Source organism: Pongo pygmaeus, chromosome 9, assembly GCF_028885625.2.
Source record: "Pongo pygmaeus isolate AG05252 chromosome 9, NHGRI_mPonPyg2-v2.0_pri, whole genome shotgun sequence".
NCBI classification, from domain to species: domain Eukaryota; kingdom Metazoa; phylum Chordata; class Mammalia; order Primates; family Hominidae; genus Pongo; species Pongo pygmaeus.
In genome coordinates, this window is record NC_072382.2 from 12,303,081 (window position 1) to 12,373,700 (window position 70,620).

General features: G+C 49.4%; 1 protein-coding gene and 1 pseudogene across 1 annotated transcript; one reads left to right on the forward strand and one right to left on the reverse strand.

Annotated features, from left to right (window-relative positions):
• Window positions 1–24,020: 24,020 nt before the first annotated feature.
• On the forward strand, window positions 24,021–37,218 carry LOC129007283 (histone demethylase UTY-like; annotated as a pseudogene).
• A 10,230-nt stretch (window positions 37,219–47,448) lies between these two features.
• SCGB1A1 (secretoglobin family 1A member 1) lies at window positions 47,449–51,678 on the reverse strand. Its single transcript, XM_054438210.1, has 3 exons — window positions 51,561–51,678; window positions 48,230–48,417; window positions 47,449–47,585 (listed from the first exon to the last, which is right to left on the reverse strand). Exons 1-3 carry the CDS (start codon window positions 51,613–51,615, stop codon window positions 47,553–47,555), a joined length of 276 nt encoding a protein of 91 aa, XP_054294185.1. The 5' UTR covers window positions 51,616–51,678; the 3' UTR covers window positions 47,449–47,552.
• Between the last annotated feature and the right edge of the window lie 18,942 nt (window positions 51,679–70,620).

Consider the following 70,620-nt stretch of genomic DNA (forward strand, 5'->3'; position numbering starts at 1 on the left):
GCCTGTAATCCCAGCACTTTGGGAGGCTGAGGCCGGTGGATCGCTTGAGGACAAGAATTCAAGACCAGCCTGGCCAACATGGTGAAACATCCTGTCTACTAAAAATACAAAAATTAGCTGGATGTGGTGGCGTGCACCTGTAATCCTAGGTACTCTGGAGGCTGAGGCAGTAGGATCTCTTGAATCCAGGAGGCAGAGTTTGCAGTGATCCAAGATCACACCACTGCACTCCAGGCTGGGCAACAGAACAAGACTCCGACTCAAAAAAAAAAAAAAAAAAAGGAGATCAGGAGATCCCAATAATTGGGCCGGGCTAGGTGGCTCACACCAGGCTAGGAGGCAGAGGTGGGAGGATCGCTTGAGGCCTGCCTGGACAAAATAGGGAGATCTTGTTCTCCACATACACAAAAAAGAACAAACCAATTGGCTGTTATTTGCAGTTCTAGAATCATGCAATGCCTTATTCTACAAAATGAAATGAATGTTCCAAGAAACTGAGCAGAGGAGGTTAACTTTAAAGACAGAAAAGAGCTGAGGAAAGCAGAAACAGAGAACAAAAAGCAGATGGGTCGTCTCAGAGTTACTTTCCTTATAAAGGGTTTAATTTTTTTGTTTGTTTTAAACTAGAGATGGGGTCTCACTATGTTGCCCAGGCTGGTGTGTGGTGACTCTTCACAGGCACAGTCCCACTACTGATCAGCCGGGAAGTTTGACCTCCTTGTAAAGGCTAAAGCAGAGGACACTTCCTTATGATGCTGAAACTGGCCTTTTTGAGGATTCGGCTGTTATCGCTCTTTCTCCTGATTTCTCAGAAGGTCAGATGAACAGTTTTGACTTGGTGGTGTGGAACTTGAGCATGAATAATTCCATTTTGGTTTGGTCTGTTGGGCCTAGGGCAGGAGTTCAGTCCAAACCAATGGCCTCCTATAATTTTATTTAGCAACCTGCACACACATGTCCATACATTATGCACCCCAACCCTAGCTCTTACTGTAGTCTGTCTCTGTGAATAAAATCCCCATATATATATATATATATACATATATATATATATATATATATTTTTTTTTTTCTTTTTTTTGGGAGACAGAGTCTCGCTTTGTCACCCAGGCTGGAGTGCAATGGGGCCATCTCAGCTCACTGCAACCTCCACCTCCCAGGTTCAAGCGATTCTCCTGCCTCAGCCTCCCAAGTAGCTAGGACTACAGGCGCGTGCCACCACGCCCGGCTAAGTTTTTGTATTTTGGTAGAGAAGGAGTCTCACCATGTTGCCTAGGCAGTCTCAAACTCCTGACCTCAAGTGATAACGCCCACCTCGGCCTCCCAAAGTGCTAGGATTACAGGCATGAGCCACTGTGCCCAGCCAAATCACCATGTAGGTAATATAACTAATATCATCATCCCTCAATGGAAGAAGATTCTAGAGGACAGGGACCTTGTATTGTTTACTTATCTTTGAGCCCTTGACCCCGGCACTGTGTCTGACCTGAGATAAGGCTTCAGGAAGTACTTTGTGAGCTGAACCGAACTTCAAAGAAGCGAATGATATGCAGCCATTTGTCTGGGAAAATGACATTTTGGGCCACTGAATATATACTGAAGAGATGTGTTGCTGAAAGTTTTAGTAGGGTGTTGGGAATTGCCTCAGTGTCCCTCTCTTTTTTCCAAACCAATCACAGCTAAGATGATTTCCTCGGTGTCAAGAGCCTTGACTGTTTCAAGAGGCATTTTGTTGTTGTTTGAGACGGAGTCTCACTCTGTTGCCCAGGCTGGAGGGCAGTGGTGTGATCTTGGTTCACTGCAACCTCCGCCTCCCGGGTTCAAGAAATTCTCCTGCCTCAGTCTCCCGAGTAGCGGGGATTACAGGCACACGCCACCATGCCCGGCTAATGTTTGTATTTTCAATAGAGATGGGATTTCCCCATGTTGACCAGGCTGGTCTCAAACTCCTGACCTCAGGTGATCCGCCTGCCTCGGCCTCCCAAGGTGCTGGGATTACAGGCGTGAGCCACCGCGCCCGGCCTCAAGAGGGATTTTTGAAATGCTAGGCGAGGTAGAGACTACGGACACCAAGAATTTAAGGCATTTATAGGGTATACTTTCTAATGTGATCACTGCAAAAGTTTGAATTGTAGAATTTGTTTTCTTTTAAAGAAGTACAATTATATTACTTTCAAGGATATAGTTTTTTTTTTTTTTTTTTTTTTTTTGGACAGGATCTCACTTTGTCACCCACACTGGAGTGCAGTGTCATGAACATGGTTTACTACAGCCTCTGCCTCCTGGGCTCAAGTGATCCTCCCTCCTCAGCCCCCCAAGTAGCTGGGACTACAGGCATGCGCCTCCATGCCTAAGTTTTGGATATAATTTAAATGTATTGAAATAAGCTGCAAGGAATGATCTAGGCTTTGCATAACCAAGTAAATCAGGTCTTTTAAAAGAGATACTTAGGGATCATAATGAGTATACAAATAATTAACAGGTATGTTTTTTGTAAACAGTTTATTATTCTATATAGTTAAAATGCTTCCCTATTTTAGTTATGTTGTTAATTTGCATTGTAGCCTATGTTTAAATGATCACAAATTCTCTATCGGGGAATGTTTGCATTAATAAGGTTTTACTTCACTGATCTAACAAATATTTACTGGATATCTATCATATCCCAGGCCTGGGAGATAGCAGTGATTAAGTGACTAAGTTCTTGTCTTCCTGAAATAAACTAGTGAGGCAAGATGCGATGATGGCTGGCAGAAGAAGAAACAGCTTGAATGCACAGCTGATGGAAATTGCTGATAAATTAGATATGTAGGAGGCAGGGGTGAGAGACAAATCAAGGATGACTTCTAAGTTTTTGGACTTGACAGCTGGCTGAATGGCCTTGTCATTTACTGAGTTGGGAGAAATGAAAAGAGAGTCTGGTAAAAAAAAAAAAAAAAAAAAAAAAAAAATCAAAACTTTACTTTTGGATGCGTTAAGTTTGGGATTCTTAACAGACAGCCAAGAAGAGAGGCCAAGTGTGTAGCTGGCTATATACAACTCTGGTGTTCAGGGGAGCAGTACAGGCTAGAGATATAATTAAAAACAACAATTTTTTTTTTTGAGACAGAGTCTTGCTTTGTTGCCCAGGCTGGAGTGTGGTGGTGTGATCTCGGCTCACTGCAACCTCCACCTCCCGGGTTCAAGTGATTCTCCTGCCTCAGCCTCCCGACTAGCCGGGACTGCAGGTGTGTGCCACCATGCTCAGCTAATTTTTGTATTTTTAGTAGAAGACGGGGTTTCACCATGTTGGCCAGGCTGGTCTCGAACTCCTGGCCTTGAGTGATCTGCTCGCCTCGGCCTCCCAAAGTGCTGGGATTACAGGTGTGAGCCACCACACCTGGCCCAGGCTAGAGATATAAATTGGGCGTTGTATTAGTTTCTTTTGGTTGCTATAATTATCACAAACTGAGTGGCTTAAAACAACAGCCACTTATTGTTCTGGAGGCTATTGTCTTCCAGTTCTGGAGGATAGAAGCCCAAAATTACAGTGCTAGCAGGGTCATGTTCCCTCTGAAAGGTTCTAGGGAAGAATCCTCCTTTGCCTCTTTCCAGCTGCTGGTGCTCAGAATCCTTGGTATTTCTTGGCTTAGAGTAGCATAACTCTGATTTCTGCCCCCATCTCCTTGTGGCTGCCTTTGTCTGTGTCTCTGTGTTTCCTCTTATAAGGACACCAGTCATTAGATCAGGGCTGACTCTAATTCAATATGACCTCATGGTAAAATTTTTTTTTTTTTTTTTTTGAGACGGAGTCTCACTCTGTTACCCAGGCTGGAGTGCAATGGCACGATCTTGGCTCACGGCAACCTCCACCTCCTGGGTTCAAGTGATTCTCCTGCCTCAACCTCCTGAGTAGCTGGGATTATAGGCGCCTGCCACAATGCCCAGCTAATTTTTGTATTTTTAGTAGACACAGGGTTTCACCATGTTGGTCAGGCTGGTCTCAAACTCCTGACCTCGTGATCCGCCCGCCTCGGCCTCCCAAAGTGCTGGGATTACAGGCATGAGCCACCGCGCCCGGCGACCTCATGGTAAAATTTGATCACATCTGCAAAGACCCTGTTTCCAAATAAGATTCCATTCACAGGTACTGGGGGTTAGGAGTTGAACATATCTTTCGAGGGGGGACAGAACTCTATCCACCGCAAGGGCCATCAGTGTGTAGGTGATATTTACAGCCAAGAGACTGCCTGGCACCAACCGGGAGAGCATGGAGTAAGAACAGAGAGGACCAAGGGCTGAGCCTTGGGGCTCTCCAACATCTGGGATCTAGGAAAAGGAAAAGGAAGAGGATGCAGCAAAGGAAACGGGAGGAACGGCAAGTGTGAGAGGAGAAAGCCAGGAGGATGTGGATCTAGAGGAAAGCTCTTCAAAAGGGGTTCCCGACTGTGTCTGTCCAGGAGCTGTTTGTTACTGCTCCACAAGGAAGCACCTTATAGAAACTGAGACCAGGTGTTCCGCAAATTTTATAGCAACCTGACCCTGCCAGATCACCCAAGCGTGTACTTCTTTTTCTTTTTTTGAGTCAGGGTTTCCCTCTGTTGCCCAGGCTGGAGTGCAGTGGCACCATCACAGCTCACTGTAGCCTCGACGTCCTGGGCTCAAGCGATCCACCTACCTCAGCCTCTTAAATAGCTGGGACTACAGGTACATGCCACCATACTTGGCTGATTTTATTTTATTTTATTTTTTTGAGAGGAGTCTTGGTCTATTGCCCAGGCTGGAGTACAGTGGCACGATCTCAGCTCACTGCAACCTCCGCCTCCTGGGTTCAAGTGATTCTCCTGCCTCAGCCTCCTGAGTGGCTGGGACTACAGGCGCGTGGCACCAAGCCCGGCTAATTTTTGTATTTTTAGTAGAGATGGAGTTTCACCATGTTGGTCAGGCTGGTCTCGAACTCCCGACCTCAGGTGATCCACCCGTTTCAGCCTCCCAAAGTGCTGGGATTACAGGCGTGAGCCAGGCACCCAGCTGAGAATCCAATTTTAAAATAGCAAATTCAGGCTGGGTGCGGTGGCCCCTGCCTGTAACCCCAGCACTTTGGGAGGCTGAGGCAGGAGGCTCACTCTAGCCCAGGAGTTTGAGACCAGCCTGATCAACATAGTAAGAGTCTGTCTCTACCGCCACCCCACCCCCCCAAAAAAAGAAGAAGATTAGCAGATTAGCAGGGTGTGGTGGCCCGTTCCTGTGGTTTCTGCTACTTGGGAGGCTGAGGCGAGACGATCACTTGGGCCAGGGTGGTTGAGGCTGCAATGATGACACAGGAAGATCCTGTTAAAAAAAAACCCATCGGGCACGGTAGCTCAAGCCTGTAATCCCAGCACTTTGGGAGGCTGAGGCGGGCGGATCACGAGGTCAGGAGATTGACATCATCCAGGCCAACATGGTGAAGCCCCATCTCTACTAAAAATACAAAAAAAAAATTAGCCGGGTGTGGTGGTGGGCGCCTGTAATTCCAACTACTTGGGAGGCTGAGGCAGGAGAATTGACTGAACCTGGGAGGCGGAGGTTGCAGTGAGCCGAGATCGTACCATTGCACTCCAGCCTGGGGGATAGAGCAAGACTCTGTCTCCCAAAAAAACAAAAACAAAACCCAAAACCAACCAACCAACCAACCAAACAAACAAAAAAACAACCAAAACCAAAAACGCAGCAAGTTCCATACCCCAGGAACCCCCTCAGTTCCAGGCAAACCAGGACAGTTGGTCACCCTATCAGCAGAACAGGCCTGACAGCACGCACAGTGGGATGTAGGGAAATGGAAGTGTTGATGGAGGGAAGATGAGCTAGCTCTTGATCATGGCTTAATTTTTCTTGGTATACGAGGCAAAATCATGAACTGAAAGCAAGACGGGAGGGAGGCTGGAGGCTGGAGGACGGAGGAGAGGAGTGGAGTAGTCATCTTGGAAAAGGGACAGGCGAATTTGCTAAGAAATGCAGCAGCGTTTCCGGGCAGTGCTGGGTGGCAACTTGAGATCCATGGTCACAAATTTAAAGTGACGCCAGTTTGCGTGAGTGTGGGGTGTGTACTCTCTGCAAAGAGCCAAACTGCTAACATCCTGTTATAATCAACTTATTGGAACAGAAGACACTGCTTGTTGTCCTGGAATATGGTTAAAATGGATACGTTGTTAGAAACACATTCCTGGTCTGTAGGCCTGGGAGATGGAGATAGCAGAAGGCAACTCTTTTTTTTTTGAGACTGAGTCTGGCTCTGTCGCCCAGGCTGGAGTGCAGGGGCGTGATCTCGCCTCACTGCACTGCAACCTCTGCTTCCTGGGTTCAAGTGATTCTCCTGCCTCAGCCTCCCGAGTAGCTGGGATTACAGGCACCACGCCCGGCTAATTTTTGTATTTTTAGTAGAGACGGGGTTTCTCCATGTTGGCCAGGCTGGTCTCAAACTCCTGACCTCAGGTGACTGGCCTGCCTCAGCCTCCCAAAGTGCTGGGATCATAGGGGTGAGCCACCACACCCGGCCTGAAGCCAACTCTTCTGAAACTAAATTAACAAAGCTCCTCCATCCTCATCGATTTCTTCTACTAAGGGCTATTAACAATGACATCCAGACCAGTCACATTGTCTAAATCCTTTGTAACCAGATAATCAACTTTTACTCCTTCTGCCCATTTTCTGGGCGATTTTAGATAACTGATCCTTAAGATTAGCTGATTCAGGAAGTAGCAACGTGTGTGGATTTAGCGTTAGACGATCTGGATTAAGTTATCTATCTACCGTTTATCAACCAGGTGCCCTTACAAAGCTCATCTAACCTGTAAAACTTAGTTTCGTCATAAAAATGTGGCTAAAACCACCTGTGCTTGGCTGCTTTTGAGGGTGTAAGGACTTCATAAAATATGTAAATCAAGTGTCCTGTGGCAAAGGAACGTTGCCTGTTGCTGTAATTATCCACAGCCTAGTTCTGGGACTGTCTTCGGTAGTTTCCAGTTCTGTAGCTTTCACAAATAGAGACAGAAAACTGCTGATCCACTGGGTGTGGCCGCTGAGCTTTGAATAACTGTCGGTGCTAAAGAGGGCTGAGGCGGGACCAGAGAGTTGAAATGAGATGGGAGGGCGGAGGTTGGGTGGCGGAGGCCCAGCGGGTGGAGGGTGGGCGTTGGGGTGGGGGGACTGTGGTGAGAGAGGGAAAGTTGGGAAGGTAAGACGCTGACAAGAGGAGTTCCAGGTGCCAGCAGGCTCTAGGGTGCCACCTTAAAAATGAGATTGCTGAAATAATGTGCCTTGTGCTGTATTTTAAAATGCAGGGGCCAAGAGGCCATTTTAGAAGGACTTCTATTTAAAAGTTTAAATGCCCATCTCATAAAGGTTTCACCTTCAGCTATTCAGGAAATTCTTCCCTATAAAATGACTCATTTATTCCCCAAGGATTCCACATGGCCATGGTATTTTTTTCCTGGGCCAACCACAAAGACATCAGTTCCTGGAAGATTGTTCCCATTTTGCCGTGAACTATCCTGTGGAAGGTTTTTTTTTTTTTTGGAGATGTTGTTTCGCTCTGTTGCCCAGGCTGGAGGGCAATGGCGCCATCTCGGCTCACCGCAACCTCCGCCTCCCTGGTTCAAGTGATTCTCCTGCCTCAGCCTCCCGAGTAGCTAGGATTGCAGGCATACACCACCATACCCAGCTAATCTTTGTATTTTTAGTAGAGATGGGGTTTCAGTATGCTGGCCAGGCTGGTTATGGAGGTAATATTTTTGAATTCTCAATTATGGAGAATTTAAAATCCTTTTTAGGAATTAATTCTAAAATCCTTAGGCTTGGCCCTTCTCTAACTATTGACTCTGACAAATGGAAATGTTTTATGATCTCCAGATTGATTAAATTTAGATTTCTTCTTAATTTACTTAAAAAGGCAACTTGGGCTGGGTGCAGTGGCTCACGCCTGTAATCCCAGCACTTTGGGAGGACGAGGTGGGCCGATCACGAGGTCAAGAGATCGAGACCATCCTGGGCAACATGGTGAAACCCCATCTCTACTAAAAATACAAAAATTAGCTGGGTGTGGTGGCACATGCCTGTCATCCCAGCTACTTGGGAGGCTGAGGCAGGAGAATCGCTTGAACCTGGGAGGCGGAGATTGCAGTGAGCTGAGATGGTGCCATTGCATTCCAGCCTGGCGACAGGGTGAGACTCCGTCTCAAAAAAAAAAAAAAGGGAACTTGGTCGGGCGTGGTGGCCCACGCCTGTAATCCCAACACTTTGGGAGGCTGAGGTGGGCGGATCACGAGGTCAGAAGATCGAGACCATCCTGGCTAACACAGTGAAACCCTGTTTCTACTAAAATACAAAAAAAAAAAAAAAAAAAAATTAGCCGGGCGTGGTGGCGGGCGCCTGTAGTCGCAGCTACTCGGGAGGCTGAGGCAGGAGAATGGCGTGAACCCGGGAGGTGGAGCTTGCAGTGAGCCGAGATCGCGCCATTGCACTCCAGCCTGTGTGACGGAGCGAGACTCTGAGACTCCGTCTCAAAAAAAAAGGCTACTTGAAGTCCCACTCTACCACATGATAGCCACCTCGTCTCCAGGATACCTGAGACCACTTTATCTCTGGGTCCTAGGGGTCTTTTGTTCTTTTTCCTGAATCTCAGCAGTTGATTCCACCATCCTTATCTATCTGCTTTCCAAAACTCACGGCTTGCTCTCCTTCTCTTCTGTCACAATCCGCTCAAGAAAGGTATTTTTTCCCTCTTTAGTCATTTTTCTAAAGATATCACAAAATTAAAAATTTTAATCAATTACTTCATACAACTCAAAAGCTGTTTTAAAGTGAAAAGTGAAGGTCACCCTAGCTGCTCCCTGCTACTATCAAGTCACCCCGACTGGGCCTGGTGTCCACACTGCCTGTTGGGGAGCTCCCTCAGGCTGAAGGCTTCCAATTTTGTCTGTGGATCAGGGTCTCCAGTCCATCTCCTGGTGCTGTCACCCTCCCTTTCTGTGGACCTGGTCATGAAAGTCTCTCATTTCAGATGTAGCATGTCTCCGGATCTGGTTTTTGTTTGTTTGTTTATTTTTGAGACACGGTTTCACTCTGTCACCCAGGCTGGAGTGAAGTGGTATGATCTTGGCTCACTGCAACCTCCGCCTCCCCAGTTCAAGCGAGTCTCGTGCCTCAGCCTCCCGAGTAGCTGGGATTACAGGCGTGTGCCACCACGCCCAGCTCATTTTTTTTCTTTTTTGAGACGGAGTTTTGCTCTTGTTGCCCAGGCTGGAGTGCGATGGTGCGATCTCGGCTCACCACTACCTCCGCCTCCTGGGTTCAAGCGATTCTCCTGCCTCAGCCTCCCGAGTAGCTATGCCCAGCTAATTTTTGTATTATTAGTAGAGAAAAGGTTTCACCATGTAGACAAGGCTGGCCTTGAACTCCTGACCTCAGGTGATCCGGCCGCCTCAGCCTCCCAAAGTGCTGGGATTACAGGTGTGAGCCGCCATGTCTGGCCAAGAGTTGTTGGTGGTACATACGTCTAAAGCCACTGTGGACAGACCCTAAATGACCTGTACGAGGGGTTTCCTATATGTTGTCTTGGGAAAGATATTTGACCTCTGTGTGTCTCAGTTTCTTCATCTGTGACATGCAGGAGATTAGGGGACCATGATGCCTTAAGGCTCTTTTGTTTTGACTATTCTATGCATCTAGCCTTCTCAATGAATATTTCTGGGCTTTTTCCTGCTCCTGTCATTTTCTGCCCAGCAGAGGGGCTTGTGTGGAGATGTGGAGGTCAGGAGAGGGGCATTCATCTCTGGGCTGGCTGGCTGTGTGCCTCTCCATCACTGGGCCCTTCTGGACTTTAGTTTTCTCTTCTGAGAAATGAGGGGCCAGGGCTGTGTGAGCTCCAGGAGAGTGTCTGGTCCTGACATCCCATGATTTTCATGACTTCCTCCTCCCCAGGGATGCTGAAGGAACAGTCAGCTTAGGGTAAGTGATGGCTGCTTTCAGTGTAGACTGAAGGTTTTGGGCAGGGGACAGGCTGGAGAAGCAGGATCCATTTTCAGTGCCCTGAGTCACATGATTTTTTCATGTGAAGTGTTGTGAAATCTCAAAATATCACCCATGTCCACATTCAACTGTGAGTACATTTGAGGTGCATTCCACCACCAAGTATGAGTGCTTTGGGGACCCTCTTAACCTGTGAGCTTGGGAACCCCTGCCCCTTGCCCTTGTGTGGGGAGTTTGGAGAGGTGCTGGGGTGACCAGCCATCCCAGTTTGCCCTGTAAACTGTCCTGCTTTTAGCACCCCAAGAGGCTCATCCCAGGAAATACCTCAGTCCAAACCAAGACAGGTGGCAATCCTACCTAGTTCCACACCAGGGCCTGGCCAGCTTCCTTAGTGGGACAGGCCACAGTTAAACATAGAATCCAGCAGAGCAGTGGACTTTGAAACAGCTGGGTACTTGGGGCAAATTCCTAGGTCCCACCCTAGAGCATCTGATTCAGTAAATCTGGAGCAGGGACCAGGAATTCACATTTAATAAGCCCTCCAGGTGAGTCTGGTGCAGGTGGTTCAGGATCTACACCTTGAGGAAACAGAACCAGCGCCTGTCCTTGGGGCCATGGAGGAAACAGAGCTAGCTCCTGCCCTCAAGAGGTTTATAACACAGGCAGAAGAAGCCAGGTAGGGAACTAATGAACCCTGATACAGAGTGAAATGAGAGCTATAACGAGTACTGGCCAATTTTTCTGCCCTCCTCCCACCCTCCAAAGTAATTTAGTACTTACAAAGCTTGGCTTTGTTGATTATAAGGGGTGACTTGGCATTTTCCAGCAGAAGAGTTGTAGGGAGGGTGAGTTAGCTGCAGAAAGTGACTGTCCACTCCAGCTTACACCAGACTCTCCCGTCCCAGAACCATGGTGCACTCTGTACTGTGTCATGTGGCCCCTCTGGTGAGGGGATCAGGTGGGACCATCCCTAAGGCCCTCTGAAGCTCTGACCTTCTGACGTGGGTGTGAAGAAGTGGTCCTGTTCTTATTCTTGGTGGACAGCTGTCAGTTCTGTTGCATATGAACTAAGTATTTTCTTTCTTTCTTTTTTTAAAAATTTCAGCTTTTCGGGCCCAGCGCGGTGGCTCACGCCTATAATCCCAGCACTTTGGGAGGCCAAGGCGGGTGGATCATGAGGTCAGGAGTTTGAGACCAGCCTGGCCAACATGGTGAAACCCTGTCTCTACTAAAAATACAAAAAAAATTAGCCGGGCATGTTGGCGGGCACCTGTAATCCCAGCTACTCGGGGAGGCTGAGGCAGGAGAATCACTGGAAACCGGGAGGTGGAGGTTGCAGTGAGCTGAGATCGCGCCACTGCGCTCCAGCCTGTGCAACAAGAGTAAGACTCCATCTCAAAAAATAAAAATTTCAGCTTCTCTTTTAGATACGGGGTACATGTGTAGGATTGTCACATGGGTATATTGGACCCAGGTGGTGAGCCTAGTACCACCAGTAGGTAGTTTTCAGCCCATGTCCCCATTCCTCCCTCCTCTCTCTGGTGGTCACAGTATCTCTTGTTCCATGTTTATGTCTATGTGTGCTCAGCGTTTACCTCCCACTTATAAGTGAGAAATGCGATATTTGGCTTTCTGTTTTCATGTTAATTTGCTGAACTAAGCCTTTTCATTCCTTTTTTTTTGTTTTTGAGATGGAGTCTTGCTCTGTCACCCAGACTGGAGTGTGGTGGCTTGATCTTGCCTCACTGCAACCTCTGCCTTTGGGTTCAAGCTATTCCCCTGCCTCAGCCTCCTGAGTAGCTGGGATTACAGGCTTGTGGCACCATGCCCAGCTAATTTTTGTATTTTGTTTTGTCTTCTTTTTTTTTTTTTGAAAAGGAGTCTCCGTCTGTTACCCAGTCTGGAGTGCAGTGGCAACATCTTGACTCACTTCAACCTCTGGCTCCCGGGTTCAAGTGATTCTCCTGCCTCAGCCTTCCGAGTAGCTGGGACTACAGGTGCGTGCCACCACGCCTGGCTAATTTTTTTGTACTTTTAGTAGAGATGGGGTTTTACCGTGTTAGCCAGGATAGTCTTGATCTCCTGACCTCGTGATCCACCTGCCTCGGCCTCCCAAAGTGCTGGGATTACACCGTGCCCGGCATACTTTTTGTATTTTTAGTAGAGGGTTTTCTTTTGTATATTTAGTAGAAGGTTTCGCCATGTTGGCTAGGCTAGTCTTGAACTCCTGACTTCAGGTGATCCTCCCGCCTCAGCCTCCCAAAGTGCTGGGATTACAGGCGTGAGCCACGGTGCCCAGCCTGAACTAAGCCTTTTCTAAGGTGAATCAATGAGCTAGAGTCCTTAGGGCACTTCATTACTGGGATGATTTGAAGAGTTCCTGAGGTCAGGTGACTCCAGGTAGAGGGCTTGTTTGTTCCCTGGGCTCATTCCTGCTGACAAAGGACAAAGAGCTGGAGGCATCCCTAGGAGAGGAAAGGAAAGGAATGATGACTATCTGAACCACCTGCTCCAGACTCAGCCATAGGCGGTGGCAGGGGTGGGGCTTATAAGTGTGAAATCCTAGTCTCTGATCCAGATCTACTAAGTGATCTACAGGCCTTCAGAGGAGGCAGGGCTCTGCTGTGGGACATGAAGTTGATGGGCTCATGGGGTGACATGCCACCACCGAGATTCTGGGGAGACCAGCCTCGAATGGCAGCCTGGAACTATGGGGCCAAGCCTCACACCTGGCCAGGGAGTGTCCATCAGGGTCAAACTGGTCTGAGAGCCAACCCAGCCAACTGGGTTGAAATCTCAGTCATGTATCTGCTGGATGCTCTTGGGCAAGTTATTAACCTCTCTGAGTGTCAGTTTCCCCCTTTGTAAAATGGGGTAATAATGTTCCCTATGTTGTCAGTAGATTGAATGAAATAAGCATGCAAACTGCCTAAAGCATAAAGACCACCTAGCACAGTGCTTGACCTGTACTAAGGTTAACCTTTATTATCATTATCAGCCATAGAAAGTGGCAAAGGCCAATGATGAGGGCTGTATTTTTTGCTGAGGCTGCTGTAACATAAATAACACAGCCTGAGTGGCTTCAACAACATACATTTATTTTGTCACCATTCTGGAGGCTGGAAGTCCAAGATCAAGGTGTCTGCAGGGTTAGCTTCCCGAGAGGCCTCTCTCGGCTTGCAGATGCTGTCTTTTCCCTGCGTCTTCATGTGCTTTTGCCTCTGTGCTTGTGTACCCCTGAGTCTCTTTGTGTGTCTGACTTTCCTCTTTTGTTTTTTTTGGAGACAGAGTTTCGCTCTTGTTGCCCAGCCTGGAGTGCAGTGGCATGATCTTGGCTCACTGCAACTTCCACCTCCCAGGTTCAAGAGATTCTCCTGCCTCAGCCTCCCAAGTAGCTGGGATTACAGGAACCCACCACCACAGCTAGTTAATTTTGTATGTTTTCTTTTTTTCTTGAGATGGAGATTTGCTCTTGTTACCCAGGCTGGAGTGCAATGGTGTGATCTTGGCTCACTGCAACCTCCGCCTCCCAGGTTCAAGCGATTCTCCTGCCTCAGCCTCCCTAGTAGCTGGGATTACAAGTGCCCGCCACCATGCCCAGCTAATTTTTCTTTTGAGATAGAGTTTCGCTCTTGTTGCCCAGGTTGGAGTACAATGGCGCCATCTTGGCTCACCATAACCTCCACCTCCCAGGTTCAAGTGATTCTCCTGCCTCAGCCTCCTGAGTAGCTGGGATTATAGGCACGCACCACCACTCCTGGCTAATTTTGTATTTTTAGTAGAGACAGGGTTTCTCCATGTTGGTCAGGCTGGTCTCAAACTGTCGACCTCAGGAGATCTGCCCGCCTTGACCTCCCAATGTGCTGGGATTACAGGCGTGAGCCACCGCGCCTGGCCACAATTTCTTAAGGAATGTGGCTTGGGGGGAATAAAATGAAAGGCAAAATGGGGAGCCAGCACTGGGCCACCAGTCAGCCCAGCCTTCATGGGATCAAGAGACTCTCTTAAGGGGGCCAATTCCTTTAAGTGTCCTGAAGGCATTTCAGGCCTTCTAGCAGAGCTAGTTGGTGCATTTCCTTAAGAAATGTGGCCAGGCGCAGTGGCTCACGCCTGTAATCCCAGCACTTTGGGAGGCTGAGACAGGTGGATCACCTGAGGTCAGGAGTTGGACACCAGCCTGACCAATATGGCAAAACTCCGTCTCTACTAAAAATACAAAAATTAGTCGAGCATGGTGGCGTACGCCTGTAATCCCAACTACTGGGGAGGCTGAGGCAGGAGAATTGCTTGAACCCACGGGGTGGAGGTTGCAGTGAGTGAGCTGAGATTGTGCCACTTCACTCCAGCCTGGGCAAAAGAGCAAAACTCCGTCTCAAAAAAAAAAAAAAATTAAATAAATAAAAAGAAATGCAAATCTGAGCCTTCAGTGGAGATCACTTAAGGAGGGTGTGGGTTCTCAACTTCTTGGAGCCGTTTGAGGAGGGGCTGGAGCAGACATGGGGGCAGGCATTTCAGTTCCCTGCATATCCCATGACGAGTGTGGGGAGATCACTCATTAAAAGCCTCTCACTCCTTTCTCCCTCTTCTTCCTCTTCTCCTTCCCCTCCCACTCTTCTCCCCATCGCCCTGGCAGATCTATCCCTGTGAACCCTGACAGGCTGGGAGTTTCTGGGCTTGACCTCTCCTTACCCCATAATTTTGGCTAAAGGAGAGGGTCCCCAGGGTGGCATCCTGGGAAAATATTGCTGGAATGAGGGTCAGAAGTTCCAGCTCTCATCATGAAACATTTCAGTTCCTTCACTTTCTTATTCACATTTTGTGTTGTTATTTAGATTGGTTTTTCATAATTTCTTGAAGATGGGAGGGATTCTTATTTCTTTTCTTTTCTTTTCTTTTTTTTTTTTTTTTGAGATGGAGTCTCTCGCTCTGTTGCCCAGGCTGGAGTGCAGTGGCGCCATCTCGGCTCACTGCAAGCTCCACCTCCCGGGTTCACGCCATTCTCCTGCTTCAGCCTCCCGAGTAGCTGGGACTACAGGTGCCCACCACCATGCCCGGCTAATTTTTTGTATTTTTAGTAGAGACGGGGTTTCACCGTGTTAGCCAGGATGGTCTCGATCTCCTGACCTCATGATCCGCCCGCCTCAGCCTGCCAAAGTGCTGGGATTACAGGCGTGAGCCACCGTGCCCGGCCAATTTTCCTTTTTTTTTTTTTTGAGATAGAGATTCGCTCTGTTGCCCAGGCTGCAGTGCAGTGGCGCTATCTCGGCTCACTGCCACCTCCGCCTCCCGGGTTCAACAGATTTTCCTGCCTCAGCCTCCAGAGTAGCTGGGATTACAGGCGCCCACCACCACGCCTGGCTAATTTTTGTATTTTTAGTAGAGATGGGGTTTCACCATGTTGGTCAGGCTGGTCCTCGTGATCCACCTGCCTCGGCCTCCCAATGTGCTGGGATTACAGGCGTGAGCCACCGCGCCCGGCCAGATGGGAGGGATTCTTTTCAAATTCCAACAATTTCTTTTCAAATTCTTGGGCAGCTTTGGGAAGTAATTTAGAATTTCTGACTGTGCACATGGCAGCATGTGTTTAGACACAATCCTCTTGTTGAGATGTGTTCCTAGAACATAGCCCGCTAAATCCAGACCTAGAATTCAAACTCCACCTTTGACTTCCAGAGGCTCCTCAAGTCACCCACTCCTTTTGGTGGACTGAGACAGCCTTGAATGCTCTCGCAGCTCTTACAGACACCAGACTGGAGCCTTCTTGCAAGGCAGTGGTGCAGTGCCAAGTTCAGGTCCTGGGTTCGAATCCTGGTTCTGCTATTGACTAGCTGGGTCTCCTGGGGTGTTTCTAAGCCTCAGTTTCCTTATCTCTGAGTTGTCTAAGTACCCAATAAATTATAGCTAAATTATTATTCTTATTATTGTTACCACTCATTTGACTTCCACAATCCAAATGGGGCTGAATGTCATGGTTTCTCCTTGAATGAGGATGAGGTGGAAGAGTTTACCCTGGAGCTGAAATGGTTATCATGGAAGCTGATGACGAGTTGGGCAAGAGCAGTAATGATTAGTTTTAAGGCACTGATGATGAAAGATCAGTCTGCTTTGTGGAATAAAGCAGACACATTCCTTCCAATGTCTCACTGAGGTAATGGTGTCCATTCCTCTGGAAATGAAGTATATAGATGGCGGTGGGGCTTGGAGGTGGGATGCTCCTGGGACATATGACTTTGTTTTGGGCAGCAGATGGGTGTAGGGTGTTCATATTATTCTTGCAAAATTTGCTGAAACACCTTTCTTGTTGAAACAGAGTCTCACTCTGTTGCCCACTGGAGTGCAGTGGCTTGATCTTGGTTTACTGCAATCTCCACCTCCTGGGTTCAAGCGATTCTTGTGCCTCAGCTTCCTAAGTAGCTGGGACTACAGGTGCGTGTCACCACGACTGGCTAATTTTTTAATTTTTAGTAAAGAGAAGGTTTCACCACGTTGGCCAGGCTGGTCTCCAACTCCTGACCTCAAGTGATCTGCCCGCCTTGGCCTCCCAAAGTGTTGGGATTACAGGTGCGGTAAACCACTACGCCTGTCCTGAAACACCTTTTACCATCTCACCTGTCCCATTGTGTGAGCCCAGGAAGAGCTCAGACTCAGGGTGCAGAGGTTGCTGAAGATGTCTGCTGTCATCAGTCTGGGTCATACCTAAGCAAGAGAAGAATTAGATAAAGGCCAAGATAAAAATGTGGCATGAACATGAAGGCTTGAATGAGGCAGTCCCTGGGTGACTGTTCTGACAACTCCTTCCTATTCTGCCTCCAATCACCCATCCGCCCACACAACCAATAATAGCAGCTCATAAGAAACCACAGGAATCCAACAGACCTCTCAGCCCTTGACCTGTGGAATCACAGCATAGACCCTCTCTGCAGACAGTGCAATGGAATAGGCTGAGTAGCACGAGTTCCAGAGCGGGACGGCCTGCATCCACTTCTGGCTTTCTCACTGACTGGCTGCACTTCCTTAGCCTCAGTTTCCCTCTTGCTGCAAATGGAAATAATAAGCCATGTACTTCACAGTATTGCTATAAGGATAACATGAGGTTACATATGTAAACTGCCTGGCATAAAGGAAGTACTTAATAAATATATCTGTTATTGTCATTACTCTCTTTGGGGTGGGATTTGTGCCCTGCCAGGCAGGCTTCTTAAGATTAGTTTGCAGGCTGGGTGCGGTGGCTCACGCCTGTAATCCCAGCACTTTGGGAGGCCAAGGCAGGCGGATCACGAGGTCAGGAGATCGAGACCGTCCTGGCTAACACAGTGAAACCCCATCTCTACTAAAAAATAGAAAAAATTAGCCGGGCGTGGTGGCAGGCACTTGTAATCCCAGCTACTCGGGAGGCTGAGGCACGAGAATGGCATGAACCTCGGAGGCGGAGCTTGCCGTGAGCCGAGATCCTGCCACTGAACTCCAGCTTGGGTGACAGAGCAAGACTCCGTCCAAAAAAAAAAAAAAAAATTAGTTTGCTAGTTGTTACGAGCTCTGAAGTGCCATCTATCCTATGAGATTAATTTTTTTTTTTTTTTTTTTTGAGACGGAGTCTCGCTCTGTCACCCAGGCTGGAGTGCAATGGTGCGATCTGGGCTAAGTGCAACCTCCACCTTCCGGTTCAAGCAATTCTCCTGCCTCAGCCTCCTGAGTAGCTGCGATTACAGGCTTACGCCACTATGCCTGGATAATTTTTGTATTTCTAGTAGAGACGGGGTTTTACCATGTTGGCCAGGCTGGTCTTGAACTCCTGACCTCAAATTATCCGCCCGCCTCGGCCTCCCAAAATGCTGGGATTACAGACATGAGCCATCGCACCCAGCCAACTTTTTTTTTAGATGGAAGATTTTTGATCTTTGAGATAATCCTATTAAGCAACCATTTCAAGCAATTACTGGCAGCCATCCTGCCAGGCTGTCAGCTGGGAAGGGCCTAGAATGGACATAGGGCAAGTGTCTGAGAATGAGGAGGGTCCTGGATGGGAAGCAGGGCTGGAGGAGGGCCTTTCTCTGACCCGACATTTTGCTCTGGTCTTGGGTTCCTAAACACATTATGTTGTTGGTTTTCTTTAAACTGAAGTCTTGTTACAAGGATTGCTTTGAAGCCGGGAGGCGGAAGTTGCAGTGAGCCGAGATTGTACCACTGCACTCTAGCCTGAGTGACAGATTGAGACTCCGTATCAAAAAAAAAAAAAAAAGATTCCAGGAAGAACCAACATCTGAGCCTGCCCCCTGCCTAGCTTTGGGTCAGTGACATCATCTCCATGTACCAAAGACGGGTTTCCGTCTCATCTCTTCTCCTCCTGCCTTGGCCTCCCAAAGTGCTGCGATTACAGGTGTGAGCCACCGCGTCCAGCCTCTTCCTGGAATCTTGAACTGAGCTTGCCACCCACATTCTCTACTCGTTAAAAATGTAACAAGCTTTTAATATTTCTGCCATCAGCATCTATTGAGTGTCTGGTGCTGTGCTAGATGCCCAGAATGCAAAGGCGAGAGAGGTGTCCCAGTCTGAAAGTCCAATGGGCCTAGGGCTATTGGCTGTCGGACTGCTCTGCTGATGACTTCCTCTCTCCTCTCTGGTGGAGAAGGTCAAGGAGGGTATTGCAGGCAAGGGAGACGGTGGGAGCAAAGGCTTGGAGGTCTGAAGGTGCATGGCACTTGCAGGAAATGGTGAGGGACACGGCACAGCTGGAGCTGTGGTTTGCCTGGACTGGCTGATGGTGAGGTCTTATGTCTGGGGGCAGGGAGCTGCTGGAGATTTTTAAATTTTTTTTTTTTTTTTTTTTGAGACGGAGTCTTGCTCTGTCGCCCAGGCTAGAGTGCAGTGGCGCGATCTCGGCTCACTGCAAGCTCTGCCTCCCGGGTTCACGCCATTCTCCTGCCTCAGCCTCCCGAGTAGCTGGGACTACAGGCGCCTGCCACCGCGCCCGGCTAATTTTTTTTGTATTTTTAGTAGAGACGGGGTTTCACCGTGTTAGCCAGGATGGTCTCGATCTCCTGACCTCATGATGCTCCCGCCTCGGCCTCCCAAAGTGCTGGGATTACAGGCTTGAGCCACTGCGCCCGGCTGATTTTTAAATTTTAAATTCTTTTTTTTTTCTTTTTTTTTTTTTTGAGACAGAGTCTGGCTCTGTTGCCCAGGCTGGAGTGCAGTGGCGCAATCTCGGCTCACTGCGAGCTCTGCCTCCCAGGTTCACGACATTCTCCTGCCTCAGCCTCCCGAGTAGCTGGGACTACAGGTGCCCGCCACCACGCCCAGCTAATTTTTTGTATTTTTAGTAGAGACGGGGTTTCACCGTGTTAGCTAGGATGGTCTCGATCTCCTGACCTTGTGATCCGCCCACCTCGGCCTCCCAAAGTGCTGGAATTACAGGCGTGAGCCAACGCGCCCGGCCTAAATTCTTTATTATTTATTTTAAAATAGAGGCCGGGGTGGTGGCTCACACCTTTAATCCCAGTACTTTGGGGGGCCAAGGCAGTTGGATCATCTGAGATCAGGAGTTTGAGACCAGCCTAGCCAACATGGTGAAACCCCATCTCTACTAAAAATACAAACAAACAAACAAATAAATAAATAAATAAATGAATAAAATAAAAATACAAAAAAAAAAAATAGCCATGCGTGGTGGTGGTTGCCTGTAATCTCAGCTACTCGGGAGGCTGAGGCAGGAGAATTCCTTGAACCCGGGAGGCAGAGGTTGCTGTGAGCTGAGATCACACCATTGCACTCCAGCCTGGGAGACAAGAGTGAAACTCCATCTCAGTAAAATAAAATAAAAAATAAAATAAAATAAAATAAAATAAAATATAAAATAAAATAAGACAGGGTCTCGCTATGCTGCCCAGGCTGATCTTGAACTCCTGGGCCCAAGCAATCCACCTGCCTCAGCCTCTCAAAGCACTGGGATTACAGATGTGAACCACCGCACTCTGCCTCCACTGGAGATTTTCATGCAGGAAAAAGACAGGAGTTGACTTTTGTTTTAATCGTAATCATATTCACAGCAATTATACCTTTCAGTATTGAGCATTTTCTTTGTGCTAGGCATCAGCTAAGATACTTTATCGTGAGTTAACTCATTGAATCCCACATTACAGATGAGGCTAGGAGAGTTCACCAAGCTCAGTCACACAGTGGAGCTGGGACACACCACCACATTAGAAGAGTTCAGTAAACGTTACTCATTGTTATTTTTGCCAGTATTTGTTTTCACGAGCGTCCCCTGGCATGCCAGGTGTTGGGTGGTACCTTTAGCTTTGAAACTGCCTGGGTTGGTGCCAGTGAGCTGGACTAATAAAGCCATTTCATCAGAGTAGGGTGAAGAATAGGGTGCACTACCAGCCTCTGCCCCTGCTCTCCCTGGTTGTTGTGGTTATAAACCGGGCACCTGGTTCTCTCTTGGTTGCCGGCCCCTCTCCAGCTCAGGCCTGGGTGACCCTGATCCCACCTGGTGTTGCTCCACAGCTGTCTCTCTGAGGTTGCCTCCTGCCTCCCTCTCTGGTTTCAGCTTTTCTGCAGCTGAGCAGGGGGCAGACCCCACAGGTGGCAGGGTGCAGACCCCACAGGTGGCAGGGTGCAGACCCCACAGGTGGCAGGGTGCGGACCCCACAGGTGGCAGGGTGCGGGTGAGCTGGAGGGACCAAGGCCAGGTGGTTATGAAAAGTCTCCAGGGGAGGCAAGGTGAAGGCTGGAAGGGCCCCAGCCAGGGAACGGGAGGAGAGAGTGTAGCTTTCAGAAATACGCTGGATTTAGAATTGATAGCCTGTGACAACCTCAGACCATGAGAAGAGAGAGCAAGAAGTGAAAAATAAATGCTACTTGTAGCTCAAACGACCTGACGGCTCTGCATGGTGAGCCTTACCGATTCCCAGAACTTTATTATTATTATTATTATTATTATTATTATTATTAGTTTTGAGACAGAGTCTTGCTCTGTCACCCAGGCTGGAGTGCAGTGGCACAATCTCGGCTCACTTCAGCCTCTGCCTCCGGGGTTCACGCCATTCTCCTGCCTCAGCCTCCCGAGTAGCTGAGACTACAGGTGCCCACCACCACGCCTGGCTAATTTTTGTATTTTTAATAGAGATGGGGTTTCACCGTGTTAGCCAGGATGGTCTCTATCTCCTGACCTCATGATCCGCCCGCCTCGGCCTCCCAAAGTGCTGGGATTATAGGCGTCAGCCACTGTGCCCGGCCTTCCCGGAACTTTAAATAGCATCTGTAGGTTGACAATTCCCAACTCCCTGGGCTCCAGCCTTGAACACTGAGCTGCCCCTTTCTTCTTCACTTGGATGTCTCTCAAGGGTTTCCAGCTCAGCATTTCCCAAATGGAACTCAAAGTGGAGCTCCAAAATGATTTGCCTCCCCAACCCCTGAACCTGCTTCTCCATCTCAACAAATAGTATCAGCCCGCCCGCCTTCAAGCTAGAAAACTTAAGTGTTATCCTCAATGCCTCCCTCTTCCTCAGCCCTCACATCCCCTTGTCAGCAAGTCCCATCATTTCCACATTGGAAAGACATCACAAAGGTGGCCACTTCTCTCCATCTCTACCGCCACCACTGCAGGTCAAGTCACCACCATCTCACCTGGATGGCTGTGAGTCTGCATGGTCCATGATCTTTCCTCTTCCATCCAGCTCCAAATTTCAGCCACAGGGGTCTTCTAGGGACACACATTTGACTGTGAATCCTCATATCCAATGACTTCCAGCCACACTTAGCATAACAACCACCATCTTCCTGTGGCTTACAAGGTTCTACGCCAGATCCCAGCTTCATCTGACGTCCCCTCTCCTCATCACTCTTGTCCCTCTAGCCTCACTGGCTTCCTTTTGGTCCCCACACGCCATGTCTTTCCTTCCTCAGGTCCTCATCCAGGGTTCACCATCGTCGCCACTGTCGGGAATGCTCGTCCTTGCCTTTCCATGGCTGGCTCCTTCCCATTCTTCAAACTTCAAGCTAAATGTCCCCTCTCAGGTCACTGCCCACGACCTAAGGGGCTCCACAGGCCCTCTCAGCATCCTCTTTAGCCAGTCATTTCATTCAGAGCACACACTGATCACAACTTGGAATTTTTTAGTTGTTCATCTTATTTATTGTTTCTCTCCCCAACTAGAGTGTCAACTCTACCACACCTATTGGAACACAGAAGGTGCTGACAGGTATTCACTGAGGTGACAAACAGGTAGATGATGAGGACATGAACTTCAGAGGTCCATGGGGCAGAGGGCCAGGAGAACACTGATATTCAAGAGGTGGGCAGAGGGGCTGTCAAGGAGACTTGATAAGGAGGGACAGAGGGTGGAGGCAGTAACCAAGGGAGGAGGGCTATGTCAGCTTGGGAGGCTTTTCGCTGTGGGTAACAGCAAAGTTGTCCAGGTGATTAGATGAAAGGGTTGATTTTTCTCACAGTCTGGGTGTTCAGCAGCAAAGCTCTGTGTCAGTGTCACCGAGGCCCTCTTGCCTTTCTCCTAGCCTTGGGCATCACATTATCACATGATGCGTTCAAAGGTAGGAAACAGCAACAGCGTGGAACAGACGTTCTCCTCATGCCTCTTTTATTGGTGGGATGTGGGGTGGTGATGATGGAGGGATTGTCCCCAGAAGACCCCTGCTACTCTCCCCCTAGATCCCACTGGGCAGAAGGACACATGCTTGCTTTGGACCAGGGGCTGTGCCTGTCTTGGTGAAATAAAAAAAAATCTCTTTCCTGTCCTTGAACAAACAGGATTCTTCCAGCCAAGGGGAGGGAAATGCCTTTTGAGTAAGGAGGGAATAGCGCTTGCCGTTAGCACATTTCATAAGGAAGAGTTTTTCTGCTGGGTTAATTGATGCAGGGAGGTCAAGTGGGATGGGTGCTGAGAAGTAGCCCCTAGATGTGACACTTAGTGAACTATGTGTGGCCCTTGAGAGGGCTGTTTCCATAGAGCGGCTGGGCTTGATTGCACATTTTGGCGGGCGGGGGGGGTGCTTAGGAATTACTGGGAAAAGTTTAGGAGATGAAGGGGGACTACCAGGAGGCCTGGTGTTGAAGGTAAGAGGAGAGGTGGCACCATCACTGGGTGCAGGAGGCAGACACAGGGAGATCTTTTCAGTTTGGGGGAGACTTGATGTTTATAGGCTGAGCAAAAGGAGCTGGCAAGAGAGAGGGTAAAGATTTTGAAGCAAGATGGGATAATGGATCCCCACGTCCTGAAGGAGGCATGGAGGTGGCATCGAGTGCCCAGGAGGTGGTGGTTGTCACTGGATCAAGCAGGAAGGCTTTTCTGAGAAGACTCTGGTGCCTTTTGAGACAGGAGGGCAGGAGGGTGGATGACGAAACTTGAAGATGCCCGGCCAGGACGGATCCCCCTCACTTTCCTTTGTGTGACAGTTGGCTTATTTAGTGATTGAATTCATGACCTTCACTTCTCCTGCATCTTTGTTTTAATAATCTGATATAATAGACTGTTTAGAAAACCCCAGTCCACATCTGCGTGGTTGTGCCCTGGGAAGTCCCAGGACAAAGCTTACTCCTTGGGTTTTCTTGTTTGGATGAATGGAACCACCCAGTATATAGTCATGGGTGTGGCTATTATGGGATGCAATCCAGAGGGTGCAGGTCACTTAACAAACAGCACAGAGCCACCAGATCCTGCGGAGTCAGGTGAGGAGCCAGGTGGAGGGGGAGAGCCCTGAGCTGGGAAGAGAGGACTTGAGTTTCAGGTTCCAGGTTTAGGTCCTGGTCAAGCACTTACAAGCTGGGCTTCTTTGGCGCCCTCCGAGCCTGTGACCTCATCTGCAGAGGGGTGGGTTGGCAGCTCTTCTTCTCCCTTCCCTGCCCATAGTTATAAAATGTGCTGACTCCTTGTAGGAAATTAATGAAATGCCTTCCTGCCCGTCCTCCATCCCTCCCTGGGGAGCCTGCCCCTGCTGTGTACCACCCAGAATAGGATGATATTTTTGTTTTGGTTTGCTTGTTTGTTTGTTTTGAGACGGTGTCTCGCTCTGTTGCCCAGGCTGGAGTGCAGTGGCGTGATCTTGCAACCTCTGCCTCCTGGGTTCAAGCGATTCTCCTGCCTCAGCCTCCTGAGTAGTTGGGACTACAGGCGCACACTACCACGCCCAGCTAACTTTGTATTTTTAGTAGAGACAGGATTTCGCTATGTTGGCCAGGTTGGTCTGGAACTCCTAACCTCAGGTGATCTGCCTGCCTCGGCCTCCCAAAGTGCTGGAATTATAGGCATGAGCCACTGCGCCCAGATTGTTTTTTGTTTTTTTGAGACAGGGTCTTGCTCTGTCACCCAGGCTGGAGTGCAGCGGTACAATCGTGGGTCACTATAGCCTCGACCTTCCGTGCTCAAGTGATCCTCCCCATTCAGCCTCCCAAAGTACTGGGATTACAGGCCTGAGCCACTGTGCCTGGCCAGGATGTTGTTTTTCTTCACCATTACCCCTGGTCTCTCACTTCTGGCATCTTTCCTCCTTTGTTTTGGGGAATGATGGCATGGGGCCCAGGGAGTAGGGTTGGGAGCCAAACCTTTCCCCTTTATTTATTCAGATCGTAGCTATGGATGCAGCAAAAAGCAAACAGAAGTTTGACTAGATATATGAGCTCAGTATTCCACAACATTTAAAGCTGGTGTGTACTTACGTAGGAGGCTTAAAACATAACATTAGGTTAAAATGAATAATAGCCCCAACAGAAAAAAAAAAATAGTGCATTCTAAAGAAGTTCTTAGCGGGAATGTTCAGAAGCTTGGTTGGTTTGATTGACACTAGCTCTGTATGTCTCCTTCTTGGTAGGTCCTTAATGCAGATCTCTGTTGCTCCCTGACTTCTCCACTGGGTCAGGTGTGGCCAGGTGGCATGAGCATGTAATATCCCTATCATCGCTGTCTGGCAGGGTGAGAGTTCGGAAGGAGCCATATTTGCTTTTAGGCCACCCTCTTTATTTATCTAGCACGTGGGGTAGGACTGTGACCGAAGGAGGGCTCCATGCACGTCTCCTGTGTTGTTGGAGGAGGTAGTGTTGGTAATGGGCGAGGAACAGAAAGCTGCTTCCATCACATCGGTCCTGCCCCTTGGCTGGGCTGCCTGGACTTCACTTCATCATCTCTAAAATGAGATTAAAGATTGTTTCTCCCTCATGGGAAGACTCCGGGATTCAGTGAGCTTGTGCCTGTTTAGGAAAGTTTCCTGTTTAGGAAAGTGTCTGGCACAGGGTCACTGCCCTTGTGCCACCACATCTGCCCAGATGAAATCAGGTAATCAGCTGACGCACCCGAAGTGCCCATCGCGCATGCGTGCTGTGCCCCATGGGAAAGGGGCGTCAGATGTGACTCTGCCCTCAAGGAATCCACATCTAGCAGGAGAAAGAAAACCGACACTGTGGAAATAAATAGAGAGCTAGAAGGCCAACGGGACCCGCGCTTCCCCACGGCGCGGACATCCTGGAGGGCGAGCAGCTGCCGGGCGGGGCACACTGTCAGCCAGCCCTGCCTGATCTCCTGGCAGCCAGAGCAGAGAGAAAGCAGAATCTGGTATTCATTGTGCGGTTGTTTCTAATTTCCTTCTGCTTTCGAGATCCTCTTCTAAGGGAGAGCAATGCCCTGAATGATGAGGCACAGGCTTCCTTGGCTGGGTACCCACCCAGCTGTGGCAGAGGCTGGGCACTCACAGGGCCGGTGGTGTTTGATTCTGGCCTCTGAGAAGCTCCTCCGACAGTGGGTTTTGGTGGCTGGTTTGATTCCCAGCCCAGAGAACAAGTCCCCCCAGGCTCACTTATGAGTATTATCTTTAAAATGTCCCTATCTGCCAAAGAAGAACGCCTTTTGTGTTATCGCCAGGGTTCTTATGAGGCCGGGTGAGTGGAGGGGGCACTGAACCCCAGAACTCTCTGTAGGATCCACATCTGGAGCCAAGAGTCCGCTCTGTGCACCACACTCCCCGGAGTGCCCATCGTGCGTTGGAGAGGGACGGTGTTGGCCTCGAGTGCTGCCCTGGCAGCTCCCGTTCACAGACCATGACTGAGACGACTCTCAGCAGAGGACCCTGGGCTGATATTTCTACCGCTGGTGCCTCATAAGGCTGTGCAGGGGCAGGAGGCCCAGGACTGAGTCCAAGGAATGGGGTGGGGTTTCCTCATTCCTTGCTGTCTTCGTACTTGGCCTTCTATTTGTAGATTTCAGTAATTTATCAGCCTTTCTGGGTTCCTCTTTCACCACCAGAAGCAGAATGAACCCAACGTGAGAAACCCACATGCATAAAGGGCTGAGAGAGGAGGCTAAGGGGCATTTGATGATGACTTTAAGTCTATGGGGCTGTATCGAGGAAGATGCTATGGGAGTGGCAGCTGAGAGGGTGAGCGAGGGGCTGCACAGCCCCAAGAGGCCCTGGCAGGGTCAGCTGTCTTCAAGATGAGCAAGACCCAGCCGGGCGCGGTGGCTCAAGCCTGTAATCCCAGCACTTGGGGAGGCCGAGGTGGGCAGATCACCTGAGGTTGGGAGTTCGAGACCAGCCTGACCAACATGGAGAAACCCCATCTCTACTAAAAATACAAAATTAGCTGGGCGTGGTGGTGCATGCCTGTAATCCTAGCTACTCAGGAGGCTGAGGCAGGAGAATCGCTTGAACCCTGGAGGCGGAGGTTGCGGTGAGCTGAGATCGCACCATTGCACTCCAGCCTGGGCAACAAGAGCGAAACTCTGTCTCAAAAAAAAAAAAAAAAAAAAAGGGCCGGATGCGGTGGCTCACGCCTGTAATCCCAGCACTTTGGGAGGCCGAGGCACGTGGATCATGAGACCAGGAGTTTGAGACAAGCCTGGCCAATATGGTGAAACCCCATCACTACTAAAAAATACAAAAATTAGCCGGGAGTGGAGTGTTGGCATGTGCCTGTAGTCCCAGCTACTTGGGAGGCTGAGGCAGGAGAATCGCTGCAATCTGGGAGGTGGAGGTTGCAGTGAGCCAAGATCGCGCCACCGCACTCCAGCCTGGGCGACAGAGCGAGACTGTCTCAAAAAACAAAAAAGAAAGATATGCAAGACTCGAGCCAGGTCTCCCAGGCTTAGGTCACCCAGGTGCATCCTCATCCACATGCCATTCTGACTATGATTTGTTTAATATTTTCCTTTTTTTTTTTTTTTTGAGATGGAGTCTTGGTCTGTCTTGCCCAGGCTGGAGTGCAGTGGCACGATCTCGGCTTACTGCAACCTCTGCCTCCTGGGTCAAGCGATTCTCCTGTCTCAGCCTCCCAAGTAGCTGGGACTACAGGTGTGTGCCACCACACCTGGTTAATTTTGTATTTTTAGTACAGATGGGTTTAACCATGTTGGCCAGGCTGGTCTGGAACTCCTGACCTCAGGTGATCCGCCTGCCTTGGCCTCTCAAAGTGCTGGGATTACAGGTGTGAGCCACTGCTCCTGGGTAAATATTTTTATCTAAATAGATTTATTGATTATTTATTTTTAAGATAGGATCTCACTCTGTCACCCAGGCTGGAGTGCAGTGGCACAATCACGGCTCACCATAGCCTCAACTTCCCAGTCTCAGGTGATCCTCCTATCTCAGCCTCCTAAGTAGCTGGGACTACAGGCACATACCACCACGCCTGGCTAATTTTTGTATTTTTCGTAGAGATAGGATTTTGCCATGCTGCCCAAGCTGGTCTTGAACTCCTGGGCTCAAGCAATCTGCCTGCTTCAGCCTCCCACAAAGTGCTTGGATTACAGATGTGAGCTATCGTGCCCGGCCCTAAAGAGATTTAGTTTGAAAACCTTCATCATTTAATTAAATAGAAACTTTTATGTCACTACTGTAAATGAAACCCAGCATTTTGCTGACAGACATTTAAATAAGTACAGACGGAACTGCTAAAAGCACTCATTCTGTCCCTTTGATATAATCTTGAACACCAACTATTGCTTTGTATAAGATCTCGGTGTACAAATCTTTCTCTATGATGGGGGCTCCATGCGTGTCTGATGGAGATGTTGTGGGGGAGCTTGATGTTGTCAAGGAGTAGGGTGATTTGCGTCGACTTGTGACCCACCAAAGATGCTGGGAGTGACACCCCTGCTGCCTGACCAAGGGCTTGCTGGCTCCATATCAGCATCTCTAACAGGGCAGGACGACAGTGGCTGCTTCAGAGGGCTCGGGGAGGGTGAACTGAGCTCCTGGAGGATTTATTTATTTATGTATTTATTTATTTTTGAGTCTAGGCTTGGTGGCACATGCCTGTAATCCCAGCATTTTGGGAGGCTAAGGTGGGTGGATTACTTGAGGTCGGGAATTTGAAACCAGCCTGGCCAACATGGTGAAACCCCATCTCTACTGAAAATACAAAAATGAGCTGCGCATCGTGGCATGCTCTTGTAATCCCAGCTACTTGGGAGGCTAAGGCAGGAGAATTGCCTGAACCCAGGAGGTTTAGGTTGCAGTGAGCCAAGATCGTGCCACTGCACTCCAGCCTGGGTGGCAGAGTGAGACACCATCTCAAACAAAAATAAAATAATATAAAATATAAAATAAAATATTTATTTTTCAGACACGTTCTGACTCTGTCACGTAGGCTGGAGGGCAGTGGCTCCATCACAGGTCACTGCAACCTCTACCTCCTGGGCTCAAGTGATCCTCCTGCCTCAGCCTCCTGAGTAGCTGGGATCACAGGTGTACACGGCACCATGCCAGGCTAATTTTAAAAATTTTTTGTAGAGGCCGGATGTGGTGGCTCACACCTGTAATCCCAGCACTTTGGGAGGCCGAGGTGGGCAGATCACTTGAGGTCAGGAGTTCGAGACTAGCCTGGCCAACATGATGAACCCTCATCTTTACTAAAAATACAAAAATTAGCCGGGCGTGGTGGCACACACTTGTAATCCCAGCTACTCAGGAGGCTGAGGCAGGAGAATTGCTTGAACTCAGGAGGCGGAGGTTGCATGAGCTGAGATGATGCCACTGCACTCCAGCCTGGGCAACAGAGTGAAACTCTTGTCTAAAAAAAAAAATTATACAGACGGGATATCTCTGTGTTGTCCAGGCTAGTCTTGAACTCCTGGGCTCAAGAGATCCACCTGTCTTCACCTCCCAAAGTGCTGGGATTTCAGGCATGAGCCACTGTGCCCAGCTACCCTATAGTATTTACAAAGTGTTTAGAAATAGTGTCTGGCACATACTAAGCACTTAGCAGATGTGAACCCCCACTATAACTTGGGAGATTTTGCCTGAGGGCCCTCAACTGTCCTGGGGATCTGCCTTTGTGGAGACGGGGCTGGGATGGACACTGCCAGGCTCCCTCTGGCTCTCTGCAGATCTCTGTTGCTCCCTGACTTCTCCATTTAATCAGGTGTGGCCAGGCAGCATGAGCATCATTTCCCTCCTGATTATAAGGTTATACGTGATTATGACAGGCATCATCATGAAATATCCCCACTGCAATCGGTGTCCATCTCTGTCCACTAGAGGCTCAGAAACGGGCTCCTAGGGATGGACACTGGTGTGCACTCCTGGGGGCTTGTGGGATCTGTGTCTGCCATTCCCTCTGGCCAGCCACGGGTTGTTTCTGGAATGGGGCTCGTGGCTGGGAGGGAGGAAGGAGCTGTGGGAAGCAATCCCAGGTTCCTTGGTGGGACTGGAAACTCTGCCTCAAGCCCTGGAATTTTGACTTCCTGTTTGGCCTGGCACTTGTTCCCCAACATTTTCGGCTCTGACACAACCTCTCCCTCCCCCTCTCAGCATCGTTTCCTCATCGTAAAATGAGGGGGTTGCACTAGATCATATCTAAGGCCCCTGTGAGCTTGAGAAAGCCACGATGCTACCTCCCGGCCACCCCCTCACTTTTCCCTCAGGGCCCTTGATTGGCAGTGAGTGGAGAGGTGGGAAGAAGAAGAGAAATCGCAATAGCTGTGCATCAGGCCACACGCAGGATGGCCCTGTGGCAAGGAACTGTCCAGTCCAAAATGTGAATAGTGCCAAGGTGGAGAAACCCTGTTTTAGGGAAGGAAAGACGGAAGAGAGGAGAGACTTAAAAGACAAATGTGGCCGGGCACAATGGCTCACGCCTATAATCCTAGCACTTTGGGAGGCGGAGGCAGGCGGATCACTTGAGGTCAGGAGATCGAGACCAGCCTGGCTAACATGGCAAAACCTCATCTCTACTAAAAATACAAAAATTAGTCGGGTGTGGTGGTGGGTGCCTATAGTCCCAGCTACTCGGGAGGCTGAGGCAGGAAAATCACTTGAACCCGGGAGGCAGAGGTTGCAGTGAGCTGAGATCATGCCGCTATACTCCAGCCTGGACGCTAGAGTGAGACTCCATCTCAAAAAAAAAAAAAATCACACAAAAATCCAAAACAAACCAAAAAGAAAGACAGATGCACAAATGCACTTCAAATGATAATGAAAAGGATCATTTAGGGATAAAACAAAATGCATAGGAAAAGGGTTTATGAAGGAGATTGGACAAAGTTGCCAGGATAGGAAGGATGTGTTTGCAAAGTGGTCATAGCTGGGCTGGGTCGAGTTTAAGGTGCTAGCAGCCTTAGAGTACTAACCAGCATTCACTTTACAGATGAGAAAAATAGGGAAACTGGCCAGGTGCGGTGGCTCATGCCTGTCATCCCAGCACTTTGGGAGGCCAAGGTGGGCAGATCACAAGGTCAGGAGTTCGAGACCATCCTGCCTAAAACGATGAAACCCCGTCTCTACTAAAAATACGAAAAAATATTACCCAGGCGTGGTGGCGGGCGCTTGTAATCCCAGCTACTCGGGAGGCTGAGGCAGGAGAATGGCGTGAACCCGGGAGGTGGAGCTTGCAGTGAGAGGAGATCAGCCATTGCACTCCAGCCTGGGTGACAGAGCGAAACTCCGTCTCAAAAAAAACAAAAAACAAAAAACAGGGAAACTGGGAGGGATGGGTGTCCTCCCCTCTCTTTCGTGGTTGACTTTGGAAGATGCCACCTCTGTTAGGGGCCGCTCTTATGGGATTTCAGCAATGCAGCCAGGTCAGCAGTGGTACCTGTTGATGCCACACAGCAACCTTAGGATGGCAGGCTGCATAGTCCAAAGGCCCAGGAAGCCATTATCATATGAGCATTGTCATGTGAGCCGGTCATGATTAGTTTTTCTATGAGACCTTTGCTCCTCATTGAAATAACAACAAATCAGTTGTCTCCACGCCAGAGGAAGATACCACATAAAGCAAGACTAAAACGGGCAGAGAACAGAGAAGGTCTTCCTGGCCTTAGGGATAGGCAAACATTTCTAAAACAGAATGCAAACAGCACTAACCACAGAAGAAAAATCGATGAATTGGACTTTATCAAAATTAAATCCTCTCTTCATCCAAGGGCACCATTAAAAAAATGAAAAGGCAAGCCTCAGACCTGGAGAAGATATATATCTGCAATACATATATCTGATAAAGTATTCATTTCTAGAATATTTGAAGTACTGCAGATCAATAAGAAAACTAAAAATGACCCAATTAAAAAAATGAGAAAAAGAGGCCAGTTGCAATGGCTCATGCCCATAATCTCAGCACTTTGGGAGGCCGAGGCAGGTGGATCACCTGTCAGGAGTTCGAGACCAGCCTGACAAACATGGTGAAACCCTGTATCTACTAAAAATACAAAAATTAGCTGGGCGTGGTGGTGGGCACCTGTAATCCCAGCTACTCGGGAGTCTGAGGCAGGAGAATTGCTTGAACCCGGGAGGCAGAGGTTGCAGTGAGCCGAGATCACACCACTGCACTCCAGCCTGGGAGACAGAACAAGACTCAGTCTCAGAAAAAAAAAAAAAAAAAAAAAGAGAGAGAGAAAAAGACTTGACCAGGAACTAACAAAAGAGGATATCCAGATGGCCAAATACACTGTGAAAAGGTGCTCAACATCATTATTCATCAGAAAATGCAAATTCGCTGGGAGATTAGCTGAGCCTGGTGGCACAAGCCTGTAGTCCCAGTTACTTGGGAGGCTGAGGCAGGAGGATCATTTGAGCCTAGGAGTTTGAGGCTGCAGTGAGCTATGATCATGCCACTGCACTCTGGCCTTGGTGACAGAATGCAAAAGAAAAAAAAAGAACAACATACACACACAAAACTCCCACAAAAAGATACTACTACACACCCACCATAATAGCAAAAATGAAAAGACTGACAATACCAAGTGTTGCTGAGAATATGGAACAACTAGAACTATTGCGTATTGCTGTGGGGAGTGTGGAAGAGGTACAGCCACTGGGAACATTGTTTGGCAGATTATATTAAAGCTATAGATATGCCTGCTCTACAACCCAGAAATTCTACTCCTAAGTATTTGGGTAAGGGATTTGGGCTGGGCATGGTGGTTCACACCTGTAATCCCAGAACTTTGGGAGGCCAAGGTGGGTGGATAACCTGAGGTCAGGAGTTCGAGACCAGCATGGCCAACATGGTGAAACCCTGTCTCTACTAAAAATACAAAAAAATTAGCTGAGTGTGGTGATGAGTGCCTGTAATCCTAGATACTCAGGAGGCTGAGGCAGGAGAATCACTTGAACCCAGGAGGCGGATGTTGCAGTGAGCTGAGATTGCACCATTGCACTCCAGCCTGGCAGACAGAGTGAGACTCCGTCTCAAAACAAAACAAAACAAAACTAAGGGGTTTGAGTGCCTATGCTGACAATAATGTAGGTACAAGAATGTTCAAAGGAGTTTCTCCAAACCTGAAACACCCCAAATTCCCATCAACAGAAGATTGGAGAAATAAATTTGTGGTCTATTCATATAAGACTACTATGCAATGATGAAAAGATTATATGCTCTGATTCCATTAATATATAGTTCAAAAAGAGGCAAAACTGATCTATGATGAGTCAAATCATGGTTCTGTCTGGAGGGGATATGGATTGGGAGGGTGCATGAGGGAACGTTTTGGGGTGCTGGAAATATTCCTTATGTGGCCCGGAGTGGTGGTTATAGAAATGCCTATTTATGAAAATGATTATCAAGCTGTCCATTGTGTACTTTATGTACTCTGATGAATGTATGTTATACTTCTTTTTTTTTTTTGGAGACGAAGTCTCGCTCTGTCACCCAGGCTGGAGTGCAGTGGCGTGATCTCGGCTCACTGCAAGCTCCACTTCCTGGGTTCACGCCATTCTCCTGCCTCAGTTTCCCGAGTAGCTGGGACTACAGGTGCCCGCCACCATGCCCGGCTAATTTTTTTTGTATTTTTGGTAGAGACGGGGTTTCATCTTGTTAGCCAGGATGGTCTCAATCTCCTGACCTCGTGATCTGCCCACCTCGGCCTCCCAAAGTGCTGGGATTACAGGCCTGAGCCACTGCGCCCGGCCTATACTTCTATTTTTTAAAAATGAAGAGAAATGCAGATTCTCATGTCCAAGAGAAGTAATAACAATAATAATTTATGGAGCACCCAGTATGTGCCTGGATGCTTTATAGAGATTATTTGCCTTAATCTATCTAAACCACCTGTCAAAATGATATTCTTTTCTTGTTAGAGAGGAGGAAACTGAGACTTAGAGAGGGACAATAGCTTGTCTGAGTATCACAGCTGGTAAGTGTGGGAGTTAGACTTGAATGCCATATTCTGCACTGTTGCCACTTGGCTTGGGATGTTGAGAGTGAATCTTGGTACAGCATCAAAGCTCTCTGTGTTGCCTGCTACTCCCCCGGAGCATCAGATGTTGCAGACACCATTCTTTAAAGAGAACTTCATTGTGTGAACCCCAAGTTCCCCCACCTTCTTCAAAACAAAAACATGAATTGGGAAGCCCAGCCCCTTTATGAACCCTTTCCATGAATTTGTTCCAATCAGGAAAAGAGCCTGCAGCTTCCTCCCCACCCTGTTCATCCTAACTGTTCTGTGTTGTGAATTCGCTGAGAATGAAAGGGGATGGGCTAGAGCTGTCAATATTGTGAGCCAGGCTTGAATTCCAGCTCTGCTTCTTTTAAACAGTGAAGCTTTTGGGTAGTTATTTAACTTCTCAAAGCCTTTGTTTCCTGGTCTGTGAAAAGTGACAGTGGTACTTCCCTTCTAGTCTCACTGTGAGAGTTAAATGCGGTCATACGTAAGAAGTGCTCAGCTCCACGACAGGTTCATAGCAAGTGTGCAATAAAAGGTAGTGTAGAAATGTCAAAACTGGCCGGGTGCGGCCAGCCTGCAATCCCAGCACTTTGGGAGGTCAAGGCAGGAGGATTGCTTGAGTCCAGGAGTTCAAGACCAGCCTGAGCAATACAGTAAGATCCCATCTCTTAAATAAATAAATAAATAAATAAATAAAGCTTTCAATTTCCTGGTGCCCGATTCCTTCCAAGCCTGTTAAAGAGGCTTAGCACCTTTGCCCTCTAAATAATTCAACACACCTTTGGAAGAAAGAAGTTATGTGAATGGTTTCTTCACAAAGTGTAACATATAGTGAATAAATGGGGCAGAATTGCAGCGCTTCAGCAAGGAAAGGGGGGCATTTTGAACTAGAGTGGTCAGTTGGAGGTATTATTTGGCTGAGTCTTCAAAAATGGGTAGGATTTAGTCACAGAGAGAAGACCAGAAAGGTCATTCTCAATTAGGGGGAGGGCAGGAGGTAGTTTTTGGGAGCCAAGGTGAAGTTTGGGAAGGGTGAGCAGGTGATTTTGGTTGGTGCTTGAAACTTGTGTAGGGACTAGTAGAAGATAAAGTAGGAAAGGAGGCCTGGTTCCAGATGAGGTCGCATTAAGAAAGCTGACATTTTTTTTTTTTTGAGACAGGGTCTTGCCATGTTGCCAAGGCTGAAGTGCAGTGGCAGGATCTTGGATCACTGTGCAACCTCTGCCTCCCGGATTCAAGTGATTCTTCGCCTTAGCTCCCTGAGTAGCTGGGATTACAGGTGTGCACCACCACTCCCGGTTAATTTTTGTATTTTTTTAGTAGAGGCAGGGTTTCACCATGTTGGTCAGCCTGGTCTCGAACTCCTGACCTTAGGAGGTCTGCCTGCCTTGGCCTCCCAAAGTGCTGGGATTACAGGTATGAGCCACTGCGCCTGGCCCGAAAGCTGGATTTGTTTCTGTTGGAAAAGGAGTTGCTGAGCTTTCTTGAGCGCAGGAGGTGTAAGATGAAGCCAGAGGCATGCAGGCCCATGTGGGAGGTGAGAGAGACCAGGCCAGGAGGCCCATGAGAGGACAACCTGCACATTTATGGGAGTCCAATGGGGATGAGTTGGGTGTGACTCAGGGAGGAGGCACTGGGCTGGGACAGAAGATGTAGGTAGGCTCTGGGAGACAACAGGGAGGGAAGGTGAAGGGCTATGAAGTCTCGAAGCCAATTGCTCGGGTTCATGAAGCAGAAAGGGTTCATGAAGAGGAAAGGCAAGAGAAAAAGTCAGTTTGGAGATGATAATGAAAGGGATTTCTTAATGGCTGAGGCTGGAGGTGGCAGCTGTTTTCATGGTTCCTACCTTTCTCTGTTATTTGAATGTTCTTGGGAACACACTGTCCTCTTCTGGTCTCAGGCTTGTATGGGGGGCACCAAAAGGACAGACTCGGGCGTTATGCAAGCTTCCTTTCCACCCTTGCCGCACAGAAACCACATAGAGGGAGGCGTGGCAAGACCAAAAGAGACCCAACAGCAGGATCCTTTCCAAATCTATCCCTTCCAGAGGCAAGCATTTGTTTAGATGCCCTAGCAAGGAGTGGGGGGACCTTCTTTCAGTTGGTGCAAAGTTAACGAACCGTCTTCTGATTTTATGGAGAGATGCAAATAGTGTGTTGAATATAAATCTCTTTGTTGTTGTTTTACAGGGCTGTAGAAGCGGCCAGGAAGAAAACCACCCCCTCTTAAGGCTGTTTTTGTGACCGTTCTTTGGAGCATTGTTCTAAAAATGGGAAATTACATATTGCTGTGCCAAGGGCAACAAACACCTGCAGTTAAAGGAATACCTTCCATGAGGCGGCTTTTCGGAGCATGCACGTTTATAGCTCCAGACAGGCCAGACCGAGGGCTGCCGAATAAGCCCTGCTTGGTGCATTTCTTTACTTGCAAGGGGACAGAGTGTGGGCTTAGGTTTGGGACTAGAGGGGGCTTTGGCAACTGTGGTGCTCAGGTGATTATCCTTCGCTCATTTATCCAATAAACATTTATCAAGCATCTGTTCTTGTGTCAGCCTTTGAGGTTTTCTCTGTTCCCTTCCCTGGCGTTGTAAGAATCCCTGGGAGAGTTGGCCACAGGCAGGAGCTTGCTGTCACTATTTTTTTTTTTTTTTTTTTTTTTTCAGTTTTCAGAGTCAGCGCATGACTGCTGCCTCCACATGACTGAGAACCCCCGCGCATTCTCTCCTTTTTTTCTTTTCTTTCTCCCTCTTACATCCCTTGCTCCCCCTCCCCTTTCTCTTTCCTCTTTATCTAAAAAAGGATAAATGTAATCTTTTTTTTTTTGAGACAGTGTCTCACTCTGTCACCCAGTCTGGAGTGCAGTAGTATGATCTCAGTTCACTATAACCTCCACCTCCTGAGTTCAAGTGATTCTCATGCCTCAGCCTCAGTAGCTGGGATTACAGGTGCCTGCCACGACGCCTGGCTAATTTTTGTATTTTTTTTTTTTTTTAGTACAGACGGGATTTCACCACATTGGCCAGGCTGGTCTCAAACTCCTGACCTCAAGTGATCCACCTGCCTCGGCCTCCCAAAGTGCAGGGATTACGGGGATGAACCACCTTGCCCGGCCAATAAATGTATTTTTTAACACGCCAATCGATACATTTCTTCAGGCACACGCCTTTTCAAAGTTTCCTGTCACTGGGGGTCAGTATGAAATTCTTATTCTATGGTAGCAGATGTTAAAGGATAACTTTTGATTATCTGGTTAATATTTAACTTTTATCAACATTGATATTGCAAAATAATCAGGTCTTGAAATTTATCAAGCATGAAATGAATACCATTCAGATGGATTTGCGGTTTAAGAGGAATCCAGTTTCATAAACCAATCTCATCTTTTTTTTTTTTCTTTTTTTTTGAGACAGAATTTTGCTCTTGTTGCCCAGGCTGGAGTGCAATGGCGTGATCTCGGCTCCCTGCAACCTCTGCCTCCTGGGTTCAAGCGATTCTTCTGCCTCAGCCTCCCAAGTAGCTGGGATTACAGACACCCGCCACCACGCCCAGCTAATTTTTGTATTTTTAGTAGAGATGGGGTTTCTCCATGTTGGTCAGGTGGGTCTCAAACTCCTGACCTCAGGTGAGCCAGCTGCCTCAGTCTCCCAAAGTGCTGGGATTACAGGGGTGAGCCACCGTGCCTGGCCAACTAATCTCATCTTTATCTAGAAACAGAAAAGCAGGGAACAACAGAATACAATGAACTTCAAACTTTTTTTGCAGTTTGGTTAGAACTTCCTGCCCACAGAACATATGAATTCCTCAAATGGGTCAGCCGGAGAGTAATGGGAGATCTTCTTGGGGGTCCAGGGTCATGTCTCAGGGTCCACTTGGTTATTGATGTGGTCCTCCTGGAAGCAGAGAGATGGAATAAAAAGGTCGGGAGGCCGAGGCGGGCGGATCACGAGGTCAAGAGATCGAGACCATCTTGGCCAACATGGTGAAACCCTGTCTCTACTAAAAATACAAAAATTAGCTGGGCGTGGTGGCATGCATGCGCCTGTAGTCCCTGCTACTCGGGAGGCTGAGGCAGGAGAATCACTTGAACTGGGAGGTGGAGATTGCAGTGAGCCAGGATGGCACCTCTGCACTCCAGCCTGGCGACAGAGTGAGACTCCGTCTCAAAAAAAAAAAAAAAAAAAAAAAAAGATCTCAAGTCCCGTAATATACTTAATTTAGTGTCTTGGCTTCCATCTTGGTTTCTAGAGGGTCAAAAGTAGAATCCTGCTGCTGTGATCGAGAACTTGATGCAGATGTACATTCGAATGATTTATTTTCCTTTTGCTTTCTTGGGTTTTCTAATTTTTCTACAATGAGTGGCAAGATAACTAAAATGTGAATCATGCCTTCATAGGACTCACATTCCAGAGAAGGCAACAGTTACAAGCAAACATGCTACAGTAAGATAAATACATGATTTATCCCGCTGTAAATACATGCCCCAGATTAGGGGCGTGGAAGCTCAGCAGCAGAGAGAGCCCCTGAACCTCAGGGCACAAAGTGCTGGGTAGGGAGAACAGGGAGAAGGAGCCCACAGATTAAGTCTTGAAAGAATCTGAAGTGGGCCAGACTTAGCAAATGAAATACAGGATGCCCGTTAAGTGTGCATTTTAGATAAATAATGAAACAATTTTTAGTATAAGCATGTCCCAAGTGAGTCATGAAGGATGGAGTTTGGTTCTTCCAGTGACTTTGGGAAGGGAAAGCATTTCAGTCAGTGGGAACTGTTTCTGCAAAAGTATGGAAGTGTGAATGGCATGGATTTGTTGCCTGTTTCAAATGTGAACATCTGTGCCTTGACGTGAATTGACAAGCCTTACTCAGAGGGCAGTTTTATTTCCGAGCATCATCCACTGCTGCACCCTCAAAGTCAAGGGTAGGTGGGAAGCAGCAGGATTTGAGGCCAGAGTGGAAAGCAGGGCCACCATCTCCAAGAGCCTTTGATGATGGGTGAGGGGTTTGGACTTTATCCGACAGGGGACCGGGAAGAGGGAAGGATTTTAAGCAAAAGCATGAACTTCCTGTTTGATTTTTGGCAATCATGGGAAGGAAGTGAGACTAAAATCTTAGAGACTATTTAGGAGGCAGATTAACAGCCCCTCAAGGATCTCCACGTCCTAATCCCCAGACCCTGTGGATGTGTTAGGTTACCTGGCAAGAGAGAATTAGGGTTGCACGTGGATGAAGGTTTCTCATCAGCTGACCGTGAGATGGGGAGATTGTTTTGGAGTATCTGATGGGCTCAGTGTAATCACAGAGATCCTTATGAATGGAAGTGGGAGGCAGAAGAGGAGATCAGCGTTGGAGAGAGACTTGCAGAGGCTGCGCTGCTGACTTTGAAGATGGGGAAGGGGCCATGAGCCAAGTAATGCGGGTGGCCTTTAGAAAATGGAAAAAACAAGGAGACAGATTCTCCCCTGGAGACTCCAGAAAGAATGCAGCCTGCCAACACCTTGGGTTTTAGCCCAGTGAAATGCATTTCAGACGTCTGGCCTTCAGAACGAGAAGATCATAAATTTGTGTGTTTTTAAGTTATTAAGTCTGTGGTAAGTTGTTACAGCAGCCATAGAAACTAATGTAGAGGCTGTTTGCAATGATCCAGGTCACAGATGGTGAAGGCCTGGAATTGGCAATAGGGTCAAGAGAAGGGGATAAGGGCTGGGCACGGTGGCTCACGCCTATAATCCCAACACTTTGGGAGGCAGAGGTGGACAGATCATTTGAGTCCAGGAGTTCAAGACCAGCCTGGCCAACATGGCGAAAACCCGTATCTATGAAAAAAATACAAAAATTAGCTGGGCATGGCAGTGTGCGCCTGTCATCTCAGCTACTCAGGAGGCTGAGGGAGGAGGATTGCTTGAGCCTGGGAGGCGGAGGTTGCAGTGAGCAGTGATCATGACCCTGCACTCCAGCCTGGGTGACAGAGTGAGACCCTATCTCAAAATAAATAAATAAATAAATAAATAAATAGATAAATAAATAAAAATAAAGGGATCAATTCCATGTAAGTTGAGATGGACTCAGAGACTGACTGGACGCCTAAGGTCAGGAGGTCAGGAGATCCCCCAGCCCAGCAATCCTTTCTCCTCTCCTGGTGCCCCAAGGCCTGCTCCTCCTTCCACAGCTCCCAGGGAGCGTCTGATCAAGTCTCTATCCTGTCCTAGGGCTGATTAGTACCTACTTTTGTGACAGGGGCCTAACAGGGAATTCTTTTTCATTTTTATTTTTGAGATGGAGTTTCATTCTGTCACCCAGGCTGGAGTGCAATGGTGTGATCTCGGCTCACTGCAACCTCGGCTCATTACAACGTCCGCCTCTGCAACCTCTGCCACTGCAACCTCTGCCTCCTGGGTTCAAGTGATTCTCTTGCCTCAGCTGTAGCTGGGACTACAGGCATGTGCCGTCACGCCTGGGTAATTTTTGTATTTCTAGTAGAGACGGGGTTTCGCCATGTTGGCCAGGCTGGTCTCGAACTCCTGACCTCAGGTGATCCGCCTGCCTCAGCCTCCCACAGTGGCTTGAGCCATTGCACCCAGCCCTAAGAGGGAACTCTAAAGGAAGCTCTGTAGGTGTCTGCCTCGTGGTTACACACACAGGGTGGCTGTGAAACTGCCTTTGCAAAAATTACAACTGAGAAAATTATGACAGCGAAAGAGATCAGACCTAACCGACTCCATCTTCCTTCTAACCTTTAAGCTGTGCTTGTTCATTCCTGGGCATAGGCCTGAACTAACTTTGGGAAGGAATTCAGTTCATGTTTTGACTCTGAAACAAAATTGATAATAGCCATTTCCCTAAAAAAAACCCCCGTTCTTGCCTGTGGACCAGTCTGCCTTTGCAAGACTAACAAATTAGCTACAAGATTAGAAATTTAGTTTAGCGGTCATGCAGCCTCTGGCTCCAAGAGTCTGAGCCTCCCCAGATTGCTCCTGCAGATAACATCACTATTGTAAAACCTAAGATCAGTGCTTGAGATAGTTTGCAGACCCTGCACTTGATGGATCAGCTGACACCACCCAGACTGGTAATCTGGCTCAACCATTTCTGCCATCCTACCCAGGAACAGAAGACAGCAAGAAAACCACACTTCCACCCCCTATGATTCCATCTCCAACCTGACCAATCAGCACTCCCCACTTCCCAAGCCCCTACCTGCCAAATTATCTTTAAAAACCCCGATTCCCGAATGCTCAGGGAGACTGTTTGGAGTAATAATAAAACTCAGTCTCCCACACACTCGGCTCTGTGTGAATTACTCCTTCTCCACTGCAATTCCCGTCTTGATAAATTGGCTCCGTCTAGGCAGCGAGCAAGGTGAACCCACTGGGCAGTTACAGCTATGGGCATATAACTGCAGGTATTTTAGGAGTTAACTAGACTCTTGTGATAAGCTGGGAATCCATTCACTTGATGGGGTAACATATCTGAGTTCCAAACCCCCGGTTTATCAGTTCCCAAGCTGGCAATCAATTCCCATGCTAGCTTAGTTGAATGTATTTTCAGATTTTTTTTTTTCTTTCGAGACAGAGTTTTGCTCTTCTTGCCCAGGCTGGAGTGCAATGGTGCGATCTTGGCTCACCGCAACTTCTGCCTCCCAGGTTTAAGCGATTCTCCTGCCTCAGCCTCCTGAGTAGCTGAGATTTCAGGCACCTGCTACCATGCCTGGCTAATTTTGTATTTTTAGTAGAGACAGGGTTTCTCCATGTTGGTCAGGCTGGTCTCGAACTCCTGACCTCAGGTGATCCGCCTGCTTCGGCCTCCCAAAGTGCTGAGATTACAGGCATAAGCCACCGTGCCCAGCCTATTTTCAGACTTTTTTGCATGTACTATAGTTTTATAATTTTAGTTTGCTCATGGAAATATGTTGGGTGGCTAACTACTGATGATTCATCCTCACATTATCCCCATGTGCCTGTTGGTGTATTCTGAAAGTGCTTGGGAGGAACATCCCCTAATTACATGTTTCTGAATGCATTGTTTGTGTGGCCTCATCATCATCAATAAAACTTCTCTTTATCGTCTATCTGAAGCCATTTTGAGTGGCAGACACCCCTATGGTGATTACTGCCCACAAATCCCTTGGCATTCGAAAACAGCAGGGCTTGCATCAGCTGCAAACTAGACATAATTTTATCCACATCATCGTGATAAGGCTGATGAAGGCTGGTTTTGCTTCTTCTTCCTGCCTCATGAGTCATTTACAGATATTTCTGTCAGGCTAACCTCAACTGTCTCACATACCACTGCAGCTTTCCTACTGATCAATTAGTCCAGGCACATTGACACAAGCCCCTGGATTTTGCAACGTGATGGCGGTGTTTGATAACTACCATTCTGCTTTAGCTTTCCTCCAGAGTAAGTTTCCTTTGGTTGCAGGTTTCAGGGGTAACAGATACTTTCAAAAAGTTTTTCACTCAGATTGAGTTTTCTTGACAACGTGATCAAGAAATGTGGTCTTAGCCGGGTGCGGTGGCTCACGCCTGTAATCCCAGCACTTTGGGAGGCCGAGGCGGGCGGATCACGAGGTCGGGAGATCGAGACCATCCTGGCTAACATGGTGAAACCCCGTCTCTACTAAAAATACAAAAAAAATTAGCCGGGCGCGGTGGCAGGCGTCTGTAGTCCCAGCTACTCGGGAGGCTGAGGCAGGAGAATGGCGTGAACCCGGGAGGCGGAGCTTGCAGTGAGCCGAGATGGCGCCACTGCACTCCAGCCTGGGCGTCAGAGCGAGACTCCGTCTCAAAAAAAAAAAAAAAAAAAAAAAAAAGTGGTCTTTTCCTCCTTGGGGTCCTCAAAGGTATAAATGCTAAAATTACTATCATGCTACAAATACATTTGTTATTTTTAATCTTTTTTTTTTTTTGCTTTGATGAGTTTTTTTTTTTTTTTCTTTTCTGAGGCGAGGTCTTGCTCTGTCACCCCAGGCTGGAGTGTGGTGGTGAGATGTCAGCTCACTGCAACCTCTGTCTCCTGGGCTCAAGTCCTCCCACCTCAACCACCTGAGCAGCTGGGACTACAGGCATGCGCCACCACACCCAGCTAATTTTTGTAGGTTTTTTTTTTTTTTTTTTTTTTTTGTAGAGGCAGGGGTATCACTATATTGTCCATACTGCTCTCAAACTCCTGGACTCAGGCCGTCTGCCAGCCTTGGACTCCCAAAATGCTGGGATTACCAGCACTTTGGGAGGCCGAGGCGGGTGGATCATCTGAGGTCAGGAGTTCGAGACCAGCCTGGCCAACATGGTGAAACCCCGTCTCTACTAAAAATACAAAAATTAGCCAGGTGTGGTGGCAGACACCTGTAATCCCAGCTACTTGGGAGGCTGAGACAGGAGAATCACTTGAATCCAGGAGGCTGAGGTGGCACTGAGCTGAGATTGCGCTGCTGCACTCCAGCCTGGGCAACAAACAATGAAACTCCGTCTCAAAAAAAATAAAAAATAAAAAATAAATAATAAATAATAAATAAATGCTGGAATTGCAGGATTACAAGCATGACCCATTGTGCCCAGCCTTGATGAGTTATGTTTTCAGTTTTTTCTTCACACAGCTCATGCCTAATGCCTCCCAAAGGCAGGAATGCTTATAGTTATACAATGGCCTCCCTGTGTTTTGGAGCTTAGCATATTCATAGTGAAAATGGCTGATTGTATAATTACATATTTATATAAAACCGGGGGGCATACCTTTTCTTTTTCTCCTCCTCTTCCTCCTCCTCCTCCTTCAAATGTAAAAATCATTCTTAGCTTAATGTTTGTTTAAAAATAGGCCACAGGCTGGGCGTGGTGGCTCATACCTATAATCTCAGCACTTTGGGAAGCCGAAGCGGATGGATCACCTGAGGTCAGGGGTTCGAGACCAGCCTGACCAACATGGTGAAACCCCGTCTCTACTAAGAATACAAAAAAATGGCCAGGCACGGTGGCTCGTGCCTGTAATCCCAACACTTTGGGAGGCTGAGGTGGGCGGATCACCTGAGGTCGCGAGTTCAAGACCAGCCTGACCAACATGGAGAAACCTGTCTCTACTAAAAATACAAAATTAGCCAGGCGTGGTGGCATGCGCCTGTAATCCCAGCTACTTGGGAGGCTGAGGCAAGAGAATCACTTAAACCTGGGAGGTGGAGGTTGCAGTGAGCCGAGATTGCGCCATTGCACTCCATCCTGGGCCACAGAGTGAGAACCCGTCTCAAAAAAAAAAAAAAAAAAAAAAAATAGGCCATAGCCTGAGCTTGGCCTGCCGGCCATAGTCTACAGGCCCATGCGATAATACACGAGTAACTGGTGTGAATAACTACACACAGACAGAAAAGAACCCAGTGAACGGTGCCTTCATTTCTTGAATTTCCTGCTTTCTGTCAACATGCATCACACAGATACGTGCTCTTCCTGCGGTTGCAATCAGTTTATCTTTGCGTTCTGCTGTTTTGAAATTTAATGCCCATTTCTGTGGATCGGCATAGCCCACATTCTTGTGAATCACCCACAGTGATTCCTGCAGTGTTGTCCCCAGCCTCAAGCCTCTCTGCACCGTAATTGTGCTTCTTTTCCTCAGATACCTGCCTTGCATTGGCCCTGGGAAAATGTTTCCCTTGGCTGTGAATAGGCAATTAAAATTCTGAACCTTTTATGGCTCTGGAAGCTTATGTCATGAAACAATACTCATCCAGGCAGATGGCCCACCAGCGCAAAGGTATGTGCTTTAGGATGACCTGGTGAAGGAGAATGTGATGCCTCAGCAGGGAGGGAGTGGGGGAGGAGAGGGAGCCGGGCAGCCCCCATCAAGGCCCCACCCGAGGCAAGGAATCTCTTTTGGAGTTGCCAGTCCGCCGACCTGCTCCGGAATTTTTACAATCAGAGCCCTTCCTTCGTGGCTGACAATGAAGGGCACGGTGGCTTTCTAGTTTGTGTGTGTGAGTGTGTGTTTGGGGATAGGTGGACTTTGCTCATCACCATCATTTGGATTTTTGGCTCTGGGGATTCTGGAATTAGGGATCCCACCACCACCTGCAGGGCAGGGGTTGGGGCACGGGCTCTGGAATCTGGGTTGTGTGAGGAGTAATTGAGAGATTGTGAGGCCAGGCGCGGTGGCTCACGCCTGTTTGGGAGGCCGAGGCTGGCGGATCACGAGGTCAGGAGATCGAGACCATCCTGGCTAAAATGGTGAAACCCCATCTCTACTAAAAATACAAAAAATTAGCCCGGCATGGTGGTGGGCGCCTGTAGTCCCAGCTACGCGGGAGGTTGAGGCAGGAGGATGGCGCGAACCCGGGAGGCGGAGCTTGCAGTGAGCCAAGATCACACCACTGCACTTCAGCCTGGGCGAGAGAGCAAGACTCCGTCTCAAAAAAAAAAAAAAGAGAGATTGCGAAAGCACCTGCCAGCACCTAAGCAATCAGTAAGGGTTATTGGGTTGTGGTTTCTGCCTGGGGACTTTAAAAACCGGGCAGGTGGAGATCAAAGGCCGGCCCCGCCTGCTCCGCATGGTCTTCTCCATGCGGGCCATCTCAAGTTCTAGATTCCGTGGGCCTTGCCCTTGAAATCGTCTGGGAATGGAATTATTGCTAATCCCAAAAGGGCTGACACATCACTCCCTGGCAGGGTTCAACCCGGTGGCAACATGGTTTGTGTGGCTGCCCCTGTTTTCCCTCAGAATTCGGATTTTAAGACTTTCAAAATATGAGATTTTTATTGTATATACATATTTATTATTATTATTATTTTTTGGAGTGCGGTGGCACGATCTCAGCTCACTGCAGCCTCCTAGGCTGGAGTGCAGTGGCGCGATCTCGATCTCGGCTCACTGCAACCTCCGCCTCTCGGGTTCAAGCGATTCTCCTGCCTCAGCTTCCCGAATGGCTGGGACTACAGGTGCGTGCCACCACACCCAGCTAATTTTTTATTTTTAGTAGAGACGGGGTTTCACCATGTTGGCCAGGCTGGTCTCGAACTCCCGACCTCAGGTGATCCACCCGCCTCGGCCTGGGATTACAGGAGTCAGCCACCGCGCACGGCCGAGATTTTAAAAATTATACGGATGACACCAGATCCTCAGAGCCGGAGCTTTGGGTGCCTCAGCCCCGACAGCGCGTCCGCTCCGGGACCCTGTGGACGATGCTGCCCCCTAGTGGCCGCGGCGCACAAGGCCCGCCGGACCACGTTGCTCCATGGAGGGACTCGGACTGGAGAGCTCCCTCTCTAACCCGCCGCCTCGTTCCGTGCCCTCTGCCGACGCCCTTCCGATTCCTGCAGCCCATCTGCAGTCCTCCACCTTTTTCTTTCTTTCCTTCTGAGACAGGGTCTCACCTCTGTCACCCAGGCTGGAGTGCAGTGGCACGATCATAGCTCACTGCAGCCTGGAACTCCTGGGCTCAAGAGATCCTCCTGCCTCAGCCTCCAGAGTAGCCAGGTCTACAGGCATGCGTTACCAGACTTGGCTAATTTATTTTTATTTTTGTAGAGACGGAGTCTCACTATGTTGCCAGGCTGGTCTTAAACTCCTGGGCTCAAGCCATCTTCCCACCTCAGCCTCCCAAAGTGCTGGAATTACAGGCATGATGAGCCACCAAGCCCAGCCAATCCTCCACTTCTATTTAGCTGCTGTGGATGATGTGGCCCAGCAGGGGGCTGGCTGCCATGAAACTGGCCGGGGATTTGGGGGTCTTTATATCCACATGGATGCATCTTTAGGATGAGTTCTATTCTTTGCACATTTTGCTCTAGAGCAATTTTAAAAACCAATCAGCCACATTTTTTTTTTTTTTTTTTTTGAGATGGAGTTTCACTCTTGTTGTCTAGGCTGGAGTGCAGTGTCATGATCTCGGCTCACTGCAACCTCTGCCTCCCAGGTCAAGTGATTCTCCTGCCTCAGCCACCCGAGTAGCTGGCATTACAGGCACGCACCACCACGCCTGGCTAATTTTTTGCATGTTTAGTAGAGACGGGGTTTCACCATGTTGGCCAGGCTGGTCTCGAACTCCTGACCTCAGATGATCCACCCGCCTCGGCCTCCCAAAGTCCCGGGATTACAGGCGTGAGCCACCGTGCCTGGCCATCAGCCACACTTTTTGAGCAGCCAGGGCTGTGTGGCTGGTACAAAGGTCTTAAGGTTGAAAGGCGCTTGGCTCATTTTAAAAACTGAGGGCAGGGAAGGTGGGAGTGTGTGTGGGGACTGAGCAGAATGAGGGAGCTGTGGGAAGGAGGGGGCACAGGAAAGACTGGTGAGGGGCCACTATCTATCGTCAGGATTTAGGATTTTACAATAAGAGCCCTAGAAAGCTTTGAAGGATGGGGAGGGACTTTGCACTTGAGAAGAATTCCTTTGGGTTGTTGGAGAAGGGATTGTGGGGACCCTGGAGTCTGGCTGGGAGCCAGAGAGGAGGCCCCGGGGGCTGTACAGGCAGGGATGGGGGTGTTGCCTGTGGACTTCGAGTGAAGGATTCCAGAGGCCCTGTAGAAGTAGCCTGGGTTGGCTAGAGAAGGAAGGATCGCGGATGCTCCTCAGACTGGTGCAGCCCAGCGGGGAGGATGGAGCCAAAACTCACTGAGATAGGAACAGACTCGGGCAGGCATCACTGGTTCTGTTGGACAGGTGGAGTCTGTGATGTTGAGTAGATGGTCTGATATAAGGGGAGGGGGCTTGAGCTCTGCTGGAGGCAGAAACCTAGAGGAAAGGAGCTTTGGAAGAGCACAGAGATTTCTGCTGGGATCCAAGGGCAGAGCTCGGCTGCTTTCCTTTTGTCCTGGCTCACCTTACCCTGACAGGGTCAGACCCCCCACCATAACAAGGAGACCAAAAAGACACAGGGGGCACAAAAGTGAGATGCTTATGGTTTATTGAAGAGAGCAAGGCTGGTGGGCGTGGACTCAAAGCATGGCAGCGGCAGAGGCTGGAGCAGTTGGGGATCTTCAGCTTCTAAATCCTAATTACACAGTGAGCTTTGGGATATTTTTTCCTAAAACAAATAGACAAAGAAACAGAAAAACCCAATACAAGAGTGAATGAATTGCATAGTTAGGCAGAGATGATGAGCCACAGAAACTTCAACATTAACCGAGAGGTGCAGTCAACTCTAGGAGGAACTAAGGTAGTAAGGGCTTGGATTGTTTCTCAAAAGCCTCTTACAAAATAGTAAGGGGAGGCTGGGTGCGGTGGCTCACGCCTGTAATGCCAGCACTTTGGGAGGCTGGGGTGGGTGGATCACCTGAGGTCAGGAGTTGGAGACCAGCCTGGCAAATATGGTGAAACCCCATCTCTACAAAAATACAGAAATTAGCTGGGCATGATGGCAGGTGCCTGTAATCCCAGCTACTCAAGAGGCTGAGGCAGGAGAATCGCTTGAACCTGGGAGGTGGAGGTTGCAGTAAGCCAAGATTGTGCCATTGCACCCAAGCCTGGGCGACAGAGAGAGACTCTGTCTCAAAAAAAAAAAAAAAAGGAAGAGGAGATGCCTAGAAAGATCACTGTGCTGCCTGCCTGGGGACAGTGACACTGACTCTCCTCTCTGGATTAGAAACAGGTCTGAAAACTGGGGCAACCCTGCAGCCCCATTTGGGGAAGCTACTTCTAACAATGTGTGAAGTGAAGGGTGCTGGTTACCATGAGCTTAATGATGCTTTCTCTGGACTTTTGGGGGAGGGTGTCCACCAGCTTCTTCAGCTGAGCCCCTGCCTCCCTCAAGTCTTGATCAGGGCTGAAAAGTGCCATGGCAGCCTCATAACTGGAGGGTGTGTCCATGAAGAGGGTTTTGATGACACGCTGAAAACTCGGGCAGATCTCTGTGGAAGCTGCAACACAGAGAAGAGAAGGCACATGTCTCCAGGCCCCCTTCCAAGCTGGCTAGCTCTCTGGCTGGGTCTGCCCAGATGCAAACAGCCAGGCCCATCAGCGAGAGATAGCAGCCTTTTCATCGATGGACTAGAGTGTAAGATCTGCTGGTGCTCTAAGAGGTTGCCTGTTTGGTGCTGTGCAAATACTTTCTGGGTTATGGCCAGCTTTTTGTGGATTGCTCGAGTCTTCCTTAGACTTCTTGGGTTGAGGTGAGCAAGGTGCCATTTTTCTTTCTGTTAGAGCTCAAGGCAGAGTATTGATAATAGAAGCTGCTGGCCTGATTTTTTAATGCAGTGTGGAGGCTGGGAAGAGGCCACTGAGAGTTTTGTTTCCCACCGGAAACTTCTCTCATCAGTGGTTAGGGATGCCCTGAGCCATGCTTCACTGGGGGCATGTGACAAATTCAGGCTCTGGCAGGAAGAAGTGATTGCAAGCCAGGCGCAGTGGCTCATGCCTGTAATCCCAGCACTTTGAGAGGCCGAGGCAGGTGGATCACGAGGTCAGGAGTTCGAGACCAGCCTGGCCAACATGGTGAAACCCTGTCTCTACTAAAAATACAAAAAATTAGCCGGGCGTGGTTCTGGGTGCCTGTAATCCTAGCTACTCGGGAGGCTGAGGCAGGAGAATCACTTGAACCCAGGAGGCAGAAGTTGCAGTGAGCCAAGATCTCGTCACTGCACTCCAGCCTGGGCAACAGAGCGAGATTCTGTTGAAAGAAAAAGAAGAAAGAAGAAAGAAAGAAAGAAAGAAGGAAAGAAGGAAAGAAAGAAGGAAGGAAGGAAGGAAGAAAGAAAAAGGAAAGAAAGAAGCCATTGAGATTGTACCAGCCAAACATGGGCCCCCGAACCTAGCCGGGAAGAGGTGTGCACATGTGCGCACCGGGCCCTGTGGCACACTCAGCTCACGGACAGAGCAGCCACTTGTACCACTTCATTGCCTTCAATACAGAGCTTCCAGACTGTGTTTTCTTCTCAGGTCCTTACAACCAGGAACATGGGGGAAAGTCACCATTTTCTACCTGCTGCTTGCCTCCATCTTCCCAGTGAGTCTCAAATCCCTTGTCCTTGAATTCTCTGCCTTCTGTACAAATTTGCCTTCCCTCCTCTGACTCTAGGGCCTCACTAGAAATGGCCACTCCAAGTCAGACCCTCTCCAGAACTTAGGTCCTTGATGTGTAACTTACTGTGTCACCAGGCAAGTCACTCTGTGTTTCTGTAGCTCAGTTTTCTCATCTGTAAAATGGGAACAATATCCCTACTTCATTTTTTATTTTTTTAATTTTAATTTAATTTAATTTTAATTTTTATTTATTTATTTGTTTTGAGATGGAGTCTCGCTCTATTGCCCAGGCTGGAGTGCAGTGATGCCATCTCGGCTGACTGCAACCTCTGCCTCCCAGGTTCAAGTGATTCTCCTGCCTCAGCCTCCCAAGTAGCTGGGACTACAGGCATGCGCCACCATGCCTGGCTAATTTTTGTATTTTTAATAGAGACAAGGTTTCACCATGTTGGCCAGGTTGGTCCTGAACTCCTGACCTCAAGTGATCTACCCACCTCGGCCTCCCAAAGTGCTGGGATTACAGGCGTGAGCCACTGTGCCTGGCCCAATATCCCTACTTCATAGGGTTGTTGTAAGAATAAAAAGAGAGGCCAGGCACGGTGGCTCACGCCTAATCCTAGCACTTTGGGAGGCCTAGTTGGGTGGATCACGAGGTCAAGAGATCGAGACCATCCTGGCCAACATGGTGAAACCCTGTCTCTACTAAAAATACAAAAATTAGCTGGGTGCAGTGGTGCGTGCCCGTAATCCCAGCTACTTGGGAGGCTGAGGCAGGAGAATTGCTTGAACCTGGGAGGCGGAGGTTGCAGTGAGCTGAGATCCCGCCACTGCATTCCAGCCTGGCAACAGAGCTAGACTCCGTCTCAAAAAAAAAAAAAAAAAAAAAAGGATGAAAAGAGATACTATGTGAAAGGGTGACAGTGATTGGCACATTGTGTGAAGTAAGTGTTAAATATTGTATGCGTGTGCACACAAATAGACAAATGCATCTCTGACCCACCCCTTAACATGTTTCAGTCCTATCTTGCTCAGCCACCCACCTCTGTACGCAGACAGCACTGAGATCTTCTAATTAATACACATTTCAGTCCAAAATGATGTCATTTTCTCTGAAAAACAAATAAACCTCTCTGCAAAATAGTTGTTCCTACTGCTTCTTGGTTTGGGTTTTCTAACTCCCCAGGGTCATAAAACTTATCTCCATGGGTGTTGTGAAGCTTTCCAAGTGAATTAATTGGAGTTTGTTTATTAAAAAATAACAACAGCATTTTCAGATGAGAATGGAAGAGGCTGACGCGAGTGAAAAACAGAGTTAGATAACCCAGTTCCCCAAAGACGGGGGATCTTGGAGAGAGCTGTGATTCCTCCTTTCTCCCCCTCTCTCCCTCTCTCTTTCTGCCCCTCTTCCCCGACAATTCTTTTCCTTTTAGTGACAGCAGCAACTACTCAGAGACTCCTAATCCCTTTTGCAGAGGACAGAAATGTTTAGAAAACTCCACTCTGGGTTGGCAGTTCCCCAAAGGGAAGATCTCTTTCTGGAATATTCCTCTGTGCCCAGAATGAGAGACCTTGTCTTGGGTTGGGTTTCTTGTGGGGTCACAAGTCCCTGCAGCTCCCCTTCCAGTGACTTCAGCTGCCAGCATGGAGTGGAGACCCCAGACTTGGAGGCTGCACCAAGGTCTCAGCATCTTGGAGTCTGTCCAGGTCTGGGATGAGGGCCTCATTATTCCTATGCTGGATGCACTCATCTTTATGGGGTGTTCTCCACTCCTCCCTCCAGGCTATTATATTCCCTGGGATGCTGAGGGTTGTTGGATATAGAAGATGGGACCCTTTTTAGGCTTCCTCACAGCCTGGGGCTCTCTCCAAGTTTCCAAGATGAGATTGCTCACCAGACCCAGTTTTCTGAGACTCAGCATGCCTAGGTCCTCCCAGCAGCTCCAGAGCAGGAATGGGCAGCTCACCCCTTCTTCTGAGCAGAACTGGGGGGTCCTGAGAGTTCCTAAGTCCAGGAGGGAGGGAAGAGTCTCTGAGCACTCACCGGAGCTGCAGCAGAGAGCCAGTGTGACCAGGGTGAGGGCGACAGCGAGTTTCATGGTGGAGGAGGGGGATGCTCTGGCCTGTCTCTGGTTCCGTCTCTGAGTCTGGTGGGCTAGTATGAGACATGCCCAGCAAGGTGCCTTTTATGTGCTCTAGGCAGCAGCGCCCAGATGGGGAAGGGCAGGGCAAGGGCTCCACGTAAGATACCGCACTATTTACTTGGCATTGGCTTGGTGGGATAGGTAAATATTCCCTTTTCTCAACCCAGTTTCTGTCCCCATTGAAACTGAGCTCACACAATGGGCCCCTTGGGGGTGGAGGGCCGAGCCCTGCCTGGAGGCAGTGAAGGGAACCCAAGTCAGAGGATGTGGAAACCCAGCTGCCTGTGTCACTCACTGAACCTGGGCACTGGGGCAGTCCAGATCAAGAGAAGCAATTGTGGAGCCCACCTGGAGAAACTGAGGCCCAAGGTTCCTCACAAGTGGCAGGGACAGGACTGGGACTAGGACTCAGGACCCTGACACTCCACTGGGCTCTTTCATAGGCTCCCCTCTGAGGAGGGCGACTGAACCTTAAGCCAGGAAAGTGACATGGTTCGGAGCATTGCTGTGGTCAGACTTCGGGGGCCCCTGGATTGAAGCATGTTGAATAAAAGGGACCCTTCCAGAATTCCCATCAGAAACCCGAGCCCTGCCCCAGGCTGGGTCTGTTCCCACCCAGAAGTGCTCTCAAGTCCTATGCTCCTGATGGCCCAATTGGTGGGACCTTCAGTCCTTATCTCACTTGACCTCCCAATAGCCTTGACACCTGTGACTGCTTCCTTCTCGAACCATTCTCTCTCTTGCGCTCCCACGCCTCAGTTCTTTCCTGTTTTCCTTCTTCTGGCCATTCCTTCTTGTTCTCTTTAGATGTTTATTCTTTACCGTTCTTAAGTGTTGATGGTTCCCAGCCTTTGGCCTTCTCCCCTTTCTTGCCTCCAGTTGTCATTTCCTGGTTCTTCTCCAAAGCCCGGGCCTCATAGCACCTAGCCTGGCCTGGTCAAAATCCCCTGACTCGACCTCCCTGCCTCCCAGCTTGCTCTCCTCAGCCATCCTCTGAAAGGCCATCAGAATGGTCGTCCTAAAACCCACTGGTCGCGTCCTTCTTCTTGAAACCCTTAAGCTCTTCCTTTTGCCTATAGAATAAAATTCAAGTGCAATTTACAAGGCCCTTGCCCACTGACCTTTGCCTACCATTTGAACTTCGTTTCTCCTCTCCCTGACACAACGACTTAGCCCTCTCTTACTATTTGTGGATTCGAGAATGTTCCATGTTTTTTCATGCCTTTCTACCTATGCACAAGCTAAGCCTCATGCCTGAATACACATTTCCCTGCCTTGTCCACTTCACCAAATTCTATTCGTACTTCAAGACTCAATCAAATATCGATCCATTCATTCATCCAATAAATGCTGGCCACCTGTGATGTGCCAGACGTGTTGCTAGGAGTCGGGAATTGGGGTAGATAGACATGGAGAGGCATTGTGTGGCACTTCAAGAACTCCTCAAAAATAAATAAATAAATAAATAAAAATAAATAAACAAATAAAAGGCCGGACACGGTGGCTCATTCCTGTAATCCTAGGACTTTGGGAGGCTGAGGTGGGTGGATCACCTAAGGTCAAGAGTTTGAGACCAGCCTGGCCGACATGATGAAACCCCATCTCTACTAAAAATACAAAAATAAGCTGAATGTGGTGGTGGGCGCCTGTAATCCCAGCTACTTGGGAGGCTGAGGCAGGCGAATTGCTTGAATCTGGGAGTCGGAGATTGCAGTGAGCTGAGATCACGCCATTGAATCCAGCCTGGGCAACAAGAGCAAAACTCCGTCTCAGAAAAAAAAAGAAGAAGGACCCCATTGTGCCTGAGGGTTTCGAAGGGGTTGCTGTGCCTGCAAAGGGGGCATTCAGGGGCCAGAGCACACAAGGCCTCGTTCTAAGGCCTTTACACTCAGAGTGGGAAGCTCTTGAAGGTTTTAATCAGGGAGTGACATGGTCTGGTATCCCTTTCCTCATGAACTGACCCTGACTTGGGCAGCTGGGGGAATGGGGTGTTATTTCCTGACATAGAGAAGACTTGGGAAAAACAGGGTTGGGGGTGAAAATAGGGAGTGAAGCCTTCCCCAACAGGTGGTTCTGATGGGTGGTGACTCTCCCCATGGGCCTCTCTTCCCCCTCTGCTTACAGGGCCCATTATACAATATTTTAACTTTGCAATTCTTTATTTTCTTGTATGACTCCTTTACTTGACTGACCTCCTTTAGGGCTGAGGTCACTATAAGCCAAGGTACTCAACGCTTGCTAAACAGGAATCCCTGGAATGAATCCATGCCCGAGGCCTTTGTGTCATGTGACAGTTGAAGGCTGTGGTGACCCCTGAACTGCCCCACTCAGAGACGCCTTAACACCGGTAAGAGCACACAACTAGCAACAAACAAAGACTTGTCAAGTACATTACGGTGTGTCCTTACAATGAAACGCTGTGTGGCTGAAAACAGAGAAAGAAGATCTTCTGAACTGATGGTGAAATGATCTCCAAGGCAGACTGCAAAGGGGGAAAAACAAGGCATGAACAGAGCAAAAAAGAACAAAGAGAAGGCTGGGCGCGGTGGCTCATGCCTGTAATCCCAGCACTTTGGGAGGCTGAGGCGGGCGGATCACGAGGTCAGATGGAGACCATCCTGGCCAACATAGTGAAACCCCGTCTCTACTAAAAAAATACAAACATATATATATTAGCTGGGTATGGTGGCGCATGCCTGTAATCCCAGCTACTCGGGAGGCTGAGGCACGAGAATCACTTGAACCCAGGAAGCAGAGGTTGCAGTGAGCCGAGATCGTGCCACTGCACTCCAGCCTGGCGACAGAGAGAGACTCCATCTCAAAAAAAAAAAAAAAAAAGGCAAAAAGAATCCACATATGCATTTGCTTGTATTTGCATAAAGCATCTCAGAAGTGCCTTCTTTCTTTTAAGTTTCCTTCTGTGTCCCATCATCTGGGCTCTTGAGGTTAGCCCATCTTGAGGATTTCAGGTGTCTGCATCCCTCCCCTCTTAGGACTGTTGAAAGGTGTAGCCTGCCTGTAACCCCAGCACTTTGGGAGGCCAAGGAGAGCAGATCAACTGAGGTCGTCGAGAGTTTGAGACCAGCCTGGCCAACATGGCGAAACCCCTTCTGTACTAAAAATACAAAAATTAGCCGGGCGTGCTGGCAGGTGCTTGTAGTCCCAGCTACTTGGGAGGCTGAGGCAGGAGAATCGCTTGCACCCAGGAGGTGGAGGTTGCAGTGAGCCGAGATCACGTCATTGCACTCCAGCCTGGGCAACAAGAGCGAAACTCCATCTCAAAAATAAATAAACAAACAAACAAACAAAAGAAAGGTGTGGCCGATGGAGCTGAAATGGACAAGGAAGATGAGCTGGACCACTGGGGGCACCTAAAGCCCATCCAGTGCCACCACTAGTGGATCCCTCTGTGGGCAGTGGCTGGTCTGGCCGGGGCAGCTGTGATGGCCGCAGGAGTCTTAGGCAGGAGTCATATCACCCATAGCCTCAGACTCTGCTCTCTACTTTCTACCTTCACGGTACAAGGTCCTGGGGACAGGATAGCTGGCTCCTGGGTCTTTGAGGAACTTAACAGCTAGGAGGAGAGGCAGAGATGGGTGCAACTGATGGGAATGCTCTGTGGGGAGATGGAGGAAGTCAGAGAAGGAAGTGGTGCTCCGGGAGTTGAAAGGGGGCTGCCCCCAGGCTGGGCGTGGTGGCTCTTGCCTGTAATCCCAGCAATTTGGGAGGCTGAGGCAGGTGGATCACCTGAGGTCGGGAGTTCAAGACCAGCCTGACCGACATGGAGAAACCCTGTCTGTACTAAAAATACAAAATTGGCTGGGCCTGGGGTTGCACGTGCCTGTAATCCCAGCAATCCCAGCTACTTGGGAGGCTGAGGCAGAAGAATTGCTTGAACCTGGGAGGTGGAGGTTGCGGTGAGCCGAGATCGCGTCATTGCACTCCAGCCTGGGCAACAAAAGCGAAACTCCGTCTCAAAAAAAAAAAAAAAAAAAAAAAAGAAAGGGGACTGCCCCAAGAAAGGTAGCTGGGCAGAGGGGAGACGGCACCTGGAGGGCTGGCATTTGAGCTGGCCTCTGGTGGATGGGTGATGCTGGTGGTTGGGGTGAAGCGGGGAATGTGCCAGGAGGAGGAAGCCACATGAAGGGGGCCCCAGGCTCAGGAGGGGACCTGGCCATGGTCCGACTTGCATGGGACAGATGAGCACACAGGTACAGTGGGAGCCTGGGGGCACTGGGGGCACTGGCCTTTCAGGTGCGAGGCTGGAGGTTTGCTCTGATTCTGGAAGGTACCTCGATTGCCACCACCAAGTGTCCTAGATAGGCTCTGCCATCTGGCCCTTGGGAGATCCTGCTTGGTGGTGGTAGGTGTTTCTCTCCCCTGCCTCAGGAGCCTGCAAAGCCCCTGCTTCTCTGACCCTCTGCTTGAGATAGTGAGGCAAAAAGTGTGTTAGTCAAGGCTTGGAACTCAGAGCTTTTTTTTTTTTTTTTCTGGAAACGGAGTTTCGCTCTTGTTGCCCAGGCTGGAGTGCAATGGCACGATCTCAGCGGCTCACTGCAACCTCCACCTCCTGAGTTCAGACGATTCTCCTGCCTCAGCCTCCCAAATAGCTGGTATTATAGGCGTGCGTCACCACGCCTGGTTAATTTTTGTATTATTAATAGAGATGGGGTTTCACCATGTTGGCCAGGCTGGTCTCCAAATTCTGACCTCAGGTGATTCTCCCGCCTTGGCCTTCCCAAGTGCTGGGATTATAGGCATGACCCACCACGCCTGGCCAGAACTCAGAACTTCTTAAACTCTAACACCTGCTCCTCAAATCCTTAAACTCTATGCACTGTGAATTCCAGGCCAGAACCCTCAAGCCTGACTTAGCATGTGGAGAGGGCTGGGACCTGCTGTTTCTGGCCACCTGTGGTCAGTTACCTACCTGGTCACTGTGCAAAGACAAACTGTTCCGAGGGGAGATAAGTCATGTGGCTATTAGTACCATGAGGATGGCAGTGAATCGGAACAGCTCCTGCCAAATCCTGCACCCCAAACCCCGTGTTGGCTGTGCCTAGCTCTGGGGGAGCCCTGGTCCTTGGGTGGCTGAACCTTCCAGCTGGGGCAGTGGCTGGGGAGCCTGCTCTGAGCTCACCCCTTGCCCAGGCTCCAGCTGGGATGACGTGAGCACCTTTGGCCTGGCTCTGGCCTTTGAGAATGGAGCAGGAGAAAGAGCCTCTCCAGAGCCAGAAGCGGGAGGGTGCTAAGGGGCCTGGAAGCCTCTCCTGGGTATTTGGACTACAAGGCCCTGGATCTGCTGGCCCCTCCTCCATGTATGGGGTATGGTGGGTGCACATGTGGGTGCCAGGTTGTTGAGCCATGTTCAGTGCTCCTTGGGGAGCCCTGCCCATGTCCCCAGCTAGAGGTCTCGTGGCAATGGCAGGTGGGAGGGGTTGGGCCAGCAGCAGCCCCAGCCCATACTGCCAGAAGGCATTGGCTGAGGCCAGGTGCTCGCCCCCAGGTTCAGTGCTTGGTGTATTGTAGTGAGCAGGAAGCTGGGGTGCAGTGTGCTGGCAGCTGGCTGGCTGCAAGTCCCAGCGTGGCCCAGAAAACAGGTTGGCAGCCTGTTCCGAGCCTATCCATCCGGCTGGGCTGCTGGGGGAGGACTAGTCGGGCCATGGGCTTGGGTCAGCTCCCCGGGCAAGCTGTAGAGGTCAGCCTCCTACCTCCACCCTGAGCATCCAGCTCTTCTAGTGCTCAGGAAATAACTCTTGAGCAGAGCAGGTTTTTCCTTAGGGGTTTGGTTCATTGTCTTCTGCCTTGGCAGCTCCTGGGGCTGACCCTTGCATTGATTGACCTAGGGACCTCCTAGGAGGAGCCTGGCAACCTCTGGACATTCCAGCCTTTCTGTCCACCAGCCACAATGCCTAGGGCCTGTGAGCTTTTAGAGGGCCTCAAAAATGGTCATGTATCTGCTGGCTGCAAAACACAAAAAGAAAATCTCAAAATTGTAATTAATGGATATTGATAACATAATTTCAACGAGTAAACTGCATTTTAGTTCAACTATTATGTAGTTGTATGCAAATGTAATAAAGTTTAAATTGTATGTACCAAATGCATAATCCGTTTTTAGGGTCAAAATTATTATTATTATTATTTTTTGAGACAGAGTCTTGCTCTGTCACCCAGGCTGGAGTGCAGTGGCATGATCTTGGCTCAGTGCAACCTCTGCCTCCCAGGTTCAAGCGATTCTCATGCCTCAGCCCCCTGAGTAGCTGGGACTACAGGCATGCGCCACCACACCTGGCTAATTTTTTGTATGTTTAGTAGAGATGGGATTTCGCCATGTTGGCTAGGCTGGTCTTGAACTCCTGACCTCAAGTGACCCGCCCGCCTCGGCCTGCCAAAGTGCTGGGATTACAGGTGTGAGCCACCGTGCCTGGCCTATTATTATTTTCTGAGACAGGATCTTGTTCTGTCACCTAGGCTGGAGTGCAGTGGTGTGATCACGGCTCACTGTAGCCTCAAACTTCTGGGCTTAAGGGATCCTCCTGCCTCAATCTCTTGGGTAGCTGGGATTACAGTTGTGTGTCACCACAACCGGCTAATTTTCTTTTTCTTTTCTTTTTTTTTTTTGAGATGGAGTTTCACTCTTGTCATCCAGGCTGGAGTGCAGTGGCATGATCTCGGCTCACTTGTAACTTCTGCCTCCCAGGTTCAAGTGATTCTCCTGCCTCACCCTCCCAAGTAGCTGAGACTATAGGCAGGTGCCACCATGCTTGGCTAATTTTTTGTATTTTTAGTAGAGACAGGGTTTCACCATGTTTGGCCAGGCTGGTCTTGAACTCCTGACCTCAGGTGATCCGCCCACCTGACCTCAGGTGATCTGCCCAAAGTGCTGGGATTACAGGCATGAGCCACCGTGCCTGGCCACCTTTGATTTTTTTCATGCTGTGGGATATCCCTTTTCATGGATGTAATATCATCTTTGCAGGGATATGATGTAATTTAATTTTCCAGTGCCTTATTGATGGACGTTTGCACTTTTTTTTTTTCCAGTTTTTCTGCTGTTACAAACCACACAACAACGCATGTGCCTCCTCCCGACCTGGGGACTCTTTCTGTGGGAGAGGTGCCTGGATTTAGAGGAGCGACCACTCTTCATTTGTAGGGACTCTCCCTAGCCTGGAAGCCCTTCAGCTCCCACTCCAGAGTGGTTGTTGGTGGTAATACGCCAGGCCTGGGGAAGCAGGAGTGGGAAGGTGTGAGAGGTGGGGGAGTGTGGTTGTCAACTGTTCCGATTTTCCACCGGGATCTTGGTCACTTTCCCAGTTGTCACTCGGCCCACAAACTAGGATGTGAGCAGCATATTGAGAATCTGCAGAGATGTTCATGTCTGCCCAGCATATGGATGTCCTTCTGGGCTGCGAAGTGGCATCCTGTGGGCAACTCCCCCCCCAACAACCAGCTGCGAGCTGTGCCCAGGCACAGAGGGACCTGGCTTTCCCTGTTTCTGCAGGTGGATCCCAGGGTTCAGGGAGGGAGGGAGCAGGCTGGGACCTGTTGGGGATCTGGGCACTTTCTCATGCTCCTTGAGCTGCAAGTCATAGAAGGAGTGGGGTGGGAGCTGGGAATGTACCTTCCCAAGGCCACCGGCAGAACCAGCAGGCCCTTTGCTCTGGGATGAGCTCCCTCTGAGGGGTGGGGATAGTAAAGCGGACCGAAGTCCCTGTTCTGCAGGATAGAAACTGGCTCCCCTCCATTGTACAGGCCAGCTCTGGGGATTTGGGCAGCAGATTTGGGGTTGACAGCAGAATGACATGATCACCGGTTGACCTTGGCCAGGATGCCAGCTTACTTTCTCGCTTACTTCTGCAGGTTCTTTGTTCTGCGGGTGAGTCACCCAGGTCCTGCCCTCCGTGCCTGTCTGCCCTCTCCCACTTTCCCTGCCCTGAGCTTGTTCCCACTTGTAGATTTGGCAGGTCACTGCCAAGGCCCCTCTGCCCCCAACATGGCCAGTGCCCTAAGGGTGGGTTGTACAGGGAGGAGCTGGCGTGGTCAGTAGACTTGAATCAGGGACAGCTCGGCTGCTGAAGGCTGAGGGGGCCTTGAAGGGCTGCAGGTGCCTTGTGCACACAGGGAGTGGGTAGAGAAGGCAACCAGGGGCTCCTTCAGGCCTTAATGGTCTGTGGCCCAGTGAGGCTGTGCCCAGAGGAGCCTGGTGAGGCCCTGGTCTGCTCCCCCGGCCAATGGCCTGATGCTGTTCCAGCTGGGCACCCTGTCACTTTTCGTTCATCAGGGAGTACAGGGTGATTCAGGGTCTCAAATGTAGGTGTTCACAAAAAGAAATAGAACTTCCCTTTATCCCTGTGCTTCTTTTTATTTTTATAACAAATATACATCGTTATATTTTATTTTTATATTTATGTATTTTATATATATGTGACATCTACTACATGATAGAAAATATTTGTGGCCGGGCGCGGTGGCTCACGCCTGTAATGCCAGCACTTTGGGAGGCTGAGGCGGGCGGATCACCTGAGGTCGGGGGTTGGAGACCAGTGTGACCAACATGGAGAAACCCCGTCTCTACTAAAAATACAAAATTAGCCGGGGGTGGTGGCACATGCCTGTAATCCCAGCTACTCGGGAGGCTGAGGCAGGAGAATCGCTTGAACTGGGGAGGCGGAGGTTGCGGTGAGCCGAGATCGCACCATTGCACTCCAGCCTGGCAACAAGAGATAAACCCCATCTCAAAATAAAAGAAAAAAAAAGAAAAAGAAAATATTTATAATATAACTAATATAACTAAAATAAAATGTAATTTCAATCTCAAGTCTTCATTCTGTTAAGGGGACAGAAACTTAATCTTGGTCATCTTGGGGTCTCCCTCCCTGGGGCTGTGCCTGACTTCTGGGGGCTCGGCGTTGGCAGGATTTCTGGTGCTTGAGGTCACCTGTCAGCCTGTCTCTTGTCATTAGCTATCCGCCGTGCCATCTGCTCCTGTGTGTCCTCGGCACTGTTTGCATGTCTCCAGCTCGCTGGCTTTCTCTGCCACCTTGGAGCCACTCCTGGGTGCACAGGAGTCTTACTGCTCCCACGCTGTGCTGGGGCCTGGGAAGACTGCTGTGGCCCGCCTGCCTCTGTGTAGCACACACACCCATTTCTTCTTCTTCTTCTCCTTCTCCTTCTCCTTCTTCAGACGGAGACTCACTCTGTCACCTAGGCTGGAGTGCAGTGGTGCCATCTTGGCTCACTGCAACCTCCGCCTCCCGGGTTCAAGTGATTCTCCTGCCTCAGTCTCCCGAGTAGCTGGGATTACAGGCACACGCCACCATACCTGGCTAATTTTTGTATTTTTAGTAGAGATGGGGTTTCACCATGTTGGCCAGGCTGGTCTCGAACTCCTGACCTCAAGTGATCCACCTGCCTCAGCCTCCCAAAGTGTTGGAATTACAGGCGTGGGCTGCCATACCCAGCCTGTTCTTGGAGGGCTCTTCTCTCTGTTCTCAGACTCTTCAAACCCACTCAGGGACTCTGCCACCTCACTAAGGCTTGGTCTCTCTGGTAGCTTACCTGGAGAATTGGACACCTGGGGAAGATCATTTTTTAATGATCCTCCTGAGTAGCTGGGACCACAGGCAAGTGCCACCATGCCCTGCTATTTAAAAAAAATTTTCAGCCTGACCAACATGGTGAAACCCCATCTCTACTAAAAATACAAAACTTAGCCGGGCGTGGTGGCAGTTGTCTGTGATCCCAGCTACTCAGGAGGCTGAGGCAGGAGAATGGCATGAACTCTGGAGGCGGAGCTTGCAGTGAGCCGAGATCGCGCCACTGCACTCCAGCCTGGGCGACAGAGCGAGACTCTGTCTCAAAAAAAAAAAAAAAAATTTTTTTTTGTAGAGATGGGGGTCCCACTATGTTGCCCAGGTTGCTTTTGAACTCCTGGACTCAAGCAGTCCTCCTGCCTTGGCCTCCCAAGGTGCTGGGATTACAGTCATGAGCACTGTGCCTGGCTGATTTATCCAATAGTTTTTATATTTACCTAACTAGATTTTGATATTTTGGTTATCATCTGATATAGTAATATTTTATGTAAATAATTATTGAGTAGCACTGGATGTGGTGACTCACTCCTGTAATCCCAGCACTTTGGGAAGCCGAGGCAGGTAGATCACCTGAGGTTGGGAGTTCGAGACCAGCCTGACCAACATGGAGAAACCCTGTCTTTACTAAAAATACAAAATTAGCCGGACATGGTGGCACATGCCTGTAATCCCAGCTACTCGGGAGGCTGAGGCAGGAGAATCGCTTGAACCCGGGAGGCGGAGGTTGTGGTGAGCTGAGATCGTGCCACTGCACTCCAGCCTGGGCAACAACAGGGAGACTCTGTCTCAAAAACAAAAACAAAAACAAACAAAAATTCTTGAGTAACCAATAAGTAAATTTTTTTGAAACCAAAATATCTATAAAATCTATAAAAGGTAAAATTTAGGCAACTACTAAATGGTACCACTGATGTAATATTTTATTTTTTTGAGTTGTTCTTTAGCTCTAAAACAAATAACATTGGGAAGGAATACATTTCAACTCTAAAGATATTAAAATACACTAAAATATTTCCTGTATGAACTAAAATGTTCGCTTAACAAATATTATATCATACACTCTATCATTATTTTGAATGTTTTCTTTTTTTCTTTTTTTTTCTTTTTTTGAGACGGAGTCTCGCTCTGTCCCCCAGGCTGGAGTGCAGTGGCGCGATCTCGGCTCACTGCAGGCTCCACGTCCCGGGTGCCCACCACTACGCCTGGCTAATTTTTTGTGTTTTTAGTAGAGACGGAGTTTCACTGTGTTAGCCAGGATGATCTCCTGACCTCGTGATCTGCCTGTCTCAGCCTCCCAAAGTGCTGGGATTACAGGCATGAGCCACCACGCCCAGCCCATTATTTTGAATGTTAAGCCCACATAGAAACTCTAAGTGGTCTCATAGAAGGACAGAATTGGAGTCCAGGTGCGGTGGCTCACGCCTGTAATCCCAGCACTGTGGGAGGCTAAGGCGGGTGGATCACTTGAGGTCAGGAGTTCGAGACCAGCCTGACCAACCTGGCGAAATCCCGTCTCTACTAAAATTACAAAAATTAGCTGGGTGTGGTGGTGCACGCCTGTAGTCCCAGCTTTTTGGGAGGCTGAGGCAGGAGAATTGCTTGAACCTGGGAGGCAGAGGTTGCAGTGAGCCGAGATCATGCCACTAAACTCCAGCCTGGTGACAGAGGGAGACTCCGTCTCAAAAAAAAAAAGGGGACACAATTGAAGCAACTCAAGTTCTACTTCTTGGTCTTTGCAGTCACTGTGCTTTTGCTGCTTATGTTAAATGTGTTTACACACAGGCATGGGTAGCACCCAGGAGGAGTTGAGATGAGAACCAACTCTGAAGCCGCCTCCAAGGATTCTAGATCTTCATGAATTTACTCATGAAATGAGTTAGCTGGGCAAAAAAATGAGTAGGTAAAATGATGGCATTTTACCCTATAAATATATAGAATTATTACTTGTCAAATAAATAAATATGTATTTTTAAAAGACAAATGAATCTGTTGGGGATCACCCATATAACTGGGAGTTCTGAGAAATAATTTCCATGTCAAATATAATGTCTACTTAAAAATAAGTAATAAACATGTTAATTTCTAGCTTGCATATATTATTATTATTATTTTGAGACAGGGTCTTGCTTGTCGCCTAGGCTGGAGTGCAGTGGTGTGATCACGGCTCACTGCAGCCTCAACCTCTAGGGCTCAAGCAATCCCCCCACCTCAGCCTCCCTAGTTGCTGGGACTACGGGCATGTGCCACCATGCCTGGCTTTTTTTTTTTTTTTTTTTTGGTAGAGACAGGGTTTTACCATGTTGCCCAGGCTGGTCTCAAACTCCTGGGGTCAAGCAGTCCTCCCGCTTCAGCCTCCCAAACTGCTGGGATTACAGGTGTGAGCCACTGCTCCCAGCCTTATTACTGTTTTTAAAGCCTTTTACAGAAGGTCACTGGTCTCAGCAGGGACCAACACTTAGTAACTCTTGCTTTTTACCTCCTGGCCACCCTGGGAATCCTTTTCTTGTCTGGGGGTGGGGTGGGGGTTCTGGAAGCCTGGCTCTTACACAAAACCAGCACCTGCAGGTCTTTCCATTCCTCCAAAGGACTGGGCTTTTGAACTGTACAGCCAGGAAAAGACTCCCTCTTCCTCTATCCTTTCCCTGGGGAGAGCAGCCTTTCCCTGGGGCTGCCTTGGCTTCCAGAATCAGGGGAAGCTCTAAGAGAAGAAAGGAAAATAAGGCCAGGCACGGTGGCTCACGCCTGTAACCACAGCACCTTGGGAGGGCGAGGCGGGCGGATCACCTGAGGCCAGGAGTTCAAGACCAGCCTGACCAACATAGTGAAATCCCATCTCTACCAAAAATACACAAAAATTTAGCCGGGCATGGTGGCGGGCACCTGTAATCCTAGCTACTTGGGAGGCTGAGGCAGGAGAATCACCTGAACCCAGGAGGTGGAGGTTGCAGTGAGCTAAGACTGTGCCACTGCACTCCAACCTGGGCAACAAGAGTGAGTCGACTCCATCTCAGAAGAAAGAACAAAAAAAGAAAAAGAAAGGAAAATAAGAGAAAAGATACTATGGGTTAATGTTTCCAAAATTTCCCAGTGCAAGAGGAACGGCTTGGATGGTGTCAGCAGCTGCCTTTGGCTTGCCCCAAATCTGAACTCCTGGGAATTCTATCCTCCAGTCACTGCCCTGGAAGAAAGTAGGGAAGAGCTACTCCACCCTCTGCTCTGGAGAAGAGATCTCAGGCCTAGAGAGGAGCTGTAATTGATGGGAAGTCGCATAGAGAGTTAGGGGCAGAGCCAGGACTGGTACCAGGTCCTAAGGTCCTCACTCTAGGAGTCTTCCTGCTGTTCTGAGCTGCAGAGCATAGCTCTGTCCCTGCCGTTTATTGCTCAGCTGTAAATGCACGCAACATCTTACCAGCAAAGACAGTTCAATACATTTATGCTCTGAACTTGATGCAGCTGTGGGGCTTATAAAAACTGAAAAACAAGCACTGCTGGCTGCTATTTGCTTTCCTCTAAAATCTCTTGTGGATCTTTCCTGGATGGATTCGTAATGCCAGAAAATATGATAACTGGAGAACATGCATCCCCCAGCCCCAAGGGCTGGAAATGGAGATGCCCTGGTCAGGCAAGGGGCAAGTGTAAGCAACCTGTGCCCCAGGGGCCCGGGAGGGGCCAGGGCCTGGGTGAGGGGGCTACCTCTGGCTCAGCAGGGGATTCATGTCCAAGGCCAAGGTCGCCATCTACAGTGCCCCCATGAAGTCCGTTCTCCCGTAGCAACCACAGTGATCTTTTTTTTTGTTTGTTTTTTTGAGATGGAGTCTCACTCTGTCACCCAGGCTGGAGTGCAGTGGCACAATCTCGGCTCATTGCAAGCTCCGCCTCCCAGGTTCATGTCATCCTCCTGCCTCAGCCTCCTGAGTAGCTGGGACTACAGGCGCCCACCACCACGCTCGGCTAATTTTTTGTATTTTTAGTAAAGACGGGGTTTCACCGTGTTAGCCAGGATGGTCTTGATCTCCTGACCTCGTGATCCGCCCGCCTCCGCCTCCCAAAGTGCTGGGATTACAGGCGTGAGCCACCGTGCCCGGCCAGTGAGCTTTTAAAAATGTAAATCAGGTCATGTCCCTTCTCTGTGTAAACTCTTCCTGGCTCCCCATAACACTTAGAATAAAACTCCAGCCTTCATGTGACTTGTTCCCACCTGTCTCTCCAGCCTCATCTTGTGTCACTACCGCCGTGTCCCTCTAGCACCCTGTGGCCACACTGGCCTCCTTACCTCCAGGGTACGGAACACCCTCGGAGCACCTCCGGCCTTCGCTCCTGTTTCCCCTCTGCCTGCCCGCCCTCCTCCAGGTTATTTCCTGATTGCACCTTCTCATCATAGGTAAGTCTTCTCTGATTACTGTGGGGCACCCTACCCCACCCTTTGGGATCCCAGGGTCTGGCTTTCTTTCCTTCATCACCTTTGTCACCATCTGAAATTATTTTGCTTCTGTGTTTCCTTGTGTAATTATCTATCTCTCCATCTAGAATGTAAGCTGCACGCTCACCTTCGATTCTCCAGGGCCCAGCTTCCTGGTAGGTGCTTATGAAATATTTATTGAATGGATGATGGGCTCTGAGCCTTTCACCCTACAGCCACATTTCCAGGTGTTCTGGGAGCATCAGTGGGGAGGATGTGTTCAGTGCTCAGAGCAGTGTGTGGTACCTACTAAACACTCAGTGTCCCACCGTGACAACAGTGATAACCAACACCTCCATTCTGCCAGGCCCTGTGCTAAATGCAGTATCTCATTTAGCCTTCGCAGTGATCCTCTGAGGTAGGCACTGCTCCTGTCTCCATTTTAAAGATGGAGAAACAGGCTCAGGAAGCTGCCCAAGGCCGTATAGTCAGCAAGGAGAGGAGCTAGGATTTAAACACCAGGAGGCTGCCCAAACCCACTATCCATACCTGCCTGCTGAGTTCACTGTCCAAACCCAGTGTCTACACCTGCCCTGCTGAGTCCATTGTCCAAACCCACTGTCTACACCCGCCCTGCTGAGTCCACCATCCTCCAGCCCTACCTCACCTCTCCCCTCGCTTGCAGCACCGGTCCCTGCTGGTTACTTTCCATTAAGCATCCTCATCTTGAGGCAGAGTCCTTCTTGCTGTTCATAGAACCTCTGTACACCCTGAGTCTCAACAACTGTTGCTGAGTGAAATGGAATTTAATTCTGGCCCTTCTTCCCCCCACCTGAAGCCCCTTCCATTTTGGTTCCCTTCTTTTCTTTCTTTCTTTTTCTTTTTTTTGAGACAGGATCTCCCTATGTTGCCCAGGCTGGAGTGCAGTGGTGCAATCTCAGCTCACTGCAGCCTCTGCCTCCTGGGCTCAAGCGATCCTCCTGCCTCAGCCTCCTGAGTAGCTGGGACTACAGGCATGCACCACCATGCCCAGTTACTTTTTGTAATTTTTTTGGTAGAGATGGGGTTTTACCATATTGCCCAGGTTGGTCTTGAACATTTGAGCTCAAGTGATCCACCCGTCTCGGCCTCCTTAAGTGCTGAGATTAACAGGCATAAGCCACCGTGCCTGGCTTTTTTTTTTTTTTTTTTTTTTTTAGAGACAGGGTCTTGCTCTGTCACACAGGCTGGGATGCAGTGGCTCGATCATAGCTCACTCACTCCTGAGCTCAAGTGATCCACCCACTTTAGCCTTCTGAGTAGCTGGCACTGCAACAGCGCCCCACCACCCCCAGATGATTTTTTATTTTTTATACAGACAGGGTCTTACTATGTTACCCATGCTGGTTTTAAGAAATCCTTCTGTCTCGGCTTCCCAAAGTGCTGGGATTACAGGCATGAGCCACCGCCCCAGCCTTAGTCCCCTTTCTGAGGTGGTGATGGAGTTGACCGGGTGGTGACGGATGCGGTGGTAATACCATCCTTTGTTATATTATTCTTGCCAATAAAAATTGGCTTCATAGAATCAGACATAAAAGTTTTGAAGGAAAAGATCATGCCATGGGAGGGACTGATAGAACTTTGACAAACAGAAAGCAGTTGCTGTAAATGTCATCTGAGCACTTTCATGAAATAACAGACTTCACTGTAGTCTAAGCTGCTAAAGAGTTAAGTTTTAAAATATGATCCTGATTAAAGTAATGAAGTCCTCTTTGTCTCTCTTTCTTTCCTCTGAAGGGTGGGACCTTCATGTGAAACATTCAGGCCCTAAGGCGGGCACTTCTGGGACTCTGTCCTACAAGAGTCTACACAGTGCCAAGTATGTGGACGTTTGGAAGGATGCTGAACTTTCCGCTTTTTTTCTCTAAGCCTCAGAGGTCTTATCTGTAAATTGGGGCTGATGGAGGCCACCAGCCTCCATGTCAGAGGGGCTGTCACAGCTTGTTAGGTGATGGGAAGAATCAAATCTCCCAGGGGGCGTGGGCTGGTGTGGCCGAGGGGCTGGTGTGGCCGAGAAGACATTGTTGTGGATTGGGCCCGGGGGCTTGGTGCTGCCTCAAGGATCTTACAGTTGGATGAGGAGACAGATGGACAAATCTGGCCATAGTTCATGGGAAGTCCCCTAAGAATTGCTCAGAGGAAAAAAAACACAACTTCTGGGAGGGTGCAGAGGGCTTCCTGGAGGAGGTGTCTTTGGGCTGGGTCTGGTGGGGGCTGGGATAGACCTCATGGGAGGACGCAAGATCAGAGCCGGGAGAAGCCAGGAGCCTCTGTCGGGGGCTCCTTCATCAGACACACACAAGAAGGCCCTACTATGCACCATGCCTGGTGCTAGCACTGGGCCACTGTCTAGTGGGGGAGACAGATGCTCATTGCAATGGCAACAGTTTCCAGGAAGGAGAGATTCAGGGGTGTTGGAGGGATCACCAGGTGAGGGTGTTGGAGGGATCACCGGGTGAGGGGGTCGGAGGAGGTGGCCCTGAGTGAGCTGTATCAGTGTCTGAAGTGGGGAGGAAGAGCGCTGTGGGCAGACGCAAGAGGGTGGAGCTCGGTGGTGGGAGGAAGCGGAGCACGTGGCACAGGGGCGGTGAGCGCTCACAAGCCTGGGACCCCAGGGCAGGGCCAGACCATAGCTGTGAGTGCCAAAGAGGTGTTGAGGTTTCACTTGGGAGTCCATGGGACACTACAAAAGGCATGAAAGTGGGGTCAAAGGAGGCGGGGCTGGGGAGGTGAGGGCGGTGGTTATGGGAGGAGGAAGTGCCCCCAGGGACTGGAGAATGGGGTTTGTTGGGGGGTCGGAGGGAGAGGGACACAGCCAGGCGCCAGGGTCACAGTTCAATTCAGGGTCTTTTTGAGCTCTGGGTGCTGAGCTCTCCTGGCCAGCAGCCGCCAAGTTAGGATTGGGGTGGAGTTTGGTTTCATTGTTATTTCTGCTTTGTGGCCATAGCTGTTGTTATGTTTGTTAAATGAATGTGAATGATCCCTCTGCCTGGGGTCATGGACTTGGATCCCACCCCACACGCACCACGCAAGCCTGAGCCCTGCCACGGCCTCCCTTTGCTCCACACAGCCTGGCTCTGCCCTCAGCCCCACGGGCCTTCCTGTAGGCAGCAGCACCTTGTACACCGGGCCAGTGACTTGGGGGCCCCCAGGTGTGTACTCCTGTATCCCCCTGTTCTGTTCTCAGCTTCTCACCACCCCCACATTTGCTCCCTCCACCCCACCTCTTGTTCTCATGGAGCCCTGCCTTCTGTCTTCCTGTAGGCCCTTACCTGCTGGGGACCCTCCCGTAAGAGCTTCACCAGTGATTGGGAGCTGAGCTCTTGTCCTCAAAGGCAAGGGAGGGAGCGAGGGCAAGGAGACCCCAACCATGTGAAGTGACTGGTGCAGATGGGGTTGCCCTGTAGGCTGTGGGGTTAGGAAGGGTGGTGGGCAGGGCTGGCTGTGTTTCCCAGGCCTCAGGGTGGGCTTGCCTCAACCAGGCACCTTCACAGCCAGGGCTGAAGCACCTGTAATCCCGCCTTCCTCAGGATAAGTGAAGGACGCATCTAGGGATTCATTCTTTCATTTCACAGATATTTATTGCACATGGTGCCGGAGAATGGCTATGAGCAAGGCAGAGGTGGTCTTTGTTCTCAAGGCAGCTACAGAGGGACAGCCGCTCCCCCAGCCCCCAATTATGAGCTTCCCAGAACTGGCCTGAAGGTGCAGCTGCAATGATACAGGCTCACATCCTGGCATCCTCATTTGCTAGTGTGAAAATCGCACTTCTCCAAACCTCGGTTTTCTCATCTGAAAAACAGGCACAGCACCTAGTTTGCAGGACTGGGAAAGTTACAGAGGGTTAATGGCAATGCGGTTGGCCTTGGGCACTCCTTGTTCTGACCTCTGGAGTTCAGCTGCCCTGCGGTCTGGCCCTGGCTCTGTGGAGAGGCTTTCCCAGGCCGAGGGGCTCACCAGGCCTTCCCTAGTGAGGAGCTCTTTCTGCCAGAGCTGAGCTCATGGGCAGGGCGGGCCGCAGAGGCCACATATCAGCCAGCTGTCCTCCCTTTCCTGGGAGCTGGTCCAGAGACGAGGGGCAGGGCGTCTGGTTTTCATTGTGCGGCCGTCTCTAATTCCTCTGGCATCTGAGCTACTTTTCAGAAGGAGGGAGATGCACTTAACTGGTTGTGACCCAGCTTGGTGCTGAAGAAGCAGCCCTGGGCCTGGGATCAAGCAGAGTTGGACTCGAAGCCTGCCTCAGCCACTTACCTGCTGTGTGACGCGGGTAAGGCACTCCACAGCACTGAGCGTCAGGGGCCCCGACTGGAAAATGGCAATGATGATTTCTACCCTGGCTACTCCACAAAGTAGAAATAGATGCAAACGTGTTTCATAAAGCATAAAATATGAAGCTGGGGTTCTCCTCTGTGTTCATGGCATGGAGGGTTGGGGTTCTGCCCAGTGGCCAAGCCCCGCACAGAAATAGCCGCGCCCCCGCTGGTCCATGTGTCCAAAATGGTCAAAGCAACTTTGGGTCCATGGAACAGAGGTGCATTTCAGAAGCTGCTGGCTGGTGACCATGAGGAGGGCCAGGGCTCAGAAAAGGAATGGCTCACTCTGGTTGGTATGGTTAATAAAATAATAGCTAACATTTACCAAGGGCTTATGAAGCGGCAGGCACACTTCTGAGAATTTTCCAGTTGTTAATCAATCCTCATAACGACCCTCTCAGAGAGGTTACTATTGTTCCCCTGTGAGGACCTTTGAGGGAGGAAAGGCATTTCTGGAGAGGGAATTGGGTGTGCAAAGGCCTGGGGAGCCCCTCATATCCTGGAGGGCAGTGGGGAACCTGGCCTACAGCCAGGAGGGGCTGGCCTATGGAGCCTTGAAAGGCGGCCAAGGGGTTTAGACTGGATCCAGGCAGCAGGAGGAGCCCCCTGC

Excerpts from the sequence above, each read along its gene's own strand:
- SCGB1A1 (XM_054438210.1), bottom strand. The coding sequence starts at position 51,615 with ATGAAACTCGCTGTCGCCCTCACCCTGGTCACACTGGCTCTCTGCTGC. Across the intron at positions 48,418-51,560 it reads GGCTCTCTGCTGCAGCTCCG|CTTCCACAGAGATCTGCCCG; the intron begins GTGAGTGCTCAG and ends TCTGTGTTGCAG. Across the intron at positions 47,586-48,229 it reads AAAGCATCATTAAGCTCATG|GAAAAAATATCCCAAAGCTC; the intron begins GTAACCAGCACC and ends TATTTGTTTTAG.